At 42.4% G+C, this 72,089-nt stretch overlaps 3 protein-coding genes across 7 annotated transcripts in view; 2 read left to right on the forward strand and 1 right to left on the reverse strand.

Annotated features, from left to right (window-relative positions):
• The first annotated feature begins 25,583 nt into the window (after positions 1-25,583).
• SLC24A5 (solute carrier family 24 member 5) lies at positions 25,584-37,617 on the forward strand. Of its 2 annotated transcripts, XM_063142802.1 has the most exons (9): positions 25,584-25,675; positions 28,617-28,796; positions 30,137-30,220; positions 30,318-30,421; positions 31,290-31,390; positions 33,486-33,763; positions 34,322-34,528; positions 36,659-36,760; positions 37,245-37,617. In XM_063142802.1, the coding sequence occupies exons 2-9, from the start codon at positions 28,730-28,732 to the stop codon at positions 37,565-37,567; spliced, it is 1,266 nt and encodes a 421-aa protein (XP_062998872.1). In that variant the 5' UTR covers positions 25,584-25,675; positions 28,617-28,729; the 3' UTR covers positions 37,568-37,617. The 2 variants fall into 2 exon arrangements, with proteins under 2 accessions (XP_062998872.1, XP_062998871.1); XM_063142801.1 differs by lacking the exons at positions 25,584-25,675; positions 34,322-34,528 and having other exon boundaries at positions 28,669-28,796.
• A 17-nt stretch (positions 37,618-37,634) lies between these two features.
• Positions 37,635-59,690, reverse strand: MYEF2 (myelin expression factor 2). The gene is made up of 17 exons (XM_063142809.1): positions 59,477-59,690; positions 53,183-53,412; positions 51,947-51,999; positions 50,682-50,689; positions 50,488-50,581; positions 49,416-49,607; positions 48,316-48,469; positions 46,686-46,735; positions 46,543-46,606; positions 46,296-46,397; positions 44,171-44,221; positions 44,019-44,090; positions 42,794-42,892; positions 42,160-42,231; positions 40,693-40,910; positions 40,558-40,609; positions 37,635-38,466 (listed from the first exon to the last, which is right to left on the reverse strand). Exons 1-17 carry the CDS (start codon positions 59,620-59,622, stop codon positions 38,303-38,305), a joined length of 1,821 nt encoding a protein of 606 aa, XP_062998879.1. The 5' UTR covers positions 59,623-59,690; the 3' UTR covers positions 37,635-38,302.
• Positions 59,691-67,842: 8,152 nt separating this feature from the next.
• CTXN2 (cortexin 2) overlaps positions 67,843-72,089 on the forward strand; it is a 6,146-nt gene continuing 1,899 nt past the window's right edge. Inside the window, exons 1-3 of one of the 4 annotated variants that reach the window (XM_063142309.1) lie at positions 67,843-68,024; positions 68,632-68,785; positions 71,308-71,358. The gene's annotated coding sequence lies outside the window, so the exon portion shown is untranslated. Of the gene's footprint in view, positions 68,025-68,626; positions 68,786-71,307; positions 71,359-72,089 lie in introns of those variants that run through there. The other 3 variants (XM_063142308.1, XM_063142311.1, XM_063142310.1) reach the window with 3 other exon arrangements.

The following is a 72,089-nucleotide window of genomic DNA, read 5'->3' on the forward strand; positions in this document are numbered from 1 at the left end:
TTATCTGACCACAGGTATTTTAACATAAAAATTAGCCTGATCTACTTGGTAAAGCAGCCAATAAAGAGGCGATTGTTTATTGCTGAACTCTAGCATAGAAAATGAAACCAGGACAATGTGTTTCACTGATTCCACCTCTCATTTATTCCAAGGACGAACTCTCAATGTCAGGCGGCCACCGTCGTATTTTCCTCAAAGCATCTGAGAGGGGGCACCCATGTAAGCTTCCCACAATCCCCTGAAGTGCCACTATGTCAAGTGCATTGTGGGGAATTAAAATGATGGCTCATAGACCCAAGCACAGGACAGGTCTCTGCCCAGGAGCTGGGGGCATTCCAGCTGCAATGTACCAACCTTGAGGATTTTCAGATGGGTGGGAAATCGCATTTCCTTACCGTCATTCCACATTCTGGTTCTCTTCCGCAATACGGATGAGCAGAATCACACGGAGAAGAAAGCAGCGACCACGTGGCCCGTTCAGTTTAATGGGATGGTGCCCTCTAGTGGGTGTTTTATAGTGCAACTTCTCCTGCACACTGCAGGACATAGCGAGAAATATCACTATAGCTCAGAAAAGTCGGGTTTGGGGGGTCTTATTTTGTGACATAAAAAGAGCAGAAGGAGTGGGAGGCATGCAGGAGGATGACTGTGTCATCAAAATAACCTGCGAACATCTGTGAGTGGCCAGTCACGAGCGTGCTATAAAATGCTCGTCTGAAGAAGCTCACTGAGAAAGGTGGTGGGAGCCATTGCGCATGTGCATCTGACGGAATGCCTACTTCTCATGACTTGTTATTTCCGGAAATGGATCTGTTGCAAGAACCCTGGTCTTCTGAGAGATGCTCAGTGCCTGTAAGTTGAAAGAGCCCCAAACACAGAACATGGGAACCACAACAAGGCGAAGTTAATTTATTGGCCCATATCAAATCCTCCCACAATGAAAGCTAAGGAAAAAAGGTACCCCAATTCGGAAGGAAAGCTAACATTTGTGCTCAGTTTCAAAAATCCAGCATTGGTTCCTTGTGGATTGAGGATTCCCTGCGGGTTATCCACACCTACTTCACAGGATAGGTGGAGTTACAAGATGCACAGTTACAAGATGGGGGATACTTGGCTCAGCAATACTACAAATGAGAAGGATCTCGGAATTGTTCTAGTTAACAAGCTGAATATGAGCCAACAGTGCAATATGGCTGCAAGAAAGGCAAATGCTATTTTGGGCTGCATTAATAGAAGTATAGCTCCCAAATCACGTGAGGTACTGGTTCCTCTCTATTCGGCCCTGGTTAGGCCTCATCTTGAGTAATGCGTCCAGTTCTGGGCACCACCAAGAAGGACGCAGACAAGCTGGAGTGTGTTCAGAGGAGGGCAACCAGGATGATCAGGGGTCTGGAAACAAAGCTCTATGAAGAGAGACTGAAAGAATTGGGCATGTTTAGCCTGGATAAGAGAAGATTGAGGGGAGACATGATAGCACTCTTCAAAGACTTGAAAGGTTGTCACACAGAGGAGGGCCAGGATCTCTTCTCGATCCTCCCAGAGTGCAGGACACGGAATAACTGGCTCAAGTTAAAGGAAGCCAGATTCCAGCTGGACATCAGGAAAAACTTCCTGACTGTTAGAGCAGTACGACAATGGAATCAGTTGCCTGGTGAGGTTGTGAGCTCTCCCGCACTAGAGGCCTTCAAGAGGCAGCTGGACAGCCATCTGTCAGGTATGCGTTAGGGTGGATTTCTGCATTAAGCAGGGGGTTGGACTCGATGGCCTTTTAGGCCCCTTCCAACTCTACTATTCTATGATTCTATGAGTTTTACTTGCCTATTATGGTACAGTAATTATATAAAAACAAAACACCTTTAACTAGGCAAACCAAAGAAAATCCAGTGTCTCAGAGAGCAACACAAAAGCAATTCAAAGATAAATAGAACACCCACTTGGATGTGTGGTCTATCCAGTGACTGACACAGCATCACATTGGATGGATAACCAAAAAAGAGGAAGGGTGAAGTCAAAAGTGACCTGCCCAGAGAGCTTCGGCTATTGGGCAGTATAGAAATAGAATACATAAATAAAAAGAGGACCGAGAATGGCATGAGGATTTCATATACTCATTTATATAGGCACAGAAGCACATCTCTTAAGAATTACGGCCATTTAAACAGAAATGCATCTCACCATAGCCGAGAAGACTAACTAGGTGACCTCTGTGCCAGGACAGTCTGATGCCCACATGCTCACTGGGGGTGGGGGTGGCTTCAATCCCCCTGTGCCCCCTTCTTATGGTCTGAGCCGTGTAAAGTAGGGCACAGTGGAGGTGGGGGGTACGATGACAGTGGGGCAGTGAATCCGCTCTGGGTTTCAGTCACAACCAGTCAGGAGTCTAAAGGATCTCTCCAAGGTGCTGAACCCAAGGGGCCTGTGCCTACGTGCTCGCTGGCTCTCTGCCAGTCGGGCAAGCAAGCGAGGAGGAGCAACAGCAAAGGCATTTGTTGGCAATTGCAGTGATAAGGTAGACTCACTACAGGTGGATTCCCACTGAGGGTGCCCTGCCCAAGGGCATTAGGAACATCAGAGGCTGCCCTTATACTGAGCCAGAACCAGTAGCGGTTCATGGCTCTGGTTTTGGAGTGGCTGTGAGTTCATTCTAGGTTTCAGCCAAAACTTTAAAAGAGCTATCCAAGGTGTTGTAGCCTATCCCCAAAATAGCTTCAGCACCTTGGATAGCTCCTTTAGAATTCTGACTGAAGCCCAGAGTGGCTTTGCCGCCCCACTGATGTTGGAGGCACCAGCCTCTACTGATAGGGCACGTGGCCGCTCTAACACTGGTCCTTAAAAGGGTTGTAGAACAGCTTTCAAAGTGACTTGTGGGGGCCAGCGGACAAGGGCTAAGAAGCATCTCATTTGGGATAACTCAGCCTTTCAGGATGGGGATCAACACCCTCAAACAAACCAAAAGTGAGTAACAGCATGTCGACCCAATGAAGAAGCAAATAGTCCAAAGTATCACAACATAAATCCCACGCCAAAAAAAAAAAAGACATATAAAGAAGGACAAAATATAAGAGTTTCTGTATGCTAATTCTAGATGCCTACAAGCCACGGCTGAGTGAATTAAGAAGCGGAACAGAACACAGATAAAGTGGGAATATCATAAACTTGGTGAAGCAGAGATAATCAACGGGATAAAGTTCTTCCTGGATATAAAGTCTACACAAAAGGACAGGCTAGGTCACACCGGCAGTAAGGTTGCACTATATGTCAAAGAGGGCATTGAATGCAATAAATTAGAAACGTTAGGAGGGACAAATTGAGTCACGGAATCACTTTGAGTAAAAAAAAAATTAAAAAAATCCTAAGTCTAAAAAGTAATATATCGCTTGGCATACACTGCCTGTGTGCAGATAACCATATTTCAAATTACTAGGGGTGTGCACGGACCCCCCGCTCCGCTTCACTTGCAGATCCGCCATTTTCCGGATCGGGCCGCTCCGCCCTGCCCCCGCTCCGCCCACTTCTGCTCCGCTCCGCCCGGAGCTCCGGATCCGGATCCGGAGCTCCGTTTCCCCCCCCCCATAGGCTTGCATTGAAAGCTAAAAAATTATACAACTTTTTTTCTGTTCAAGTTAGAAACCTCATGTTTGGCACCATGACACCTCATGGGGATATACACACGCACGCCAAGTTTCAAAGCAATCCCATCATCCCCTGATTTTTGGCGAATTTTTGAAAATCGGGCACCCCACACACAACATCCCTGCGAGGTGGGCAGGGGAGGAGGGAGGGAAGGCAGGCAGGCATGCAGCTGGCATTTCTGGGGGCATAAGGAAGTGAGCCAAGGATAAGCCAGTAATGCATATAAAATGGAATAAATCAATCAATAAACAAAGGAGGGGTGGAATTAAAAGCAGCAGTGTTGCTCAATAAACAGCAAGAAGAATTTTTTAAAAAAGGCTATATCTGTCTTTTACCAGCAATAGGGGGACGTGCCCGGGGGAGGGGGAAGTAGCTGCCAGTTCAAGACACTGACAGCCACCGACAGCTCTGAGAAGAAGTAAAACGCTCGCTTCGACTCATAACAGGCATTGCTCCACCACTGAAAAGTGACCATTCACTTCAACTCATGATAGGCATTGCTCCACCGTTTTACTCTCTTTGGAAGGCTCTAATGGCCTTCCAGTGCAGGAGAGAGTGGGGGCACGTCCACAATGAGATGCCCTAGGGGAGCTCATCCCCTTGCACCACATCGATTCAGTTGTTCACCAAGGTTAGGGTGGGGAGCAGTGCTGTGTTTCTATCTCTTATTCTTGGCTTAGTATATGATTTCAGGTTGTGTTTGTGCATTTGGTGGGGCTACTGTGTTAAAAAACACGGGGAAAAGCCCGTTCAGATGAAGAAAGAGAAGTTTCCCAGAATCCCAAGTTACCTGTTTTGCCTATGCCCTCCTCCAACTTTGGGATCATCATGACCGGGAGCTGACTCTGCCCCTCAGCCCTTTGAAAAAGGTATTTTTCCCGCCGATTTTTTAAAAAACTTCTAGCCCGCGACCCGTACGATGCAGAAAGTTGAGAGTGGTCTCAAAATGACCCCCATCCACGACTCTCTGTGCACAAGAATTTTCAGAATGATAGCTTAACCCCCCCCCCAGTTATCCCCGATTCTTTCCCTCAATGCAATCCTATGGGCGAAAAGCCAAACGCCGTTTGAGCCGCGCGGTTGACCCGATTTTCACAAAAATATAGCACGCGACCCAGACAACGCAGAGAGGTGAGAGTGGTCTCAAAATGACCCCCATCCACAACTCTCTGTGCACAAGAATTTTCAGAATGATAGCTTCAAAAACAACGTAGTTATGCGCGATTATTTGCCGCAATGCAATCCTATGGCAAAATGTTTTCAAGATGGCGACCGGAGCGCTCCGCCTGAACTCGGAGCTCCGAAAAATGGGCGCTTCTCTTCGCCTTGCTTCTAGGGGGTCCGCGGTCCGCTCCTACTCCGCCTCTGGGTAAGGCGGAGCAGGCCAATCCGCTACTGCTTCTACGCTCCTAATCGGAGCGGAGCACATCCCTACAAATTACCATCAAAATTCAGGGCAGGTGTGTCTGCACAGGGTTGGAATCCAAAAGCAACATGTTTGTTATTGCATTGAATTTATATTAAATATTATATATTAATACCATTAAATATTATTAAATATGTATAGGTTTTAATGGAAATTGAACTGGCTGTGAACAGACAGGAAAGGTCTTGGCGTGATGGTAGGCGAGTCAATGAAAAGCCTGGCTCAGCGTGTGGCTGCGGTTTAAAAAGGCAAATGTAAGACACAATCCTTTCCATGCTTAGACAGGGGGCGGGGGGAGTCCAAAAACTCCCAACATTCTCCAGCCAGCCACTGGGGAAGAGTGAAAGAGTAACGCAAGATGCAATCCTATGAATGTTTAGACAGTAAAAAAGTTCTACAATTCTCAGTATTCCTACAACAGAGATCCCTTTGTCTTCCCCTAAAAAAAGTTTGTAGGACTTTTTCCTATCTAAACATTTATAGGATTGCATCTTGCGTTACTTGATACAAATACAAAGAAACACAGATATGCCTCTAGAGTTCTAATGGTCTCCCGCAATATATAAAGCTAGAGAATTTAGGGTGCAATCCTATGCTGTTTAGAAAGCCGGGGAGGGGGAGTCCTGCAAAAGTCCTATGCTGGTTGGGGCCTGTTGGGACTTGTAGAATTCTGTCTTTTTCAACTACACCCTAAAATGATTCCAGGGGGAGCTAAAAATGAAGCCAATTTTCAATGATGCAAGGAATTGAAGGAAGCGGAATTGAAGCAGGGACTGCTCACCACAATCACACCACTTTGATACAAGCCCCTACACACACACACACACACACACACACACACACACACACACAATCTTATGAAAACGACAGGCTTTTTTCTTTTCTTTTTAAAGCAAAGTAATAGCAATTGCTGCCTCTTAAGCCAGACCGGGATGTCTCAAAATATGTTTGCTGGGGGAAGCCAACATAAGAAAGCCGTTCGGCTCACGCTCTGTTTGTGGGTTTTCCTAAAGGCATCTCATTAGCCACTGAGGGAAATGGTACTTGATTGATCAGATCTGGCAGGGCTGTTCTTAAAAGTCAAATATGGTAAGCCAATCATTCACACTCCTCTTTCTGTCCTGCCTTAGAATCATAGAACAGTAGAGTTGGAAGGGCCTTATTAGGCCATTGAGTCCAACCCCCTGCTCAGTGCAGGAATCCACCCTAAAGCATACCTGACAGACGGCTGTCCAGCTGCCTCTTGAATGCCTCTAGTGTGGGAGAACCCACGGCCTCCCTAGGTAAGTGGTTCCATTGTCGTACTGCTCTAACAGTCAGGAAGATTTTCCTGGTGTCCAGCCAGAATCTGGCTTCCTGTAACTTGAGCCCATTCTTCCATGTGTCCTGCACTCTGGGATGATCGAGAAGAGATCCTGGCCCTCCTCTTTGTGAGAACTTTTCAAGGACTTGAAGAGCGCTATCATGTCTCCCCTCAGTCTTCTCTTCTCCAGGCTAAACATGCCCAGTTCTTTCAGTCTCTCCTTACAGGGCTTTATTTCCAGACCCGGTGCCCAGAACCGGAAGCAGTACTCAAGATGAGGCCTAACCAGTGCCGAATAGAGGAGAACCAGTACCTCACATGATTTGGAAGCTCTACCTCTATTAACGCAGCCCAAAATAGCATCTGCTTTTCTTTTTTCCTTTTGCAGTCACCTCACACTGTTGGCTCATATCCAGCTTGTGATCTAAAACAATTCCAAGATCTGTCCCTGTAGCCTTTTCACATGTGTTGGTAGCAGCCTGTGCGTAAATCAACAGTAAATTGCTCCAGAGCAAGCTCTTTTTTCCAAATGCATCAGCTTTAAATTCGCCCCCTCCCCATTTCAGTTCTGGCCCTCTTGAAGCATCGCCACCGTGGTTCGCCCGCCCCATCCCCAGAATGGGCCACTCGGGGTTGACCGACGCCTCTCCGGCAGGCGAATCGCGCTGTATCGATCCCAAGCCGATCCCTAGCCAATGTAATTGCTTCGTTATTTGTGTGATGTTCTTTCGGGGTTGCTACTAAACGCTTCGCCAAGCGCAAGTTAAAAGGAGGATTTAATTGGAACAAGAGCCACCAACCTGGGAAGGGAGGGGTGGAAAAACCCCAGTCCTTTCTTAGGGGAGTTGGACAAGCCTGGAGGTAAAATGCATAAGATTGATTGGTTTCTATAGGCATTTGCTTCGCTTCAATCGAAGTACATCGCCGCTAATGTTGTCGGGCTCTGCGAAGGGAAAGTGGGATGATTTGCGTCAGGGGAGGAACAACCAAGAGCCTGCCTTTCAATGTTCTCTCCAATACAGGACAGAGATGCTTAGCCAGAAGCTGGGAGTGTAACAGCCACTTCTGCCCCAAGGGAAACTTTGGGGTGCTTTGGACAAGGGAGGCAGAGGAAGGGTAGGTGACGGCTAAAAGAGCTTTTCTTGGTTCAGTTCAAACCAGGGGTGTAATGCCTGGAGTGCAGGCGTTCAGTGTGACAGCCCCCGTAGCAGTGCTACCAAAGAGAGTCCAGAGATGCAAGCAGCTGTGTCGATCCATATCAACGCACCAGCCTGAGCAAGCTTTCAACTCCACCAGGTGCTGGCCTTTTGGGAAAGCTAATGGGTCTTAATTGTCCATTCAAGACCAGGCCATCCAAAATATCTTTGCATTGCAGCAGGGAACAATCTACTGTTGCTGGGGAAAATAATTTTTCCTCCAGCTACTATGAGGATTGCAGCTAAGCTCAGAGGGAAGAGGGAATGCTGAGGTGGGCGGCAAATAACATCAGCATTCCCGCTAATAAAAAAAAAAAGTGCAAGGAGCTGCAGCGCTGTGAACCCTGGCTCCATGACACCCCTGGCTGGAGCATTCAAAGCCTTGATTGCTTTCAAAGTGAATGGGAGGGCAGGTGCCCATCCATCCCTACTGCAAAGGTGCCTATAAAAACTCTGAAATTGAGAACGGGCGCCTATGTTTAGCTTTTCCTCCTCCCTCCCAATCCCCTTTCCTTTTGTGCTGTGTCTGTTAGATCAGAAGCCTGCAGACAAGGACGGTCTTCTTATTCATCTTTGTAAGGCCTCCTGGGAGGCTCCTGGGGGCCAGCTAAAAAGCAGGGTAAAACAATATGTAAATAAGTAAGTAGCTGACAAGCAGAAGGCCAGCCAAGCTTTTGCCCTCCAGATGTTTTGGACTTTAGCTCCCATCAGCCCCAGGCAGCATGACCAATGGTCAGGAATTCTGGAAGTTGTAGTCCAAATCATCTGGAGGTCACCAGTTTAGGAAAGGGTGCACTAGGCCCTTAATTTGAAATGCTACAGAAACCTGTACTCCTGGTTTGACCAGAGAATATACAGAACAGGAAAACAAATAATTTGTACACTTCCAGCGACTATAGGTGTGCAGTGCCACATCTGAGAAGTTGCCATAAACCAGGGAAAGGCAACCACTTTTATTATTATTCATTATTTATTTATTTATTTATACAGCACCATCAATGTACATGGAGGCCGGATTGCCCCCGGATTAAGCCCGGCAAGTTATATGACAATCAAGGGGGCAGGGGGGTGCCCTTTCCATGATGTCATCAGCAGGAATTCCACCCACTTTTGTTCATGTAGACAGTGGCATAAATAATGGAAAGAAGGTTTGGAACAGGCTTGGCCTTCAAATGGAAAATGATAAATAGCAAAGTAGCCCAAACCCAGCAGCGGGTGAGTGGATGAAAGGGAACAGGCGACGTCCAAGGCCAAGGAGGAGATGGATGGATGTCGTGAAGAGGTATCTTGAAGGGGAAAGGGTGAAGCCCTGGAAGGCAGCAGAATTGGCTGAAGACAGAAGAAGCCGCAAAGCATTAATTTAACAGAAGTGCCATCGATGGACACATCCATGGGAGGTAGACAAAAAACTCCTCGCACGCCACATTGAAAGCCATGCAACGAAGCAAGAGTCCCAAATCTGTGCAAGAAATAAGTGCTGTTTGGAAAACCTCTTCCTACTCCTCGTCAATATCATATCCAACCACTATTCAGCGCAGGATATTAGAAGAATAGAGATATTTTAGATTGGCCAAAACGTTCAGCCCCGACCCGAAGCCTGTCCTCTCCAGATGCCAGACGCAAAAGGGCTGTAGAGTAGAAAAAGCAACTCCTCAATCATTTGTTCCCAAGGAGCCCCACTTGATTCAAGAGGAGAACTGTGAAGAATGCAGTATTGGGCTTGTAGCCTACTAGACAACTGCAGAAAATACACCGCAGTCCATCACACGCTTACGGTTTGGTATTGCTGTCTTGTACAAAGTCTTAGTTCATTTTACTCTATTCCATTGACCCCAGGAAGCCCCTGGCTGTTTATTAAAATAATATGATTATAAATCTATCCGCAGGGTTTGAGACGGAAATTGAAACCTTGCAATAATTTGGCTAAAAGCTACTAGAGCATTCAGCCAGCTGTCGGAATTACAAGAGAAACCATATTAAACAAAAACAAGCTGCAGCCGTTGAACAGATTTCTAAATAGTGACAGCACCGGCTACGCAAGTGGGCAGCAATTTGGCTGGCCTAATTTCCTGGCCCGAAATTTGAATTATGGACAAGGTGTAATTGAGGACAGCTGGCAGTCCACGCAGTCAATTGCCTCCACAAAGTTTAGGTAGTGGGTCTGTTCTACAGGAGGGAAGGCAACATGTGTTTAATATGGGAGGAGGCTTTCCTCAAATAGAATGAAGCATATGGGATGGCAGAGGGATCTCATGTGGGTTTCCCAAAAGGCATTTTGATCAAAGCCACCCCAAGAATTCAAACGTTCCATATCAATTTTAAAAAGGCTTCAAACATTGGTTTTATTGCTCGTGGCAGCCATGTTGACTTACTACACGGATGGAGAGCGGTAGGCACTTCACCACCATTTTTCTCTGGTCTTTTCAATTCAGAAACCATTGAGGAAAAATTCTATTTAACTTACTTCTAGGTTGACCCCTTTATTTGCTTAGATTTACTGGACTACAATGCGTTTTGCTGCCAGAGGCAAAAAAACAAGATGGCGCCCTCTGCTGTTCCACATACAAAAGCCAACTGGACTGTTTCTTCAATACTGACAATGGGACAGCGTCCTCCACTGCACCTGAAGGCAGCAGGCTAACTTAGGGGTCCCAGGGCAAGCCACATGACCCACAGTTCTCTCCTTAAACACCTTGCTGCTGTCTTCCAGCATCTGCTTCCTGAGGCGACTACCTCACTCTGCCTAATGGTATAGCCGGATCTGCCAAAAGGGAGCGGTCCAAGTGTGAATTGGGGGAGGGCAGAGAGTTTACTATGTCATAGTAGAGTGGGGTGAATATGTGGAGGAATGAATACATTTATAGGAGCAAAATAAAATATTCATTTATAGGAGCAAAATAAAGGGGGACGCCATTAGGGTAAAAGCAAACCTGCCCCTTGGCCTTCGTTTCTGCACTGACTGGAATGAGCAACTTGTTTAGTCCTCCTCTCAGCTTGCCCTTTCCTTGTAGATTGAGATAAAAGCCAGCCAGATTCAAAATGGCTTCCATCCGCACAGCCCCACCCTGGTACCGTTGCTTAGTCATGATCAGATGGGAACTTGGGGCTGGCATCTAGTCACTAGATAGAGCACGCCTGAAATAGTTTGGTGCAGGAAATCCATATGTAAAACCCCACACCATGGCAGCCATTTTGTGAGCGTGCCCACAACACTTCCTACAAATTTGTCCACCAGTCCCAAAAGACTGGGGTCCCCTGGACTAGATCTACCTGACCTAAGGGATTTTGGTGCTTACGGCATGAAATCCAAATGGAATCCCCCACAATACAAATACTAATTAACAAGGACATCAATGTATCGGGAAGAACTCCCACACAGAGGAATCTCTAGAGCAGGTTGGTGGCTACAATCTCAGTGAGGCAGTGAATCAGTCAGCACCAGTGAGAACTGTAAAGGAGTTATTCAATTATTATTATTATTATTATTATTATTATTATTATTTCTTACCTGCCTCTCCCTCTGGATCGAGGCAGGGAACAACATTAAATACAATATAATACACCAAACTAGTTAAAAGAGCATATAAAACCAATATAATATTAAAATAACAATCACAGCATCTTAAAATTCTTAGGTTTAAAAGTTAAGCACCTTGGATAGCTCCTTTAGAGTTCTGGACAGATTCACCGCCCCACTGACATCAGAGCCACCAGCCTCCGCTGGGAATCCCTGAAATGAACAGGAGCGGTAACAGAGAGCACTACTATTTCATTCATCCCTAACAGCGTTTGCTTTGCACAAAAGTCAATAAAATCCAAACCAGGGTGTGAAATCGACTAGGAACTTGACAATTTACATATTCCCTACTGGCTGGGGTGGGGTGGGGGCAAGAGCAGCTGCTGTTCAAACCAGCCCTCTCGTCTGATGGTATCTGGTTCCCCAATCGCCAAACCCAGAGGCAAAAGATGGAGCAGTTGAGCAGCATCAGAGAAAGGGCTGGTGAACCTCATTCAGATCTCGGGGACCACATCCCAGTGGTGGGTGGGACCAAAGGCAAAACAGGGCATGGCCAAAGCACCAAGTTATTGAAGCCCTTATTACCAGGAATTTAGCCTTAGGGGGGGCCTTTCAAGCTTTCAGAAGGCAGCCAGGACTACATAAAAGTTGGGAAACCATCCAAAAGTGGGGGGTGGGAAGGAGGCATAGCCGTCTGCGAACGCCTGGAGGCCTGGACTGGGACCTGGCGTGGCAAACGGGCCTGAAGTTCTACACCCCAATCTATGGGGACAGGATTTGATAGCGGGCATTGGTGGAGACGTCCTACTTCCTTTCTTCCGCCTTTCTTTTCACCTACTGGGAAAATCAACTGCTGACCAGAGACCTGGTGCATCTAAACTCTGACGCCTACGTAAGACACTCTCAGGGCTGAACACAACTCCATGGGTTGTTGTTGTTTTTAAAAAAAGACATAAAATAATCAATAGTTATGTAACCCTGTCTGCAATAGTTGGGTGCGTAGGATAAGCTGCTTTAAAAAAAAAAAAGCGCTATGAATAAATGAAGAGACCCAAGAGAACAGTTTTACATATGCAGATTCCTCTTGGTCTCTCCTTATCTGAAGGCAGCAGCTGGGACTCGTGAGACAACAAGGGGAAAGAGAACACATCCAGAAAAAAATGCAGCAGGCGAGCGGGGCTGTGCCATACTCACCCACAAAATGTCAGCTCACTGCTGAAGATTAAAATATAACCACAAATCCGCCTACCTTTGAACAGCAGGACAGGAGTCTTTCAGATCCTGTTTGAAAGATAGTCACATCATTCAAGAATAAGGAAAGAAATACTGCTCAGTACACACAGAGAGAGAGAGACAGAGACAGAGGACTATAAACTCCTCCGCAAACAGACCTAGGGCTTAATCTACACCAAGCAGGATATTTCACTATGAAAGTGGTATATAAAAGGCAGGAGCCACACCAAGCAGGATACAGCACTATGAAAGCGGTAGATGCTATGTGTCAATGGGCCCCAACAGTGGTCAGTGCACTTCAACACCACTATAAAGCAGTAGTGTGGCTCCTGCCTTTTATATACTGCTTTCATAGTGCAATATCCTGCTTGGTGTAGATTAGGCACTAGTTTTCCAATAAAAATGAGTTTTCTATGCCTGACGTGCATTTGTTGCAGGTTAAAAAGCCATAACCAGAGTAAAGCGAACGAGACACTAATAGATACCCCCTGTAGGTCCCAGGTACAAGTTTAGAAGCAGGAAGCCAGTGCATGAAACCTTGGAAGTCAAACCTTCAAGGCCCCTCCCACAACTTTCGCATGTACATGCCCTTCTCGGCAATGCTCTATACGCATTATAGTGCTGCACCAGCATTCCACACTGCTGATAGGCTGCCACTAACTTAATTACAGCTTATCTCTGATTTTTTTGAAAGCGGGATAAAGGGGGAAAGCGTGGGGGACGTCCTAGAAGGTGATGGTGCCATGGGAAAGACCTGGAAATGTCCATTAGTAACCAATCACAAGCTTGGCATAAATTGCTCATGTAGGGAAACTCTGAGTCTTCCACTCCAGTGACAATGTCTTTTATTGTTGTTCCAGAATCCTCACGCTCTAATTCGGTGGAAATAAAGCCACCTGCATCAAAGAGAGTGTTTTGCATTCAGAACTGGGGAGGGGGGGAGAGGTAGGGGTCTGTTTAAAGGCTGTCAGGAAAGTCGAGGCACGAGCATGAACCAAATCAAAGTGCAGCTGCTCTCTTTGCTGTTTTAAATCATTATATATTAGCAGCAAATCTGGTTGTTGGCCAAGACTCAACAAATGGCGCATTGCCAGCAGAGGAACACACACACGCACACCAGGTTCCGCGGAGCCTTCCATCTGTCACTAAAATTAGCCATGGCTCCAGCTTTCTGCATCGTCACTTTGGTGTCATAATTGTCTGGGCTCACGAAGCCTGCACCACTCGCTATAACAAAATCGTGCCGCCAACAACCGCGAGCCGAGCCAACGCACAAAAGCCCTAATTCGGGAGGGGAGGGGGTTAACAAAGCGAGGAAATTGATCATAGGTGGAACACGTAAACAGCGGATGGGCTCCTGTCACATTGCATTATGCAAATGGGGCTGTCTAAGCAGCATCCTTTAAATTAGAGACGCACAGCTTCTGGGTTCATTGGGACGGGGAATTGATTCGCCGGAACAATATCCAACCCCCTTTGGGGAAGGTCAAGCTCTCTAATAAACGTTACGTCACCTTATTAGCAGGATTGTGAGCTGTGACCTTGCAAATCCTTTTTGCAAAGTCAGCCTCCTAGCTCATGGCCTGGGCTGGCCAAAAGAAGTGACGACACAGTCAGGGGCCCAACGTAATAGGGGGCCCCTCTGAGGCTCCCCAAATGGGCACGTCCCCCTCCCCAAACAGGACCACCACCCTTCCACTGGCTGCTGATCATTTGATGGTTTCACACAGATGGTGGCTCTCAACAGCTGTTCTTTCCATCCAGAAAGCCCCTGAGAATTATTATTATTATTATTATTATTATTATTATTATTATTATTATTATCTTTTTATTGTGAATTTAACATAATCCTGAAGAGAAAATAGAACACGAAATTACAGCCACGGTTTACTTTGCATTTTGCTTTTTTTAAAAAAAAAAACACCCCTATTTTAATGTGTTTTTATTCTGTTTATATTTTATTTTCTCTTGTACACTGCTCTGAAATGTAGGATGGGGAGCAGTATGTAAATACTGTAAACAAATAAATAAATAAAATATCAATCTTCCATCAAATAAGACATTCTGAGGGGCAGGGGACGTGGTTACGCCTAAAATGCTGAGAATTATCCTGAATTGTGACCTAGAGCTCTCTCAAAGGGCATATAGGAGGATTTTTAAAGATGGGAGCCGGCAGCACGAGAAGGTGAGAGCGCACAGGGGGAGTTTCACACGCTCTTCTCCCTGATAATCCACACACACATTTTGCAGCTTCCGTACGGGGCTGTGAAAGTGGGCAGCGTTTTGCCTTCAGCTTTATGAAGCAGAGGTTGTTTCTGTAGCTGTCCGCAATCTGTAGTTGTCTGTAGTTGCTGTTTTTCTTAAGAAGTGAAACAGACTTTCAAGAAGCATCCTGGAGGCTAAGGCGGCTAGCCCTGATGGTTGTGTGCTATCTCTAGTATTCATAGAATCATAGAACAGTAGAGTTGGAAGGGGCCTACAAGGCCATCAAGTCCAACCCCCTGCTCAATGCAGGAATCCACCCTAAAGCATCCCTGACTGGTGGTTGTCCAGCTGCTTCTTGAAGGCCTCTAGTGTGGGAGAGACCACAACCTCCCTGGGTAACTGGTTCCATTGTCATACTGCTCTAACAGTCAGGAAGTTTTTCCTGATGTCCAGCCGGAATCTGGCTTCCTTTAACTTGAGCCCATTCTTCCATGTGTCCTGCACTCTGGGAGGATTGAGAAGAGATCCTGGCCCTCCTGTGTGTGACAATCTTTTACGTATTTGAAGAGTGCTATCATGTCTCCCCTTATTCAAGGCAATGAGCCAGTGTGCACCAGCTGCTGGGGAACATGGGCGGGAGGGTGCTGTTGCACCATGTCCTGACACTGTGTGAACAGAGTGCTGGACTAGATGGACCCTCTGTCTGATCCAGCAGGGCTCTTCTTATGTTCTTATTTATTGTGACCATGTATCCTCTCTGACGGACCTCTGTTTGAAGACCTGCCAGAAAGCGCTCCTTGGTCTGTCTATCTGAATCCGGTCCAAGTCTGAATTCAAGATTATTATTTTTTTTAAAAAAAAAACATCACAAGGAAGAGCTAGACCTTGAAGTTACCCATCAACAGCACCAAGACAGCTGAGTGAGTGACACACATTTCACTGGATCACAGTCTTCCACACTATGATGACAGGAACTGTATTTCTATTTAAATTATAATAACACATTTCTGAATTTGCATCTATACATATAAATTAGTATGTGGAGATCAACGCCCTTTTTTGTCCTCTGCTTTGGCGGAGTAGGTCCTCTTTTTTTTCTTTTCTTTTTTTTTGCCGATTCGGAAGTAGCCGCCCTAAATGCTGGCTAGAGGCAGAGGTGGGCAGAGCTCTTAGATCCTTTAATAGCTGTGCAATTGGGGGAAGCTGCTCCTGTCTTCCATGCCCCTAATAAAAAATGCAACAACCTTTCCCTCCATTGCATTTGGTTACTCTACCTATTTCTTGTAGCATTTGGAGTATTATTCTTATTGTTTACTATTAATTATTATTATTATTATTATTTCTTCTTACAAGGGACATGGAAGGTGACAGGATCTGCTGCCCTTCAGCACCCCCTGGTGGCTGTGCCTATGCCTGACGACATCTAATAAAATAATCCGATTTCTTAGGGATGCTTCCAGACAGACAGCTGCTAGTGCTAAGAAAGGGACTTCATTGCACAGCTATTCCATCTTTTCTTCCTAAATGGGGTTTGTTTTCATGGTAAGAAAAAAGATGGATGAAGACGTGGGCAAAACTGGGAGGACTACAAATTGAACACGGCGACGTCGAGGGACACACACACCCATTAAATTCTGTGAACGAAGCAAGGTAATTGCACAATAAAAGCATCATCTGGAAGCAGCCTTCATGTTGCACCTCAATGAAGGAGTGCCTTCTAGTGGCGGAATTAATCCCATGGTTACTTTAAATACTCCATTATCTCCCGGGATTTTTAAAGTGAGATTACCAGGGGACGGCATGAGAGACCTCCTGGAGGTTAACAGCATCATATAAAGAACCCATAAACTTCCATGGGTGTTCAGTCATGAGCATGCTCACGTAGAGAAACTCACAGCGAAGAACACTGGCCCCCTTGCCTCATATGCAATCTCTACATGTTCAGAAACACTCTCAGTTACTCAACCTTCCATTCTAGGAGTGTGCCACAGCAACATGGCTTGGGACCACAATACCTGATGGAATGCCTCTCCCGACATGAATCTACTCATACACTGCGCTCAACATCTAAGGTCCACCTGCAAGTGCCTACTCCGAGGGAAGCTCGGAGGATGGCAACAACGGAAAGGGCCTTTTCAGTGGTGGCCCCCCAATTATGGAATGATCTCCCCAATGAGGCTCGCCTGGTGCCAATATTGTTATCTTTTCAGTGCCAGGTCAAGACTTTTCTCTTCTCCCAGGCATTTAACAGCATTTAACAATGCTAAGTTTGTTTTTTAACGGCCCCCCAGAACTGTTGTTTTTTAAAATGGATACCATTGGTTTTATACTGTTTATGTTTTTGATGGTTTTAAATTTTGTATACTTTTTAATGTTCACGGTTTTTAACTTTTGTAAACCGCCCAGAGAGCTTCAGCTATGGGGCGGTATATAAATGTAATAAATCAAATTAAAAATGTATTTGGGGACTAAGCCCTAAAGTTGTATTTTTTGAGCTGGTGGCAGAAGAGAATCAATATTCCTTTTTAAAAAGAAAACCAGGACAATAACAAAAACAAGATGGGGAAAACATTTCAGTTTAGTTTGGGCTGATGATGTCCTGATTCCACTTTCCTCTAACAGCAGAACAACAGAGCCGGGGCAGAGCGAGGGGGAAGGATTGTTTAGCTCTATGACTGGCTTCTAATAGAGTTCTGTGAGGCCAGGATTGAAATAGAAACTCAGATCTTCCTCTGCAATTTTTTTTTAAGTCCTTTGCGAATTGATAAGGAGCTGGCACAAACAGATAGCATTGATCTGATTTGCATAGAAATGGGCTCACAGCTCCAACCGATGACAATAATTTCAGAGAACAGATTCCTGCTGAAAACAGAGCTGTCCTTTCTTACTCACCAGCAGAGGAGGAAAGAAAAGCTTTTACGCAGTTTTTAAAGGCACGGGCCAAAAATAAATAAAGGAAGGGGGGGGGAAAGGCCAGCCGCCAACCGCGTCTGAATTTTACATCCCCCAGCCACATTTGTAAAAAGAACAGGTTTTCCTTTTGCTTCTCGGGTGACCCTTGGCGGGGCTACATACTGATAGAAGTAGAAACGACTTTTCAAAATGGATTTGCAAGGTCAGAGCCCCAAATCCTCAGCTTCGCACCTTCCAGCAATCATCTCGCACAATATGGTTCAGGGGATGTTGCAGCCGAGAAACAAGTTGGAGGTTGTGCAAAAGATAATTCACAAATTCATCATGGCTGTTAGTCCAGTGAACTCCGGGGTGTTTCAGACAATTGGCCTTATCTCGGCGCACTCACAGACAACACTTTTTATGGACATTCTACGGCCTTCCTGTCTCGTTTTATTGGACACTTCAGACTTCCAGGATCTACATTCTCTTTTTACTAGAACCCCATGGTCCTCCAATCAGCACCAGGCACAAAATGGCAGCTTGGGGGCGGAGCTAATTACTTACTGCACCCCCCATGACTCATACACTGAGATAACCTGTATATACAAATACCAGTCTACAGCTGAATTAGTACAGATCAAGATTTCTAACACGGAGCTAAAACTGCATATCATTGAAAGATTCCCAGTCAAGAAAATGCAATACTTTTGTTCAAAGAGTTTGTCTGGCTTACACAGGCATCCTCATTGGGGACCCAGGCCCTGTCACCTGTTCCACCTTAGCATCCTCTGGGGCCAGCCATAACTTCTCAACTCATAAAGCATCTACAGCATTCCCCAGGATCCGCAAAACTACTCCAGGATTATCCCAATATAACTGAACTGGAGTAACATAACTACCACTGTGAAGGTGCAAACCCTGGAGCGTGACCAGAAGCAAAAATATTACAGTCGATGAGGACTTCAGTGTGATATCATACTGTCTAAACTTCAGAAAGGAAGAAAGAAAAAAAGGAAGGAAGAAAGGAAGAAAGTATCCACAATTATTCTTTCACATATCATTCATTTTCTTTCAGTAAAAATGCCGGTTATCCTTCATTGCCCTTTAAAATCAATCCCAATCTTTTTTACTCTGTCTCTGTGCCAGGAAAGCAAGAACTTCTTCACACAAGAATATAGTTGAACAACGGCATTCTCGAGAAACAGTAGCAACACCACCTATAACAGGGCTAAGGCAAACGTGGCTACTAATAAGGCTACCAGTCATGTAATCATATTATCTCCAGTATCACAACAAGAGTCATGCTAAATCAGAACAAGGGTCTATCTAGTCCAGCATTCTGTTCATACAGCGGAAAATCCACAAGCAAGTGGAGTACACAGGCATACTGCCTCTGATCCTGGGGGTAGCATCTAGCCATCAGGACAAGTAGCCATCGATAGCTTCCTCCTCCAGAAACTTTTCTAACCCCCTTTTAAAGCCATCCAAATTGGTGGCCATCATTACATCTTGCGGTAGCAAATGCCATAGTTTAAACTATTTGTTTATTTATTTATTACATTTCTATACCGCCCAATAGCCGGAGCTCTCTGGGCGGTTCACAAACTATGCATTGTGTGCAGTAGTTCCTTTTATCTGTCCTGAAGCTTCCATTATTCAGCTCCATGGGGTGATCCCCTTTGGGTTTTAGTATGAGAGAGGGAGAAAAATGTCTCCGAATGTCCACACCATGCATAATTTGGTACACCTCTATCATGTCTCCCCTTACTCAACATTTTCTCAAGCTTAACAATCCGAGCTGTGGTAACCTTCCCTCCTAAGGGATGGCTCCAGTCCCATGATCATTTTAGTTATAAATAAATAACTAAAAGTTGCTCTTTTCTGCACTTTTTCTAACTCTACAATATCTCTTTTTAGATGTGGTGACCAAAACGGTACACAGTATTCTAAGTGTGGTCGGGCCATAGATTTGTATAAGGACAGTACGATATTGGCCGTTTTATTCTCAGTTCCTTTCCGAATTATGTATGTGTACATTTGGATACCAGTTCATGGGGAGCATGAGCTGAAAGGCACAATTGTGCTCATGTCATGCCTGTGGGCTTTCCACGGGCATCTGTGGCTTCAGCCGCTGTGAGACCAGGATGCTAGACTAGATGGACCCTTGATCTGATCCAACATGGCGCTTCTGATGTTTTCATTATTTCCATTGCTAGTGTCTGAAACTGTTCCAGTTATGATGCATATCAAATAAATATAGACAAGAGAGAAAGGACAATCAAGACAATCTTACATACCCTGATTTAGAGGATCAAGAACAAATCTCAGGTTGTGGACTTCCCTTTCCCCTTCATCCTGTATAGAGAGAGACCAGAAGCCAAGTTCAGCCCAAGATATTTTGCTACCTGAGGCAAAGGTATGCTTTAAGGTAGCTTCCTGCACTGAGCAGGGGGTTGGACTCAATGGCCTTATAGGCCCCTTCCAACTCTACTATTCTATGATTCTATGAAATGGAGCACTGCCCCATTCCATATACAAAAACCAAATTTTCCTTCTCTACTGGCAATGGGACAGTGTTCTCCACTGCACCTAAGGGCAAAGAAAAGACAGGGCAGCAAGGTGAACGGTACACAAAGTTCCACCTGCTAACACATCATTCCCACTCTCCAGCGTCTGCTTTCTGAGGGAGCTGCCTCACTATGTGTAACAGTAGGGCCGGCTCTTTTGGTAGCATTTCTTTCTAATTCGTGGCAAACCCTGGAATGCAGCAAAAACTACCACTTGTGCAAACTATCTTTCATCAGGATTGAACCTAGGGTGACCATATGAAAAAGAGGACAGGGCGCCTGTATCTTTAACAGTTGTATTGAAAAAGAAATTTCAGCTGGTGTCATTTGTATGTATGGAGAACCTGGTGAAATTCCCTCTTCATCACCACAGTTAAAGCTGCAGGTGCCCTGCCCTCTTTTGTATCTAGTCACTCTAGTATAGCTCCTGCAGCTTTAACTGTGGTAATAAAGAGGGAATTTCACCAGGTTCCCCATATATACAAAGGACACCTGCTAAAATCCCTTTTTCTATGCAACTGTTAAAGATACAGGAGCCCTGTCCTCCTTTCCAAATGGTCACCCTATTGAAGCTTGGTTTTGGGGCTCTCCTGGTCTGAGGACACATGGAAGCAAAGGGAAAAGGCGGAAATGGCTTCACAAACCCCAAAGAGAAACATCTTAATAATCACTCACCTCTGAGGCTGTAGCCTTCTCAAACACTTGACCTCCTTTCTCACCCTCTGGTCTTCCTTGAGGAACACCCAGCTCATCTATTGACAATCACAGACTTTAGAACTTGGTGGTAAGGTGGGCTGTACCACTTTCAGGCCACAGGTGGGGAATGTTACTTTTGAATGCACCCCACAGGTAGGAAAAAATTGCAACGGGGAGAGAGAGAGAGAACCTTTCTTACTAATGTACTAGCTTTGTTTTTGGAGGGTGTGTAGTTTTGTTCTTTACTGGAAGGGGACATTATTTTTCCTTTGGTGGGGGCAAATGATTTTAAAAATGGCATCCCCTGTCTGCAGCCTCAAGTGGTACAGTCCACTGGGCCAGGTGCAGAGTAGACCTTATTCCACAGCTGCAAGCAATACATGAGAATGAGAGGCTGGAGGAGCATTTAAGGAAGGTAGACAGAGAGACCTCCAGGATGAGTTTGGGGGAAGCACATCTGCCTGCTGAGGAAGACTAGATGGGCCACTTCTGTTGTCTTTCTGCTAGCAGGCAATATGTTATTTATTTATTACATTTCTATACTGCCCAATAGCCGGAGCTCTCTGGGCAGCTCAAAAAAATTAAAAACATTCAAAGTATAAAACAACAGTATAAAACCATAATATAAAATACAATATAAAAGCTCAACCAGATAAAAACAGCAGCAATGCAAAATTACAAATTTAAAACACCAAGTTAAAATTTATTTATAGACTGTTAAAATGCTGGGAGAATAAAAAGGTCTTCACGTGGCGTCTAAAGGCATATAACGTAGGTGCCAAGCGAACCTCCTTAGGGAGCTCATTCCACAGCCGCGGTGCCACAGCAGAGATTTCAATACTGGTCTCCTGTAGAAAGGGAGTTTAACTGTGTGCTGCTTATTTCTTTTCCTGCTGTAATTTTAATTTATTCATTGTTACCTCACATTTAAATTAAGTTTTTTGTTTTCAATTTTCATTTTATTATCCACCTTGAGTGCCATGATTTGGTGGCGAGGGGTTATTTGGGATAGCAATCATTATTTAGGGTATCAATCAAATAATGGGGCAATGCTATGGGTGTATAGACAAGAAAAAAAGGGTCCTACCACTCCCAGCTTCCCCCAGCCAGCAGAGCTGGGAGTGGTAGGACCCTTTTGAGTTTTTTTATTTCTTTGTTTTTGTCTAAACATGCATAGGATTGCATGATTAAGTAAATAAATGCAAGCTAGGAACTCACATCAGGACTGTCCAAGTCCGCCCGCCCACAACAAAAGCCTAGGCAGACAGAATAGGACTGAAAGTACTAACAGGCAAGAGATGTTGGCAGAGTAGTTTTACCTGTCCTTGGTAAGCCCTCACTTCCTCTCCCTGCCTCCACGAGCTCCCCCAAAATGGAATTTGGCCCTCCATCCAAAAGAAGTTCAACACTTCTGGTTTAATCCAATGTGCTAGGGTGACCATATGAAAAGGAGGATCTTTAACAGTTGTATTGAAAAGGGAATTTCAGGCACGTGTCAATTGAAGTGGGTGAAATTCCCTCTTCATCACAACAGTTAAAGCTACACTAGCTATAGTAGAGTGGCCAGATACAAAAGAGGGCAGGGCTTCTGCAGCTTTAACTGTTGTGATGAAGAGGGAATTTCACCCTCTTCAATTGACACCTGCTGAAATTCCCTTTTCTATATTACTGTTAAAGATACAGGAGCCCTGTCCTCCTTTTTATATGGTCACCCTAAATGTGCACATCCTCAAAATACAGTGACCCTGTTCAGATGACATGCTCAGCCAGGGTGGCTAAGCATTTTGAGCTAAATGTTACAGCTTAGTGGATCGTGTGAACCATGGCTTAGTATGCCATCTGAACAAGTCCACAGAGATTTCCAGTAGCGAATTACCCATTATCAACATTTCACCTCAAACCCTGGTTTAGGATCCTGGCTTGTTAAGAGAGGAACAACCTAGAGGTTCCCCTTTGGACATCATGTGAAACAAACAGCAGAAGCTGGCAGAGAGTCCCTGGTTTGTTTCGCCACTCCTGCTAGTAGGAGGAGCCAAGTGCTTACAGCGGCACGCATGCTCATTGCAATAATAACCTGGCTTACCATGATGTGCGAACCAGGCCTATAACTGTGGCAAGAGAACCATGGGGTATCCAGGAGCATCATTCCGCAGACTCAAATTGCGCTACCAGAGCGCCACAGAAACTTTCTATTGCAAATTATGGCTGCCGTTGTGCAACGGGTTGAACAAGAGTGATGCACAACTGGTTCCACAAGCATAATGCACAACTGCACTTGCACAAAAGTGACTTCAGTTGGATTCTTCTCTTGCGCATAACTCAGAACCCTGTTTCCGCTAGCACAACACCACTTGCGCTAACGGAATGACACCGTTGGATACTGCTCCATAACCCTGCATTTCCCCCCTTTCGATAGTCAACTGTTGTTTTATAGGCACATAAAGCTCATGCCCTGAAACGCTCAAGTACGTTAGCATTTAATCCTCAATTACATGCATACTTCAGTGTTTAAAGAGGGTATCTGAGCAAACCAGGCGGAAAGTAGCCTGGGGCTTCTGTTGTCTGGTTCAGTACTGCTCCTGCCAAAAACTTCCCGCTTAGCAACATGAGAACCCCCTTTACCCCCAAAAGACAAGGTTGGTAGAAGAAGCCAAGTATAGGTGGGGACCCTGCCAGAACAATCATGTTAAGGATGATTTCATGTTCCACATCACCAAAACTCTCGAGATTGGGTCAAGCTCTCTGTAACATTCATTCACCGCAAACTTACCTTTATTATTTATTGATTTCAAAGTCAAATTAAAATGCCCAAGCACATAAAAATATTTCAACCAGCCCCCTAAAAGAATAAATAAGAACGTAAGAAGAGACATGCAAGGTCAGATCAAGGGTCCATCCCATCCAGCATTCTGTTCACATAGTGGCCAACCAGCTGCCCATGGGAAACCCATAGACAGGACAGGAGTACAACAGCACCCTCCCACCCATGTTCCCCATCAACTAGTTTACATAGACATGTTGCCTCTGATCCTGGAGTTAACATATAGCCATCAGGACTAGTAGCTATGGATAGCTTGACCTTTCATGAGTCTTGGTACCAGTCAGATCATCCTTGGACGGGTACTCCAGAGTCAGGGAGCCACCACAGAAAAGGACGTCTCCATCATGCCTCCCTAATGCACTTCTCTTACCGTAGACACTCAGAGAAGCACTTCATCTGATGATCTGAATGCATGGGCAGGATGGTATAGGAGGAGGCACCCCTGAAGGTATTTGGGCTTAAGGCTTTAAAGGTAAAGTATCAGCGCCTTGCTTGGGCTTAGAAGCAAATAGACAGTCAATGTGGTCCTTTCAGAATTGGTGTGATGTAGCTCCACCGACATAAACCAGCCAGAACTCCAGCTGCCAAATTCTGCATTGAAACTTCCGGTCTTCATGGGTAGCCCCCGACATATAACGCATTTCAGCAATCCCACCTGGTGACTGATGGACCCTCCTTGCTCTGGCGAGTGAATAAGGCAATGACGAGGCTTTCAATGTTACTATGGCAGGGAGGAGGTCAGAGAATGAGGGAAATAATCAAGAAGAGGCCAGAGACTCCTTCCCTTCTCTTTGATGGGGTTCCCATTTTGTGCCAGCAGTTCAAATGGCAACACCCCTTTGCAAGATTGCTTGCATTTCTGATTAAAAAGGTATAAGGTTGCATTTCACCTGGGTGAAGTTCTCTGTCTAGGGGCTGTAGAATAGTTCAGATTCCTCGATTCAAGGGCGGAGCCACCGCGCCAACTTTGGAAGAAGGAATCTAACAGCTGGCATGGAGAGAATCACACCAGCTGCCTCTCCAACAGCACAAAGGCCGAGGGGATGTGCCAGTGGGAGCGGATATATTGGCAAGGCATGGGAGGCATCCTGGGAGGTGACAGCGTCATGTAAACGACCTGCACACGTCTGCAAGTAGCCAGTCATGAGCATGCAATGAATCACTCATGTAACGAAGCTCAGTGGTAGAGCCTACCTATGCCCGGCATGTAGAAGATTCCGGGTTCAATCCCCGGCATGTCCAGGTAAGGTCTGAAAATGCTTCCTGCCTGTCAAGGTGAGCCAACCTTCCCCAACATGTTTTGGACTACAACTCCTATCAATCCCAGCCAGCATGGCCAATAGACAGGGATGTTGGAAGTTGTGGTCCATAACATCTGGAAGGCATCTGTTTGGAGAAGGCAATAGTGAGCTAGGTGGACAAAGTCTGATCTCGGCTTGTAGACGCCACTTTTAATCTATTTTATCTTTTTTTTTAAGGCGCAATCCTACGTATGGTAGGATCTACACTACTGCTTTATTATGGTATTGAAGTGCATTGACAACTGCTGGGCCCCGTGACACATTCCATATACCGTTTTCGAACTGTTTTCAAAATGTCATCTCCTGCTTGGGGTAGATCAGGGCAGACAGAAAAGTGTCCTACAACACCGGGCATTCCCCAGCCAGCCATGCTGGGAGTTGGAGGCCACTCTTTCTGTCTAAACGTGCAAAGATTGCGCCCCTAAGGACGCCATCCTATGCACGTTTAGCTAGAAAAGCGTCCTACAACTCCCAGCAAGCTCCGACTCACGCTCTAAAAAAAAAAGAGAGACGAGACGCAAGGAAAAGAATAAGGCGGGAGGAGGAAAACGAAGTCCCTAGGAGGCTCGCATTTTGTGCCGCTGCTTTGAGCGCCTCCTTCCCCTCTGTCCGTGTCTCCCTCCTCCTTCTCCCGCTCAGAGGCCTGCCCGGTCGACTCACATGATCCTCGCGGAGCCGCTAATCCCGTCGCCCTCCGCCCTCAGCGCCCAGTGCGCGACTCCGGCAAGATGCAAGGAGTTTGCAGCCAGCGGAGGAGGAGTCGAGCAATCCATTGGGCGCTTTTGCCGCCGCTGTTGCTGCTGCTGCTCTGGGGGCCCGTGGCGCCTCCGGGGGACCTTTCTGCGCGGGGCGCGTTGGCTCAGCAGCTCCGCGAAGATCCAGGTAGGAAGGAGGAGAAAGTTGGCGGCTCCTTGCCTTCCTCTCTCGAAGCCCCCCCACCACCACCATTTTCCTGCGCGCACTTGGCTAAGGAGCAGGCCCTAAATGCAAGAAGTCCCGAGTGCCGGGGGTGGGGGGCGCGTCTGTGGTGCCAGCTTGCTTACAGGTCTACTCGGAAGTAAACCCTGTGGCGCGCGCTGGGGCTTACTCCCGAGTAAGCCTGTCTCGGATTGCAGCCTTCAGTTCTGAGCGAGGGGGCTTGGGCTGCGATCCGACCCCAAATCGCTCGGCGGGGGAGGGGGGGCGGCTGCGCCCGGAGTTGCAGGCGAAGGAGAAGTTCGGCTGTACTTGGAGTTCGGTGTAAAACGCGGCCAGGGTCAGCGAACAGATAAATAAATGAATTGGGAAAAGAGCCGCGTGAATTGAGAGCGGAGGAGCAACGTTTTTGGAGGCGCAAAAGTGAATGAGGGGGTACAGAACGCTCCGCTTGGGAAACGCAGCTGCAAAGAGCAGCTACAGGTGGGGCACGGTTGTTGATCCACCACTGTCTTTTTTCCAGGTGTGCCAGATGCAAAGTGCAACCCTGGCAAGTGGTTTCCCAGTTTGCACTGGGTGCTTCAGTCTCCTTGCAGCCTGTCTGACTTTAACACCTCTTTTTAAAAAGCCAGCTCAGCCTCACGGTTGATAAAAGCACTTAAACTCGAATACCATGCCAGCTCACCGCAAAATTAAACGCATTGGCTACATATTGGTCTATTTGCGAACAGGGCCAGATCTACACCTTGTGTCAAGTCATTACGAATGTGGAATAAAAGTTAGGAAATGACACTATGAAAGCGGCATATGGAATGGGTCCTGTGCCCCAACAGTTATCAGTGCACTTCAGTAAAACAGTAGTGTAGATCTAGCCGAATTCTGCCTTAGCATCACTGTGCTCTGTGCTGTATATAGAATGCAAATTCTATCGGAGTTCCTCTACCTGTTACAAGCCTTTGCACGAGAAGCACTTCTCTGGGTTGCTTCCACCAAACCAAGGCCTTCTCGGTGGTAGCACCTCAGCTCCGGAATGCTCTTCCCAGAGAAGTACACCTGGCACCTACATTGTTCTCTTTTCAGCCCTAGGCAGCAAAGGCATTTTTATGCTCCCGAGTTTAAAATTAAATTAAATTTTAAAAAGCCGCTCTGAATGTGAATTAGTTGTACGTTCCAAAACGTTTTGTAATTTTTGTTACATTTTATTGTTTTATATTTGTTGCGGGGAAAGGATTGTGTGAAGGGCAGGATCTAAATAAAGTCCGGAGCGTGCACAACTTCAGGAGGCCACCCTGAACGTAAAGCCTTATCGTTATACTTGACAAAGATGTGGTTTCTGACAAGGGTGCGTGGGAATCAGGCGCTCCCCAAAGCATGCCTCATACGGTTCACAGATGCTGCATCCCAATGACTGGATTACTGAATGTATGAATCGATCCCTTTGAAAAGCATTGCATTTGATGTAGGTGGAGCAATGCACTCTTTCTCCCGGTCTTGCAATGAGCCGATCACACATACAAGTCAACGTTTAACTTTGCAGCCATCAAGCGATGGAAACACATGGATGAACCAGTGTGGGTGGTGGTGGTAATTGCTGCTTTCACCTTTTGTGTGTGAACTCCCAAAGACTGGCCCCTGTTGGAAGCAGGAGGTTGGGTAAGATATACCGTGGTCTGTTCCAGGATAGCAGTTCCTAAATGTAAAGAGCTCTGTCTTACCACAATCCAGGGGTGGATAGAAGATAGGGTGCATTACAGTAGCAGACTAGTAGCTATCTCTTCATTGGCTTCCAATTCACTTCAGAATCCAATATAAACTCCTCCTGTTGACCTACAAAGCTTTTCACTGTCTAGCTCCTTCCTATCTTTCCTCTCTCATCTCACACTATTGCCCCGCTTGTGTTCTTCGCTCCTCTGATGTCACGTTTCTCACCTGCCCAAGGGTCTCCACTTCCCTTGCTCGGCTCCGTCCATTTTCTTCGGCTGCCCCTTACGCCTGGAACGCTCTTCCAGAACGTTTGAGAACTACAAGTTCAATCGCAGCTTTTAAAGCTCAGCTAAAAACTTTTCTTTTTCCTAAAGCTTTTAAAACTTGATTTTGTTCTGACTTTTATACTGCCTGTTTGGTGCATTCTCTTCCCCTCCTTATTGCTTTATTATGATTTTATTAGAATGTAAGCCTATGCGGCAGGGTCTTGCTATTTATTGTTTTACTCTGTACAGCACCATGTACATTAATGGTGCTATATAAATAAATAAATAAATAATAATAATAATAATAATAATAATAATAATAATAATAGTTTCTAATCTAGTGGATCACATAGTGCCTGGTGCTATAGCTTACAGGTTCAAATCTCCATCCAGCCATGAGACTCTTGACTTCTGAGTCAACATAGAGTTGTGCTCTAAGCTTGCAAACCTGGCAGCAAGTCCCACTGAACCCGATGAGAATTAAGAGCATAGGATCACATCACACAGCTGTGATGGTAAGCACACTTAAGGCACAATCCTATGCAGGTTTAAACAGAAAGAAGTCCTACAAAATAACTCCTATGGCTGGCTGGCTGGCACATGCTAGGAGTTGTAGGACTGTTTAGGAATGTGCCCTAAAAGGATTGAATTCTGTATAAATATAATTAGGATCATCCTGTGAGGGTTTATGGAAAGCCTCACAGTATATAGAATTGAAGGAAGAACACCCTGTGACATTACCAGTTTAGTTTTTTGAAAACGAAGCTGTATCTAAAGACAAATCTATACTATTAATTTCCAGTTTTTTGTTTTTTTAAAAAAAAGCTTCATTTTTTGCAAAAGTTACTTTACCTTACAATGCTTTACAGATTTCTAGCCACAAGACCACAAAAATGTTCTCCACGTCACATTAAAACATCGTAACCTTTGCTTTTCAGAAAACGGAAGCCAATGTATTCTCCCCCCATCATCGGAATTCCCGGAAGGGTTTTTTACACAGCAGGAGCGAGAAGACGGAGGCATCATTATCTATTTCATAATCATTCTTTATATGTTTTTGGCTGTGTCCATTGTATGTGATGATTACTTCCTGCCTTCCCTGGAAATAATCAGTGATTGTATGTTTCTTTTTACGTTCATGTTTTGGTTTGTTTGCTTTAAAAAAGACAGTATTTTCTACAAGTACTAAACAAACGTTTTGAGATCAGTATTCTGTTCACAAGGCAATTGCAGCCTAGAGGAAAAAAGAAGTTATGCAGCGTTTTGTAGATTTTTACAGGCCAAATATCCAGTGAGTAGCTTTAACGCTAGCAGAGAACACCAGCGTACCTCTGGTGTACCAGTTCACCACTTCATTTTACATCGGTGTTTAATACAGCCATTTGAAGGCTCAACAAATGGCATTCCTCACTAAGGTCCTTTCTGCACCTACAGATGATCCCAGGAAAATGGAGGGATCGTCGCTGCCTGTTCCTGGGATCCCCTGTGTGTCATTTGCATGCACAGGGATGATCCCGGGACGATCCCTGGGGAAAAGGCAGGTGTAGAAACGGCCTAAGTCAAAGTGATTCACCTCTTCTGGAAAACCACTAGGGAAAGTATTAATTATGGGCAGGGCTGTGTATATTTCTACTTAATGTTGAAAAAAATTCTGCACCCACAGCCCCTCCTTTGCCATCGACTTTTCTACCAGTTGAGTATCAAGGATGAGTTGCAGGACTCTGAAACCTGTGGAAGTGAAGGTGGGTGGGAGGTTGTGGGGAGAGAGGATTCAGCACTTTATCCTGCCATAGGAATTTAGGAACATAGAGAATTGCTTTAAACAAGTCAGGTGTTTTTCCCCCCATCACCCAGCATTATCTGCTCTCCAGGGCCCCGTGCCAGAGAATTTTCCCCTTACCTGCTACCTAGTCCTTTAAACTCATGGGTACAGAACCTCAGGCCTGGGGAACAAATCCATCTCCAAAACATTCTCCTGGCCCTACCCCTTTTCTCGCAACCACCATTTGATTGGTGGTTTTCCAGCCTCTGTGGAGCTCCTCACCCACCACCACCCCCAGGACAAAATGCCTCTATCTCCCAAGACTTCTTTACTGGCAGTACAAGCTTTAAAACAAAATACGCTGGTATTTTGGATCCCCGTCCTTCTGCCTTTGTGCCCCGCTCCACCTCAAAAGAGCTTCTCCAATATGGAATTCTACTCTCTGGCTGAAAGAGTTTCAACACCCCATGTTTTACCTGGAGATGGCAAAAGGGATACAACCTGCCCATCGCCGGATTAAAGCAAGTCCGCCACTTCCATCTCAAATCCACACGCACGCCAGCTTTAAAACAGGTCAGCATAACCTGTGTTCTAAGACCTGGGTCTGCTGCTTTAGTTGTTGCACCCAGAACTGCCTACACCCGTGATATTCGTATATATTTTCCTTGCTTCTTACCTCTTTGTTCCTTACTGTAGCCCTCGGCCTCTCTCAGGATGTTGCAGGAGCAACTTTCATGGCAGCTGGTAGCTCTGCCCCTGAATTAGTCACAGCCTTCTTAGGTAAAGTTAACCCCGCACGTTAAGCAGAACACAGAATTCCTTGCATCCCACGCGGAAAGCATCGCTCAACAGAATTCATTTCCGCTTTCACTTCTAGGAGTTTTCGTCACAAAGGGAGACATTGGAGTCAGCACCATCCTCGGTTCTGCGATTTACAACCTTCTCGGTATCTGTGCAGCTTGCGGGCTCTTATCTAGCGTGGTACATACTTTTATTATTCTCTTAAACTGTTTTTTCAAGGCCTGCTGCCAAAGCCCACTTCATCTGAGGTCAATTAAACCTAACATAGCGGCAAAGTAGCATGTAATCAATTTGAAGATAGTAACAAAAATTGGCAAGCTTCTCTAGTCACTGTGCTTCAGTAACTTTCAGGAAGCTAGAATGTAGGTCCAAATACAGAAGTTGAATGACTTAGCATTATTTTATGTGTAAATATATTTATATAAATCAGTAACAGTAACAATGCTTAGGTCTCACCGACTGACTCATTAACAGGGTTATTGAAATTTTGATGGCATTTCCAGAGGAGGGCAGCCTTCAGGCTTACAGGACTTAATTTTGCATTTTACTAGAACCATGAGATCCATCAGTTGGAGCAAAATGGTGGCTCAGGAAACAAATCCAGTTACTTACTGAAGCCCAATGGGAAGACCTGCATACACAAATACAAAACTACATCTGCGTTCCTAAAGATCAGGGATTCTAACAGTCTACTTTTGACCTAAACATGGTAACAGTTAAACAATTAGAATCTGGAGAGCTTGATCTACTGCAAGGCCGTAGCTAGACCTAAGGTTTATCCCAGGATCATCCCGGGTTTGTCCCTGCCTGAGCACTGGATGCCCTGTGTGGCACTTAGATGAACAGGTTTGACCCCAGGACAATCCTGGGATAAACCTTAGGTCTAGCTACGGCCCAAATCACCCAGAGAACTACCTAATCTACCTAATGCCCACCCAATCTAGATATTTAGTACACACAACATCCAAGACATCCCAAAGATTAGAAAAATCTGTAAATGCTGTAAACGTTTACTTTTGTAAAAGTATGTCTGAATTATATTCCGTAGGTTTCAAGACTCTCCTGTTGGCCTCTGTTTAGAGACTGCTTGGCCTATGCAGTTAGTGCAACAGCAGTTCTTGCGATGATAATAGACAACAAAGTTTACTGGTAAGTATCCACCTCGTATTCCGTGAATGGTGAACAGGCAGCAAGCCAGCCGTACAGTAGCTTTGTCTGTTCTCTTTATTACATGAAGATAACCAATGTGAAATTTTACTTGACCGTACAGCAGCACAAATACGGTCTACCTGGCTAGTAAATGCATTGTTTATTTACACAACCCTATTGTAAGCTATTTCATTTGACCAGGAGTTAAGGGCACGCTTAAATTTGGTTCTGGTATATCAATGTAATAGGAAATATTAGAAAATTTTTATTATCTTGGGATAAATGGTAACTCTTCTTTCTTACATTGTAATGTCTTGTAGTTCCTTCAGTATCTCAAAAAGACACCTGTATTGGAAGATTTGGTGATATGCCTTTTAATAAAGTGCTGCTTTTTAATAATGTATTAGTTTTATATGTTTAATTAATTATATGTATTTTATGGTGTTTTGCATTTGTGTTGTACCCCCTCTCAATCCAGAGGGAGAGGCGGGTAATAAATAGATTTATTATTATTATTATTATTATTATTTATTATTATTATTATTATTATTATTTGCAAATTTTATTCTACCAGTTAAAAGGCAGATGATCAACCAAATACTTTAATTGGTGGGCAGCCCTAATTACACATACTATCCAGGATGCTTCACCCCAGATGAGGCACTTACCAGTATCCAAGAGTTTTGGAATACCAATGTTGGCATTACATAGAAGTAGCATATGCATAATTGGACCTGGAATAGGGAGACTGTTCAGTCAATACCGCCTTCAGTTTGACAAATACAAGAAACTTAATAATGGCCGCTAGTACTTTGTTTGCCTGCAGGCAGGAAACAAGAACAGAACATGTCTAGTTCCATGTGATGTGGGACTGACAATGATCACATGCACAGTCTCTCAAAAAGGATACTGTTGAGCTGAACAAAGGTGCAGAAAAGACCAACCAAAATGATCACAGGGCTGGAGCAACTCCTCTATGAGGCTATGTTACAACATTTGGGCAAGACGTGATAGAGGTGTATTAAATTGTGCATGGGAAAGCGGATAGATGGTGTGGAGAGTATGGAAAACAGAAATCAAGAGAAATGTTTCTCCCTCTCTCATCATGGTCTGGGGCCATCTAAAGAAGCTGATGGGTGGGAGATTCAGGTCCGACAAAAGGGAAGTACTTGTTCACACACTGCAGAAAACTAGAATTCACTTCCACAACCTGTGGAGATGGTCGCCAACTTTAAAAAAGGATTAGACAAATTCATAGAGGGTAAGACTATCAATTGGTATTTGTCGTGAGAGCTGTATATTACTCCCAGAATCACAGTCAGCTTCCCTCTAAATACACTGAGTGACACAGTGGGAAAGAGTGATTGCCATGACACCCTACTGGTGAGCTAGCCAGAGGCATCCGGTTGGCTACTGCGAAAAACGGGATGCCGGACTAGATAGGCCATTGGGTTTTTCCTAGAACCAACTGGAGTTTGGTGCAAAAGACATACACTTACGAATTAAAAGAATTCTGAGCCCAAGAATTTGTTTTAAGTATCAGAACTGAATGGAGCTCATAGTCCTTCCACACAAGAATCTCCTCCCAAGCTTTCTCCATTTCAGCTGTATAATATAGAGCATTGGGAGGAGGGGAGTCATTTTGGAAGCCAAAAATCCTCACTGATCTTCTGCAAATCAGCCAGAGATCTATCAGATCAACCCTCTGCCAACCCTTCTCTGGACAACGACTGCTGTGGGGAATGTTGGGAGCTCTTAGAGGGCAAATCTGAGGGACACAGCTCATTCTTTTGCACGTAAAACGTCCCAGGCTCCACTCCCTGGCATCTGCAGGTAGAACTGCCTATTCAAAACCCCAGAGAGCCACTGCCATTTGGTATAGTAGACAATACTGAGCAAAGTGGTTTTACTCCAGTATATGATGGCTTCTTATGTTCTCATCTTGCCTTGTACATCCAATCTTTCTCAGGAAAAAGTCATATCACATCACTTTGGAATATGCCTCTACCCTCAAATGTGATTTTTTTATATAAAACTCTCGAAGTACAACCAAAAAAGTTAATACATTTTTACTTGAGTTCTTACTTTATTCTAGGTACGAATGCACTTTACTCCTGTTAATATATGGCGTCTATATTTTGGTGCTCTGCTTTGACATTAAAATCAACCAGTACGTCATGAAGAAGTTTAGTCCTTGCTGTAACTGTTTCACAGTGACTATGGAAGAAGCTGAACAGCAGCCACTAATTGGATGGAAGGAGGAAACGGGCCCCCTCGTTCGGCGACAGTCAAGAACAGACAGTGGAATTTTTCATGAGTCGGATTACTCTCACCTTTCAATAAGTTTACATGGACTCGATACAATTTCTGAAGGTATTTGTGCAAATTGTTTTAGTTCTTTTTAGAAAGGGCTGTTGCAAGTGCAGTCAGCTTTAAAATTTATAGTCGAAAATTCTTAAGACTCTCAAGTGCTTCAAGTAATTTTCTAAACATAACCCTAAGTCCGAGAGCTGAAGTGTTTTAAATTATATTATGGCTCAGGTGAGGCATAAGCTTAAGCAGGACTGCACAGGTCCTGGATCGGTTCAAACTCCTTCAGATGTTCACATACACACACAGCACTGCGGGATTGCATGGGGCGCATATATGGAGACCTAAGTTTTGCTTCCTGTTACCTGTCTCATTTATTTTTAAGAGGTCTAAACTTTGTACACCATAAAACCTGTGCATCATGAATAACTAGTAATTTGCAGTTCTTTTGTATGCATTGCCTGGAGAGCATTTTATTGGAATGATTTTAAATTGGTAATGCAGGGTAACCATGTACATGTCTAAAACGTCAAAGTTCACACCAGCAAAACTATGCACTTCTTTTTTCTTTTGAAAGCATGGTTTAAAAGATCTCATTTCTTAAATGCTTCTATTGAACAGATCCTCCGAGTGTGTTCACGGTGCCTGAAGCAGATCTGAAGAGAGTTCTGTGGGTACTCTCCCTTCCAATTATTACTGTACTTTACTTGACAATACCAGACTGCAGAAGACAGTTTTGGAAGAACTGGTTCATGCTTACATTCTTCATGTCAGCAGTGTGGATTTCTGCATTTACGTATGTTCTTGTATGGATGGTGACAATAGTGGGTATGTATTCAGCCCAGCAGCGTATAATCTTCCCTGTCACAATCATCAGTTAAGCAGTAATATCAAACAGAAGTCCTGGCTTCAGTGATGCTTCTGCTTAAGTGATTGTGCTTAAAACTGCACATCTTTTGACAGATAATGCCTTGCTCTCAAACAAGGACGATTCATTTTATGAATGGAAGAGTCCAGGGCATGTCTTATGCTAAAGAGTAGTCATAAATTGGGAACAGTTCTGATTCCCCAGCATATGTGCTGAAAAGCTTCTTGCCAACCAGCAAGGCACAACCCACTGCTACTGTGTCAAGTGAGCCTATAGCCAGCCCCTATTTTGAGCTTTTCAGAAAATGATCCAGCAGCTCACTCCTGCCTCTCTAGAAGTAACCTGCACTCACTGGGCCTTAGGAGAAATGGTTTGCGGGATCATTCTGTACACAGCACAGCAGGAAAGGGCTTTCCTTGAGATAAAGTGTGAGTTAGTAGAATTTTAAGAGACAGATTTCGACATCTCCTATGGGAAGTGTACATTAAACCTAGCACTCTTGTTCAAAATAGAAATAAAGTGCACAGCCAATAAACATGACTAACATTTCTAATCTGAACAATAAATATTTCAAGCAATTAAACATAGAAAGTTCCCATATACTGGGTCAGATTATGACCTGGTTTGCACATAATAACCCATGGTGTAATTAACCCTAGGTTGTTGAGTCATGGGTTATATGCAAACCTGGAACTATGGATTGTTAACCATGAACAACCCACAAAGAGAACCCAGTTTGTCATTGGGTTCTGAAATGTGGGTTGTTTAAACCATGGGTTGTCATTATATGAAGACCCAACATCATGGTTTGTTCATGGCTTGTTTCACCAGACTAGATGCAGAAGGGAAAAGCTTTTTTTAAAATCCCATTGTCTTTACACGCCAGTACTACAGTGCCCCAAAGGCAGTTGTGGTAGAAGGAGGGAATGGGTAAAGGAGAAGGTAAACAACCCAGGGACTGAGAAAACACCATTGTTTGTAGGAATCCTTTGCCAAGCAAAACTTGGGTATGACAACAAACCATGGTTTAAATAAAACATGGGTTGTGTTACATGAAATCCAGGTCTATTTGTCCTTCTGGCCATATATTGTCCATCCTGGCAACCACTCTTCAGTGTCTTTTCCATCTCCTACTATCCAATACTTTTCACTGAAATTCTGGGGATAGAACATGAGAGCTTCTGCGTGCAAAGCATGTTATTTACCACTGGATTATGGTTCCCCTCCTGCAGATCATACTCACCTGTATTTATATAGCAAAACGGAGCCTTTTCAAGGATGAGCTAAACGCCAGCCACTTAGGACTATACTAGATCCTTTCCTTTATTCCATCTGTCACTATGCAATTAAAATATCAGAATATATAAACGGGAATCATATGTTAGACAACATCTGAGATCAGCTTCTGATTATACCGCAAACTATTATTGGGTAAATTGAATATTTAATTCATTTTCTGGCATCAGAAACACAAGTCAAATCAGATCTAACATTAATAGCTTAGAAATTCAGACCCTAAACAACTGTTACAGTGATAAAGACAGTGCCCTTTCATCAATTTCTAGAAACTAAAAGCTTTAAAGTTGATTTCCCATCTGAACTCACACAGCAATGCCTTTTGAAAGTTTCAGAATAAGGCTTATCAGCAGACTTCACACCCCTCCACCCATGGGAATGCATGTGTTTCTTTCAAGAGTAGATTATTAAGAGGGGTTAGCTGTTCATATGACTTCAGCAGCTCATGTGATAAAGATGCCAAAGTAACGGAAGGGATTATACTAGTTGGAGCAACTCCAAAAGAGGGCTGCAATTGTCGAGAATATCAAACTTTTTCTCTATTTAAAGGGAGATTTTGCAGTCTTTCATGCTGTTAGGTGACAATATTTTCAAAACTCGAAAGGTTTTATCAATTATTGATAAATGGATACAATAGAATAGTTATTTCTTAATACACAAACAACCAAGCTGAAGTATTTTAATTTGTTCATTTTGATTTTAAAAAGTGACCTGTGAAACACTAGTATGATCTCCCCTCTGATCCATTCTTTGACCTTTAAAAAAAGTTAAAATGTGACTTTTCCTATTTATAGGGGAAACCTTGCAAATTCCAGAAACTGTAATGGGTCTTACATTACTAGCAGCAGGAACAAGCATACCAGATACAATTGCCAGCGTGCTGGTGGCTAGGAAAGGTAAGCCACCTTTCAGCTTTTTCACACCCGTACCATTGTGAAGTAGTTTGCAACACTGAAAAGAGGTAATTTTCACCATGTTGATATGCCGCATGACAGAATAAGGTCCCACTCAGCTGACATGAACAACAAACTGCTAAACCTTTAGCGTTCGAAATTGGAAGGAAGTGTTCCTTAGTACATCTTGTACTAGGGACAGCAGAAGAAGACCACCACCTTCAGACCTTGCTTATAAAGTTTCCAAAAAGGCCCCTGAGTGGCCACGGTTGGGAGACAGAATTCTAATCTAGGTGGAACTCGGATGATTTGAGCAAGGCAATTCTTAACACCCATCTTAAGGTATTTTTAGACAGGTTAAATACCAAAAAAGCACCAAGCTAGCCAGTTTTGTGATCAAGGTATAGTGTATTTTAAAAATTCGGTCTAATGCCACAGCAAAGTGTTTCCTTAAGGCTGACACACTTACATGTGTTTTATCTTGCAGGAAGAGGAGATATGGCCATGTCAAACATTGTAGGATCCAATGTGTTTGATTTGTTGTGCTTGGGATTACCCTGGTTTATAAAGACAGCCTTTGTAGACACATCAGCTCCCGTGCAAGTGAACAGCAGTGGCTTGACTTACACCTCCATCTCTCTCATTTGCTCCATTGCGTTTATTTTTCTGGCTGTTCATCTGAATGGCTGGAAGTTAGACAAAAAACTGGGGGCCGTCTGTCTAGTGATGTACTTAGCATTTGCAGTATTATCAATTCTTTATGAACTTGGAATCATAGGAAACAATCCTATGAGGATCTGTGGTGACTAGTTTTGTTGCTGTTGCTTTTAACACTGTAATCAACAATAAAAAATTAAAAAAAAAAAACCATAAGGAATGAAAAGTCTTTCTTCATTTAGTCAAATGAAAAACTCCAGAATTCCCTTTGGGCTCTAAAACTTATTTACAGAAATTCCACATCATGACATAAAAATCACTGTAAAGCTCAAAACTATCAAGAATGAGAGCATTGCCTTTCAGAGACCGGAGTAGCAGTGACTATAAATGCATGTAAAAACAAATGCAGAGGAAAGGAAGACACACGCTTTACATTACAATTGCAGTATGGGGAAATCTCACACAAAACAAGTCTCACTATACAGTCTTTGTTAAACAGAGAAAATGGCTTGTTTTATTAAAAACAGTAGAACCATTCATTTAAACTGAATGACTAGAGACACTTAGCATGATTTTGGAGAGGTATTAAATAGCCACAGCTTCTATACTTCACGAGAAAATGTGGATACTCATACCACTGAACAAGTCAGGAAAGTTCTCTTCAAAAACCAAAATGTAGTAAGAGTCAGTCAACAAGTTTACAGTATATTAAACACTATACTGTTAAAGGCTGGTGGGTTTTTAAAAGTTTTGTTTTTCCAACTCAAGTAAAGCATACAATGTTACTAAAATGACTTACTAGTAGTGGGAGGGGTGGGGAGAGAGAGAGAGAGAGAGAGAGAGAAGCTAAACCGGCAAAAGGAATGTTCCTCAACATGTAGTTATAAATTATGCAATGCGATCCAAACGTACGTCAATTTCTCTGCCACTGATTTTTATGCCGTTCATTATTCTACAGGCCTTTTCTGCTGATTCGGGTGAGTCAAATCTGACTGTTCCACAGCCTTTCGATTTTCCATTCTCCATTTTTATTTCTGCAAACATTACATGACCTGAACAAACAAAGTTAAAGTTTAGTTTAGCCTGCAGTGCACTCGTGAAAATAGGAATCCCACAATCACTAAACATCATTTCAAAAGTCTGAATGATTAATCAGCTTAGCCAGAGAGGCATGTGCCTGAGTCTACATCACCCCAAATCACATTGCACTCCAGCGGGGCCTGCCGGTCTCTCAATTCCTCTACCAGTTTAGCTACAGAGCAGTCCCGTCCCTTTTCAACTACTCCCACAGCTCTATGGCTTGTACTGGCTCCTAGAATTTGTGCCCTCTTCTTGAATTTCATCTATCCTGCTTTCAGCAGCTCAAAGCAATCATAGCTTTGACTATGGTGGGCTACTCTCCTATATCCCGGACTTTTTTCCTTTACTTTTCCTTTAAGTAAAGCTGAATTAACAAATTGGGTATTTACAGCAAGCACAACAAAAAGCTGGAGAAATGTTGGATTCTCAACATTTTAACATTTTAATCACCGGATGACCTCAAGCAATGGAGATAATAAGGCATCTTTATTTTAAAACCTTGGACAGTTTTCAAATTACCCGAATGGTACAATTATATATATTTTTCTGATTATGCTTATAGACCTTAAAATCAAGTGAATCCAACAAAGGCCTTCCTTGTGCATTTTTGATCATCCCAGGAATCTCTACCTCACATTAGGCTAGAAGTCAATTTAAAAAAAAAAAAAAAGTACATCGAAAGCCTCAACTTTTTAAGCCACATACAGAGGTCACTATAAAGAGCAGTTTTCACATACTAATAATCCTTCTTTTTCCATGTTTTAGTAAATGGACAAAAGCACAAGAAAATATGTTCAAGCTGACATGAAAAGCCACTGAAAAGAAGACCAACAATTAAAAAAACTAGACATTCATCTGAAGGTTTATTTATAGATTGCGACAAAATATAATGAAGGAACAAAATATAGCTTAAGCCGGGGTGAGCAACATGTGGCTCTCTGGATGTTTTGGCCTCCAATTCCCATCAGCCAATGATGAGGGAAGTTGTAGGCCAGAACATCTGGAAGATCCCTGGCTTCAACACTTTACAAGAAGCTACAAAACCTCTTTTTTCTTTGAACACGTAGCTCAACAGTAGGCAAAATAAAGATGACCTTTCACAGAAGGGAAATAAAAGTAGAGATAATATTCCCTTTAGAATTCAGTGAAAGCTAGCGTAGATATTTTGGACCTTAATTCGTTATTTGCCATACAGAATGTAAAAAAAAGCTACACACGAACATTCCTACCACCAGATGTCTATAGTTTGCAGGAATGCCAAGTATCAGAATTACATTCTGGCATCCTTAAAGGAAGACCCCATTTATCAAGGAGATATTTTATATAAATAAAATTTAAAGAATTTATATCTATTTTTTCTCCTCCAAAAGAGAAGTTGCTCAAAGCGGCTTACAAAATATAAAAGTAAAACGAAACGTATCAGGCTACTCACTGTAGTCATAATATATTATTACCATTGGTTTCAAATCAAGGTGGGTTCAGATGTAAACCCAAACCATGGTTTGTTATAATTTAGATACAGGTTTGGGCACACAGTTTATGCACACACCAGGACACACAAAGTATAGTTTGTGGACATTGCACCACCTTCTGAGGCCATTATTTGGGCTAGTATCTGGGGATTCTAAGAGAAATCACACAAAACACATGGTTTGCCTACACATCTGAAACACAAACCATGGTTTGGAGTCTAGGAAACACATTTAGTGCAAACTATGGTTTGATGTTTATGTGTGAACCAGCCCACTGTGTTTTGGAGAACATTGGGGGTTCCTCAATAAAGAAGATCAATAATGAAGGTTCTGTTTCCCTGAAATAAGATACCCCCCCAAAACACGTACTGCAGGAGAACATTGCTTATGTTCTAGGATGCCCATTCAGTTCATGCACAGCGATGGTGAGCCCCAACAAACCTGGCCAATGCCCTGTATGAACTGCAGAACATGCTTCCTGAATCATCTGCCACAAACCATTGGTAGACTTATTGTCATCTCACCCTAACATCTCCGTTGTGGTTAGTTATCTCTATTTCAGAGGCAACAACATTTGTGCCCAATACTTACCACACTGGCTGAATTTTTCCTTAAGCTTCTGCCAGGTCAAGTCAAAAGGAAGCTGAAATGAAGATAAGCATATAGTAACATAAGGAGAAAAAGCAAGAGAATTACGCTGCTAATTAGTTTAATTAATAGACTTACATTTCTGACGAATATTTGGTTGCCTTTGGAGCCTACTCGATCTCTCACACCACTTCCCATTGGACCAGGCACAAATCCTCGATCCATATCGATATTCCTGTCCAGGCCAGTTCCCATGGTTGGGCCCATTCGATCAAAACTGGAGCTCATCCGATCCATTCCCATTCCCATTCCCATCCCGCCAGTCATACTGTTCATGCCGCTTAATCCGCTACCTGCTGACACAGAGGGGGGGGGGCGGAACACACACACATCACTTTCAGGAATCCAAGTGTAAAATGTATTGCCAACACAAGCTTTAGACTTTGTTTCACATTCAGTGATAAACTGGTTTTATGCAGGGGGAAATGCAGATGAGTTTCAGCAGAGAAAACTATGTATTTTCTTGTGAAGAGGCTGTACATGTGGGACTACATTTTTCAGTTAAAAGTTACTGATTTATAGCTGTGTTAGACCCTGGCCTATTCAGTCGTAGCCGCCGCCGCCACCATGTCAATTTTCACCTGTAATCAATTTTTGGGATACCAGTGATAAACCTAAAGTTAGGATGGTGTGCACTGATTTGCCAGAAAAAGTTCAATGCAAGTGACTGCTTCATTCTGGACTTCTCAGGTCATGACTATCTTCCATTGACTGCGTGAGGCTTTGTGATATCACTAGTTGTTAATATCAGATCCCTCCAATCTATTGAGGGATATTAAAATTAGTGTGTGCATTTTATAACACACTCACAGCAGAGAAGGCTCAATGGTAGAGCGCTTACTCAGCATGCAAAGGGGCCCAGGTTCAAATCCCTGGACTTGGTTTAAAGGCAGCTTCCTATATCCCTATTATAGAAATTCATTCATCCAAAACTTACATTTTCCCCCACCACCACACAAAAAAGCATAATAGTTGTCCTTATTAAATCTCCTTATTAAATCAGGGAAGAAAGCTAGAATCATATTCCGACGTAAGTAGTGGAAATATGTTCACAGTTACAACGCAGAGGCATTAGTGTTCCTAACATGCTACAGTACATGCTCTTTTCATTTATTTTGTAGCCATGCATGATGATTCTATGACTCTTGCTTTTACAGACAGATGTTAGACCACAGCGTTAATTAGTCATCTGACATTCTGTACAGCTACTGTTTATATCTGCAGTTCCAGTATTTGCTACGTTTATAGAAATAATCTAACCTGCACGATCTCAAAATGAAACTTATTCCACGGAAACACTTTATTCCTAAACCTCTAACAACTATAAATACTAGAATTTGGATGGGATGAAACGAAGCGTGTGTCATTACAAAACACAACAGCTTAATAAACGTCAATTAAAACTACAGCCCACATAACCAAGAAAATCAATTGTTTCTTTCCTGCCACTGACAAGTTCTTCTGGGTCCACCTACGTACAATACTAAAAAAAAAAAAAAACTTCTATAACCAGAATTTATATTTGGTTGAAACAGGTCAACCTACTCATTCCAGATCCTACTGGGCCCATATTAGAAGCTCCCATTCCTCCTGCAAAACCACCAACCATTGCACCACCTAAACAAGGACAGAAAAAAATCAAGTTATATAACTCTGTTTTACTTAAAGCCAGGGAATTCTACCAAACTGGTTTATCACAGCAATGTTATCCCTAAGAGTACTATCCATAGGACATATTCATCTAAAAATACATGAGCTAAACTAGGGCATCTCCTAGAGCAGGAGAAAAATGCATTTACTACAGCGTTCTCATTAAATGCTTTTCTTCATCGAATGTAAAATATATGGCTAGTAGAGCAGCAAAGGAGCAACAAGCCCACAAGTTAGCACAAGCATCTCTTAGAATTAAGAAGGCTGAGAACTAACAGTTACTGGGTATTTATGTGATTACTGCTTTAATGTACTTGTCTAATTCTATCCACTCTCAGAAAGTACAGAAAAATCCCTGCATCCTGTCAATCTCCGGAAAGACAACATAGGACTTAACACAGACAACTTTTTTGGGGAGGGTGGGGGAGGAGATTATGAATATGAAATGACATAATGTTCACTTGTGAAAGCAATTTGCTTGCTACATGCTTGATATTCCATTCCATGAAAAGTTAGCCAAGGGTCATACCCATTCTTCCAAATGAGTCTCCAAAGCCCCGGTTCATAGCCATATCACTTCGACCAAAGTCTCTATCGATACTGCCTCCCATTCCACCACGGAACATCTCTGCAGGAAACACAGTACACACATTTTTCTTCATACCCTGGGTAGTATCTGTATGTTTAGGCAGACATTTGGGATGGGAAAAAAATCACTTTACTTTGTGTCAGTGGGGTAAATCCCCCCAAAAGCAAATTCCATCTTGGGTATATTTCCCAAGACTAAAACAGGGGAGGAAAGGGTTATAGCCCCCACTGCATGACCGTTAGCCTATCCCAGCTGATGCTATTTGCTTTTTAAAGCTGCATCTTAAAGGCAAAGAGCATTTAAAGTCACGTCTTGTTTGACTTTAAGCAAATGTGTGCATGAGAAAGAAAGACTTCAATTTTTATGCAGCGGTTAACAGTTTGATAGAAACTTTGATCCAGAACTTTATAATCATGTACAGCAAGTTAATGGCTTTAACCCTTAATTTTTATTTTGTAATAAGCTCGGTGCATTTCAGACACCTTTTAATATGATAGGATGTTGCAATCAGTCGAGCAAAGTGATGCCTTTGATTTAAGCCAACCCTTAGGCATTCCTTTTGAAAGTTTGCTTTCCATTATGTTTTATAAAGCAGTAACTCCACTGAAACACTGAAAATGAATTTCGTATGCACGCCCAGAATAATGTTCCGCATTTCAAGCACAAACTCCAGCTTAACTCACACACCAGTTTTCAAAAGGGCCCTGGGGGGGGGGGGGGGGGAGAGAGAGAATGCAGATGAGATTCCAATGTGACATTTGATGAGAAGCCTCTCAAACATTGTGCTTCATGGGTTCTAAATAGGCAGTTGAAGTTTACAGTTTACTGAAGTCTTTTTAAATTAAATGACATGGCATCCAAGCTTACACATCATTAATTTTCTGCTCTTAAATCAAAGTAAACAACTTTAAAGAAAGCTGTTTTAATATCGGGCTGCGGTGGCAAACACGGCATAAAATATAACGTTGGCTCAGCTCACCTCCCATCCCTGTTGCCATGCCCCCCATGCCCGTTCCGATGCCGCCAGTCATTCCAGTGCCAATATTCCCTCTGAAGTCATCCACACTGCTCATTCCTAGAAATGGATGCATTTATTTGTTTATTTGTTTTTAACAACACTGGATACGATGAAGTAATTTTACATTTTGAGTAGATGTTCACCTACCTCCCATTCGGTTGACTCCACCAAATCCTCCCATGTTTGCCATTCCTTTCATGCCACCGAATGCACCAACACCTGGACCGGAAGCAAATACCTTTTTTTACTAACTTCATACGTTTTTGTAGGGAAAGAAAGTAATTGGAAGACATACCTACCTCCAGCCATTCTGTTTATTCCTCCAAAGCCTGGACCATCTACCGCCATTCCTTAAAATAAACGAGAAGTACCAACATAGATTTACAGGTTATTTATTCATTTAGTATATTTGTATGCTGCACTCAAATGCCGCCCAAAAGTCAATGCAATACCATCAACAAAAAGTATAATAAAACCAGCAGTAAAGTTAAACTAGGTTAAGATACATTGCTTTAATTTTTTTTTTATAATTTTTTTTTATTTTCTACAATACATAAACATACACATTACATCACATAAAAAACACACAACATACTACATAATTCAGTTGAATACAATATCTTATCTTAATAACATAATCAATACACCTACAGTGCACCCCCCACCACGGGATCTCATTCCTGATTCCAGAATCTCATACTTTCTTCTGCTGGTGGATTCCCACTCCCTTTAGAAAATACAAATATTAGGAACTGTTTCCAAATTCCTTCAAAATCATTTGATTTAGCTATACCTCTTCTCCATTTAATATTACTTGTTAATTTATCATTAATAGCTATATCCCATACTTCTTTATACCATTCTTCAATAGAATATTCCCCTTGTATCTTCCAGTTCCTAGCTATAATTAATCTTGCTGCAGTCAACAAATTCGTTATCAGTTCCTTAATTTCCTTTTTACATTTAAAATCTTCTTCAAATAGCGACAGCAATGCAACTTTTGGTGTTCTTTCTATCTTCATTTCAACAATTTCTTCAATTTCCAAAAACACCATCTTCCACAATTTCTGAACATAGTTACATTCCCACCACATATGCAAATACGTTCCTTTAACCCCACAACCTCTCCAACAATTTTCTGTTTGCTGATTATTTATCTTGTTCAATCTAACCGGAGTTAGGTACCACCTCCATACAATTTTATAATAATTCTCTTTTATTCTTACTGACATATTTCTCAACGCTCTTTGTTTCCATATTCCCTCCCAACCCTGTTGTCCTATTTGTACCTTCAAATCTGTCTCCCAAACCGTTTTACCCGAATTATCCATTGTCCCTTTCTCCACCAATATTCTATATATTTCGCTCATCAACCCTTTTAACACTGTTCTTTTCCCCTTTCCTTATCTTTCTTATCTATTAATTCTTCAAACTTTGTTAATTCTCTACACTCTCCATTATCTCTTACCCACTTTTTAGTCCATTGTTCTAATTGCCTATAATTTAACCAAGTTAACTTTTTATCCTTCAAGACCTCTTCTATATCCTCTCTTATACCCATTCCTCTTAACCAATCTCTTAATTTCATTTTATTTTTTTCTATTAAAACTTTGCTTAATCTACTCTTTAATTCCTCCGGGAAATTCTTCAACAATATTACCGGTGACAAGGGAGAGCTGCTCGGAAGCAGCGCCCCTTTATATTTACTCCAAATTTCCCAGTGAAACTTCAAAAGCGGATTATTTATACCTTCCACCCATTTTTTTTTTCCTTCCATAAAAAAAAACATTTTCTAATTTAGTCTCTATGTTACTCATGTTTTTTTCTTCCATCCAATCTAAGTTCCCTAATCCTAAAATTGCCTCCACTATATATCTTAATCTATTGGCTACATAATATAATGTAATATTCGGGAGACCCAATCCTCCCTTTTTTTGACTCAAATACCATTTACTTTTATTTACCCTCGCTTTCTTATCACCATTACAAAAGTTATTTATAATCCTTTGCCAACTTTTTAACTCTAAGATACATTGCTTTAAAAGCCTGGAAGAACAACAAAAATGCCTTTGTCTGGTGCCCAAAGATAACTAAATAGTTTCCAGGCAAGCCTCCCTAGGGAGGGAGTTCCGTAAATAGAACACCATCACCCCAAAGGCCCTTTTAACATTTACTAATTTATCTTCTTTTTTATCCATCCTGCCCTAAGTTAGGAGCTTGGTATGAGCCACAAAAGATTTACAATCCAATGTTATGTATGTCTATTCAGAAGTAAGTCCCATTGTGTTCACATACACTTGCAGTTAAGTGTGTATAGGATTGCAGCCTTAGAGATTTATATGAAACTCCAGAAAATACATCTATCCTCCTCACCCCTACCTCAAAACAGTGTTTAAAAGATTCAGGAGAGAAAAGTATACTGACCTCCTGGGGCCACGCTTCCCATTCCACCACCCATGCTCAGCTGGGTTGCACTTATAGGCTGTCCACCAGGTCCAAGTCCCATTCCAATGCCTCCAAGACCACCTTTAAAAGCAAAGATCTCTCCATTAGGTTTCGGAGTTTCCTTTGCTCTCTAGCCATATACAGTTGAAGGCAGGAGCAATTCTAAAAGACTTTAAAATGATATCAGCATCAAGATTAATAAGGAGGGGGGGAAGTTCATACTCACGGGGTAACTGTGGTGTTTTGCTATCTGCTACGCGGAAATCATCATGAGGAATTGATTTGTCATCCTAACAAGAAGATTAATGCTTTTAGAATGATGTCGCAGGTTGTTTCAGCTACCAAGGGCAAAGTAAATGGACAACTCACCATTTTCACATGCATGGGTCTGTCAAACAAGAACTGTCCATTGAACATAGCTGAACATAAAGTCAAGGAATCTTGTTTATACCAGCGACAGATGTTCAACAGGAGAAGGAAATTAGTTACCTGAAAACTAATGAGAAATGCAGCATTCTTGTTCTCCAAGAATGTTATTGATTATAAGCCTTGATTAAGAGTTGCATAAATAGTTCTGTTTCACCAGACCACTATTTTTTAGATAAAAACGTGACAAGTGAAAAATAATTCTGCATTTAAGTAAAGTTCTGTGGACTCCACAAATTGTACTAGTTTTCCACATACTCTGACAGTTCCTCAAATTATTAGGTGTTGTTGTTTTTACAGTAGAATGACCACAGCACCACAGCACTGGAAAAAGATATTTCTCTAAAATGTTGATAGCCTGCCTTTTTATTTATGAAACGCACTTCATAGCCACCTTTCAAGCCTGCAGTTATCAAGATGGCTTGCATATATTCACAAACAATAGCAAAAAAAAATCCACATAGTACAGCAGTCCTTAACAGCAGGTTTTTCCCGGGAGCTTTCTTGCCAACTACTTTATGCCCCCCAAAGGTTTCGTAAACAAATCTTCAACAGCTCAGAGAAACCTAAAAGTGTGCTGGCCTGATAAGCCTCCTTCAACAAACGATTCTACAGAGAAGATGTCACTCTGCATAATCAAAATTGAACCACAGATGGCAGGAATGGGGGGACACAGAGCTGGACATACCCAGAAATAAAAGATAAAGGACATCAAGTTATATATAGGAAGCCGTGTTTCAGGCACGGCTTTGAGGAATCAACTTCCTCACTCCTTTCCCTCAGAAGTCCAAGCTTTCCCCATACCAAGTCTATTGTTAACTTCTGTGAGTGCAAGGCGGGTAAGCATCCAAAAATGTACACATAAGGCGAGAAAAGTCTCAGGATGCTATAGGAAAATTTTATTACACAAAAGCCTGACGCGTTTCGGCCTCTTGCTTTTTTAGGCCATCACAAGACAAATTTTGTTGTTAATCATTTCTGCAGACTTTATAACAACCCCATGAAGAAGGCCTAAAAAACAAGTGGCCGAAACGCGTCATGCTTTTATATAATAACATTTTCCTATAGTGTCCCGAGACTTTTCTCCCTTTTTGTGTATTGTTAACTTCTCCCTTACCAATTCTTGGAAAAACATATGCTAGATATTAAATTGGGCTCCACACCCCTCATGATTAGGCTGGAAAGCAATTATCATCAGTTAAGAATCAATCCTAGCCCAGAATCCCTATCAAACAATATAAGCCAACAGAGAAAGACGATTTCATGCTTCCAAACCTCCTCCCAACACTATTGCTAACTATACACCAATGCTACCACATTATAATCACACTCCATAATAAATGTATCACTGCTATAGCTACAACTGTATCAAGTGAAACATGCACCTGATCAAATACTTTGAAAACAGAAAAGCTATCAGTTGGCTCTGTTGCAGAATACACCTATTTTCAGACAAACTCACAAAAAATATGTTGGAAGATATATATGAATCTTTTCAACATGCTCACACTTAACCCCGCATTTGACAAAACATTGCTTTAAATCAGTCACTCTCCAGCTTTTGTCAGGATACATATTGCTTGAACAGCTTCAATTGCCTGTTCAAAAGTCACTGTTCCCATTCCTCGACTTTTGCCATCTTTGTCTTCTTTAATATCTGCACGTTTTACAGTACCAGCAATGCTGAATACCTCCTTTAATTTCTTCCAACCAACTTTGAAGTCAAGCTTTAAAAAGATAAAGTTTCTATTAGAAAAAACAACTTCATTATGCCTCACTAAACCATGGGGCTTTTAGTACAGGCCCAAATTTTAATATAGTTTAAAAGTAGCAAATGTTTTTATTATGTGTACAGATGCATAAAGAGTTATAAACTGAAATATTAGTATCTGAAATGCAACTAAATCCTAAATCATATCTATTATCATATCTATTTCCTTTCAGTTTTCAACATGCTAATCAGCAATGCCATTCTGATTAAAAGCTACTAGAAAGAAGAGAATGAATTAAGTATATTCGCTTGGCACCTACATTATATGCTTTTAGACGCCACGTGAAGCCCTTTTTATTCTCCCAGCATTTTAACAGTCTATAAATAAATTTTAACTTGGTGTTTTAAATTTGTAATTTTGCATTGCTGCTGTTTTTATCTGGTTGAGCTTTTATATTGTATTTTATATTATGGTTTTATACTTCGAATGTTTTTAATTTTTGTGAACCGCCCAGAGAGCTCTGGCTATTGGGCGGTGTAGAAATGTAATTAATAATAAATAAATAAATAAATAAATAACATTTAGCAAACAATTCAATATTTGCTTGTTAATGGAGAGTACACAAAAATATTGTGTTGATAACACATTTTTAAATTGGTTACTAAGAGACACAAGTCCATTCTATACACATAAGCAGCTCACAGAAAAGCTTCATCAAAGAGGTGTCCAAGAACTGCATAGCAGCATAGACAATTAAGCAAAAGTTCCTAGAACTTGGAGAAATGGTTGTATCTCAGTTTAGACACAAAACCTCCATCAGATGAAATGCAACAGTGCTTAAAACCCCATGAAATTGAGTATTACTCCTCTCTGCTAAGAGAACACTCATTCTGTACCAAGAAAACTTGATGCTGTACTCAAAAACTTTAGCCATGCACATCCAGTGCATCGTTATACTTACATTGGCAACAAATATGGTGGACCCAAGCCTGCCGGCTTGCAGATTGCTGATAATCTCAGGAGGAATGTTTGGATTATTAAGAATAGAAGGTGGTAAATTCATCAAGCCAGGTGCTATATCTGGGCCATGTCCTCCTGTGAATGGTCCACTCCCACGCTGCAATGCCCTGCGGGCATGTTCACCATCTGGATCCTTCAACACGTTTAGTAAGATAATATACATCTATTAACCTCAATTCTGATGCAACAAATGGTACAGCACTTTTGAAATTCTACAAAACTCCAAAAGAGTAGTTAGTGTCCTTATCAGTGGCAGCAGAAAGAATAAACTTCATGTGCATGGAGACCTAGCTCCCTCACCTCTAGAGGTGGTCCTTTCAGATGAGGGTTGCACTGCTACTTCACATGCTGTTACCTAGCCTATGGACAAGTAGAAATCTGTCAGCCTAACATGTTCTTCCAAAAACCAAATGCAATGATCTTGGCGGTATCTGTTAATATCATACATAGAAGACATAACCCTCTGTGACAGAACTGTTCGGAGAGCAATAAACACTCACAATGAAAATGTTGATGTATTTATTCCTTCCCACCCACTCCCCTGGCTCACTAGACTACAGCAAGGCAATCAGAACAAAGCACAGATCAGAATCATATAGCAAATTCCCCAGAACTTAAAATGTTTGCCCAACCATAGATTTAAGTCTCGCAGAAATTTGATAGGGCATATATCCCCAACACAAGCAATCCCATGTCAACACAGAACTCTTCTCTGAAGTTTTGATTTTACAGAGGCCTTGGAAATTTCCTAGGTGATCTGACTTGAGTCTACAGTTTAACTAATCAATCAATTTACAAGCTATGGATAAAGAAAACGGGGATTAGGGGTTCAACATATTTGCCATTTTAAGAGAGAACTGGGGGTTTTAATAGCTTGCCTGGGGAAGTAGTAGGATTGCTTTACTGTATAAAAGTCTCTGTGGGGCATTTAGTAATTCTGTATCAGATCTTCTCCTATTTTAAAAGAAATCAAATAGCTTTATAGCACTTGGCTGAAAAATTACAAACCGTACCTCTTTTATGTTCAGTGGTCTTCCATTAAGGTCATATTTATTCATAGTTTCCAGTGCCTTCTTGACAAATTCTTCATCTTTGAATTCAACCACACTAGATGAAAAATAATTAAATCTTGGTTTGTTTTTCAAACTATTTTTAAAATATGCTATTTTAGGAACAAGTATTAAGAGAAAACAAACCACACACTTACCCACAACCCTATATCCACGTGAAGGTTTGTCAACATAGGAGAAGGAAGAAATAAATAAAACTGAATCAGCAAATGCAGTTGTTGCAGTAACATACTTTCAGATTTTAGACAAACCGAACAAAGAATAAAAGTTCTGGAGTGGGAAGAGCAGCACTTAAGTAGTAATTTCTCCTACCACCTTTCTTGCACAGCACAATGTTTATTAAGAGTCAATTTTAAAGATATAGAAGGTGGTTGTTCAGTTGTTGTTTTTTAATTGACTCCTTTCCATTATGTTTTCCTTGAGCCAAACCAGAAGTAGAATGTGAAAATGACACATAGATCGCCATGATCAATTAAAGGAAAAAAACTGAGCAGGATAGCCAAGAGTATCATTGGATGATTATCTTGAGGTACAATACTCAGCTTTTCCATAATTATGACTGCAATTTCATTGCTTAACAATTGTTGATACCCTCTCCATATTACAAGTTTAAGAAGGAACAGTTTGATGGACAAAAAACATGTTACTCTTCAATAAAAATAAAGCAACCAGCTTAGGTCAATTTTTATTTTTACTTTTTTAAAAAAAAAAACATTCCCATAGGGCAAACAAAAATAGCATTTAAATTAAAATCTTAAGGGGGAGAAATCAAACACCCAACAGGTTTTATTGCTTACGTTCGATTCAAACCTGCATTTCTCATGTTCACACAGTAGGCTCAAGACTTACTATAGTTTGAACGTTTGACCTTTTTAAGAAGAAAGACACAAAGCAGCTTTAATATTCTTTGCACTGAATTGCCTCCCTCACTGATGGCATCCACTGCCTAACAACCAACTCCTTCCATTCCATTTTTTTTAACCTAACCAAGTTCAATAATCCAGAAGTAGTCCTGCAATCTTTAGGCTCATCAAAACATAGGTTTATAGTCAGCCGCTAATTAGAATGCTACACTTAAATTTATCATTTCAGTGATTTTTTTTCCAATCCTCAACTTAAAACACATCTGAACACAACAGAAATCCTAAAGTGAGCTGCTGTTTTAAGTGAATTAGGTAAATGCCATTTATTTAAAGCACATATTAAAGAAGTTTTCCCTTGCATCCAGCTACACTGATTTATGTAAGTTGACAAACAGTATCTGATACAGAAACCTCAGTCTGTAATAACATCAATGTAAAAAAATGAAACTTACTTTCCAATTACTGGTACAAGTATTATACAAAAGTAAAACTGCTGAGGAACTTTAAACCTCTAGCAGATGATTGCCCACAGCACTTACCCTTGATTTTCCTTCTGCATCCTTAAACAGCTCCACGTATGTAACCTCACCAACTACATAAGACATACAAAGGGAAAATACCAAGAGACAATGCATTTAAACACCAATGTCTTGCTTTGCTGTGTCCCTGTGCACAACTCTACGAAGCACCTATTATTCACCAACAATCAAAACCAGACCAACATACCTCCTGTCAAGGGCTATATAATTTAGCTAATTTTCAGGAATATGCAACAGCCACATTCTCAAAAGCTAAAGAAAAACAACTATATTTAACCTAATTCATGCTACAGATCATATTTTGGCCAGTATGATATAGTTGGTGAACAAGTTCAGATATACAAATAGTCCCTTCACCTATCAATTAGGACATCAACAATAGCACTTTTCAGTGACATTTGTTATCCTGCTCACAACAGCTGTTTTAAGGTGACTTTCTACCTGAATAGCTTCAAATAGTAAAGAGGTTGCCTTCAATAGAATAACCAATTTACAAGCATCAAAAAATTTCACAGCAAGCCACACACTTTCTAAAGTAAAGTTTCATTGCATAAACCCAATCATATAGTCACGTCACCTTACAACAGATACACCTAGCACAGTTAAAGATTTATTTTAATTTTTAAAAACCTAGAAACCAAATGTTCTTTGCATGATTTTGAAGCAATCATTTTTCCCCCAAGTTAATGCAAAACTAACTTTTGACAGTTCATGAATTGGGATTTCTCCTGCCCCAGATCTGCCCATGGCAAGACATTTGGGGCAAATAGTTCTGTCAAACTACAACTGTTGTAACACGCTTGATATAGAGCTCCAGACAGACAAGTCATGGCAGAAATGACAATGCAGACAGAAATAATTCCACAGCCAGATTCCACCAAGAAAAATACAGAAACATCTTTTGAAAGACATCCTTTGTCATTCGTACTTTAAAATCACACTAAGTATTACTTATATTCAGAACTACAGCTAGACATAACGCAGTCCCTTTAAAAGTTCATGAGGGCATGCATATTCTCTAGGCTATCTACTGTCATACTAGAATGGAAGGAGACTGTGGATACTTCATTCGTTTACCCATACTATCCCTGCAATGTAAACATCTCCAGTGAAAGAGAGCGGGAAAGTAGATGTCAAGCAGAAATTGGAAATCGAAAAGGACAAACCAAATCTGTATGGACCATAGTATTCCAGATATTTGTGTTTGTCCCATTCCTTTGTGAAGGAGCAAGTTACCTTTCTCTCTCATAAGATCTTTAATAGATTGCCATTTCATGTCATATGGGATGTTGCTAATGAATACTCTGTTACGGTTAATGGTCTTCTTTTCTCCAGTGCCTGCACTCTTCTCCTTTGTGTATGGATGAAATCTATTCCTGTGCCCAAGAGATGGGATAGCCTTCGGTTTCGAAATATACTTTGGTTTCACAGGTGGTGTCTCATCTTTTACTGTTTCATCATTTTCCCTGTATTTGGGGGGAAAAGTAAGATTATTTTTGCTTTGAAACGTAGAATTCTATTAGCTTTTATAGCAGAATTTAAAGGCTTGAACAGCACTATCACAGGACCAAAGTAAACACATTCAATGTAAAGATTTCCCATCTTTGTGCATATGTATGTATGCTTTTTTTTTAAAGAGCAGTGACATGGATGGAGGGCAATTAACACTCCCGCACCCCCACCCTGGGATGTGATCCTGGTGAAAATCTGCTGGTGCCCCCAACAGGGGGGGGGGTCACTATTGGTGCAAGTAGCAGTTTCCCAAGGATTTTTCACAGGATTGTGGCAAAGGAGAAAAGGTAACCCCCACTCCACCTGTGCTACACTCTCAATCTGGATGGGATGCAGGGGCTGTAGCTGCTATTTAAAAAACAAACACACACACACACAAATGTGAGGATGCATGAAATTTAATGTGAAGTTTAGCCCACAAGTTCAATTGAGAATGTACATAAACAGCCAGTGAAGTTGTACGAACTGACAAGCATGAACAAAGGGTTTTACACAATGACCTGTTTCATCACATATAATCTTCTGGTGATGTTGGAGAATGTGGATAAGTGGACTGCATACAGTGGCTAGAAAGTCTGTGAACCTTTTAGGATTATCATATATTTCCAACCAAAAATGTTATTAGATCTTAATCTAACCTATAATCCTAGATAAAGAATAGATAACCTGATTAAACAAATAACACACAAACATGATACTTTTTCAACAAGTATTTATCCATGAGTGATTCAACATTCAATATCCATGTGTTAATGAGTATGTGAACCTTTAGGTTCAGTACCCCATTGACCAGCAATGACTTCAAGTAAGCGCTGCCTGTAACTGCAGGTCAGACTCTGACATTGGGTTTGAGAAATTTTGGCCCATTCCTCCTTACAGAACTGCTTCAATTCAGTGAAATTTGAGGGACTCTTTGCATGAAGAGTTTGCTTCAGGCCCAGCCACAACATTTCAGAGGGGTTTAGGTCTGGACTTTGACTAGGCCATTCTAAAACACAGAATTTCTTCTTAAACTATTCTTTTGTAGATCAGCTTGTATGTTTAGGATCATTGACTTGTTGCATGACCCACTTTGGATTCAGCTTCAGCTCATGGACGGATGGTCTGGCATTCTCCTCTAGAGTTTCTCGCCTGCCCAAGGGCCTCTACTTCCCTTGCTCGGCTTCGTCCATTCTCTTTTGCTGCCCCTTACGCCTGGAACGCTCTTCCAGAACATTTGAGAACTACAAGTTCAACCGCAGCTTTTAAAGCTCAACTAAAAACTTTTCTTTTTCCTAAAGCTTTTAAAACTTGATGTTGTGCAGACTTCTACTGTTACTTTCTACTGTTAGTTTTACCCTACCCTGTGCCTGCTTACCCTACCCTGTACCTGTTTGCATTCTCTTCCCCTCCTTATTGTTTTACTATGATTTTATTAGATTGTAAGCCTATGCAGCAGGGTCTTGCTATTTACTGTTTTACTCTGTACAGCACCATGTACACTGATGGTGCTATATAAATAAATAATAATAAGAAGAAGAATCTTCTGATACACTGTAGAATTTATGGTTGTGTCAATGATGGCAAGCCATCTATGCCCTGAGGGAGCAAAGCAGGCCCAAACACCACATTTCCAGCACCATGCTTGACAGTTAGGATGAGGTTCTTTTTACTTAAAACTACGGATTCGAATTATTCACTTTAACTGAGCTGATTCAACCATGCATTCACTTACTTTTGCACATACTCTTCTAAGTATTCACTGTTTGCCTGATTTATGCACTGTTTTATTTCACAAACGTGGAATTGGTTAATATAAACTCTGCTGGGTATTTAGAAAAAGACTGGTTTTGATTCACGAAGGCTATCATGGTAAAACTGGCATTTCCAAAATCATCATTAGGGTTCACAAACTTTTTCTCACCACTCTATGTTGCCTGGCCAGTGTATATATTCCCTGCCTGGAGACAATGCATACTCCCTAGACAATGTACATGGAAGCTTATACCAGGTTTGTTTTTAATTACTTACCTGGCTGCCCCAAGCAACAAAGAATTTCGTCAAGGTAAGAGAGCAAGCCACCCGTCCTCAAGCAGCCTTTCTACACTGGGTGTGGAGGAGGGCAATTTCCCCACCCAGCATAGAAACCAAGCAAGCTTCTGGAGGAGACATGGGACACTTCACCCCTCCTCTGGCAGCCCACTACATTTTCATGCTAGCAGCAGGGGGTAGGTCCCTTCCTGCGAATCCAGCACAGAAAACAAGAGCTGATGGAAGCAGGAAGGAGTGCTCCTTCCCTCTGCTGTCAGTCTGCTGCATTTCTATACTACACATAGAGCAGGTGAGCCTCCTGAGCACCTAGAATAAAAACCAAGATGGTGGAGGAGGCAGCCTGCCAGCCCACTTTGTTTTGAGCCTGCAAAATATTTTTATTAACCTGCCTTTTGCTTGTAAGAGGGGCTAGCAAAGGAGGAACAGAGTGTTCTATCCATCCACCGCCAGCCCCTTTTATGAATAAAAAGAATGGCAATATTTGGGGGGGGGTTTGGTTTTGCAGGTTAGTAACTTTTCTGAGATAACTTACAAGGCTTTCTTACACATATTTCCTGAACAGTGTACAAGACATTGCTCATAACCACATTCTCCAACATCTGTTGGCAATTATCCATGCTGACCTGGGAATATACATAATCCTCTGCCCATGCTGTCAATCTACACACCTTCTCCATGGCTTCATATGTATATCCATAATCACTAGTCAACTCATGTTAACCCCACCATGTACACAGAAATAGCAAGAACTCACAGGAGAATACTTCTATGTAGTAACACATGAGTGCTAAGGAAATGACAATCTGGAAAGGTCTGTGCCTGGCTGAGCCAGAGGAGATCAAGAGGAATTTAAGCACCAGGAATACCTGCAAACGTTATCTATCAGCGGGTCACAAACTCACAAGAAAGAACCACATGGACAGCTACAGCTTTCCCATTGTCAGGTAGGGAACAGAGTAAATCCATGGGGTGGGGGGGAATGCATTTCATAACCAACAATGAGGCAGAGTTGGTCATGTAGTACACTGAACTGCTGTTAAAAATAAAAGTCATAATGCTGTACAGATAATAGGAACTCCCCAATATCTATTTCTGTCCTACTTGCGAAGGAACAATTTCAGTATTTGTAATAACTGCATGACAGATAAACAGCATTTACTAAAATTAAAACATGTTAACATAGGTTAGTTAGATACCAAAACATTCTAGAACAGAGATCAGGGCCAACTCTGAAAGTTGCTAAATCATCTAAGAAGGGATATTTGTAGAATAATTGAATACTAGACAAATTTTACAAGGAACAAGCTACTATAGCGCAACTAGTTTCCCTACCAAAAAATGTCAAAGTTCAACTGAAAAAGCTTCGCACACAAATTAGCCAGCAAGAAGTGACCCACTGGATTAACAGATTACATAAAATCAATCTGGAAAATTTCCTGTTTTATTATTGGAATGACAGAATAGAGCAGAGAAGACTCAAAACCTAGAAATACATATTTTCTGTCATTGCTCATCTCCTTAGTAGTGACTCCAGGCTAGGCAAGGGTTGCTGCCTCATTGATATCTGAAGGAATACTGCCGATCATATTAACTGAATGCAAGAAGGTTCATCATAACAAACACTTTAATACTAGCAAGTATTCTTTAATGGAAGGTGCTATTGCATTCGTGCCCTGCTTGTGGGCTTTGCATAGACAGCTGGTTGGCCACTGTGCAATCAGTATGCTGGACTAGATAGGCCTTTGGTCTGATTCAGCACAGCTTTTTATGTTCTTAAAAGAAATATTAATCAAAAGGCTCTTAGTATGTTAGACGTCTTGCACAGCATTTGACTAATATTTGTGCTCAAATAATTAAGTATGAACTAGGAATAATCAGACAAATTATTTCATTGGGATCCAAACGCTCTAGTATGGCCACCTCTATAAAAACATAAATTATAAAATTAACAAAAATTGACCAATAATACCATGGTATGAAAACATCCAAGCAGCTTGGTAAGCAAAAGCTTGGCCCAGCAGTTTATATTTTAATGCAGTTCAAAGGAAAGTTCTTTACAGAAGACAGACCACAGCTACTGACAGGCAGCATTGGAAACAAGTCCACATTGTTGCTAAGCAAACCCTAACCCTAAACAAACCCTTCATTTGTGTCCTTTAAATACGCAAACACTAAACACCTGACAACCTATAAAAGAAAAAGTTAGGGGCAAAACAAAAACATTTGACTGAATGTTTACTGTCTGGCAGCAGCCTTGCTTACCAAAGACTATTAAATTACTCGCCAAATAGTGAGTAACTATTTACAAGTCTGGAAAGAAACTGTATTCTATGAAGCCATCACTTTAAAGTGGAATTGAGAGCCAGAGTGAACAGGTTTGTTTTTTTTACAACTAAAGGAGAGCAAGTATGATCTTCATTGAACAGTGCAAACACTGGGATAACTTATCCTGGTTTGTTTTTCAACATAGGCATTAAACAGGTGACTTGAGTGATGTCCAAACACTCCTTTTCAGCAACAGGTTAAAGACTAGTTAATATAATAAGGCCCCTGCTAGATCAGACTAAATGATCCATCTGGTCCAGAACTGCATTTTCAACAGTGGGCAGACAGATGCTCTGGGGAAGTTTACAAGCAGGGCATAAAGGCAATACCACTCCACCCCACCATCTGGCATTCAACTGTATTTGTATCAAGAGATTCCATTTAGCTATCACAGCTAATAGCTTTTAATAGACCTACCCTTGATGCATGCATGTTGTCACTGCATCTTATGGTAATGCATTCCATACAAAAAATATTTATATGAAATAGCAGTTTTTTCTTCCCAATTGATTTTTATTGGGGAGCCCCAAGTTGTATGGTTATAGAAAGGGGGGGAACACTAAAAGCACATAATTACCAACAGAATGGCAAGGTCACAGAACACACACAAAGCACACTCATCACAATAACCCTGCAACAAACTGGATACAGGGGAGGTCCCTTAGTTCTTCCTAAGGATATTAGTGCCTTGGAAGGGCTTTGTGCTTTATTATTGGAACTCATCCAAAACAAGACTGGAAAACATGCATAGCAGATTACTGCTTCTTGTTTTGCCTAAGACAGACTAGAGGAATGGACAGTACTAGTAGTTCTCAAGTGATAATGTGGGACATTAACATCACCAGTGAGTAGCAAGAACCCCTGACAGTTATCGCCAACTGCTGCTGTTATGAATAATTACTGTGTTTATCTAATACACATTTGAGTTCTGCAAGGAAATGTCACACTGTAGCTCTTATTTTGTGACCGTTTGGCCCACTGTTTACAATTTGTTTGTGTGCATATTCACCAACTGAGGATAGCACTTCAGGTGGGTCTCTAGTCCGCAAACGCTTCTTACACAATAAATCTGTCAGTCTTTAAAGTGCCACCAACAAGACTCTTTGTCCTGCTTGATGCAACGGTATGCATGCACAATGGGAACTAAGCCCCCTCCTCCAAGTTCAATGGGGCTCACTCCCCTTTATATGTGCTCAGGATTGCATCCTAACATCCTTCCTGCAGCTGACAGTTCCATCCTTCCTGAATCTGCCTAATCCTTTTCTTCTTCTTTTTTAAGCAGCCAACACCGCAGCCTGTGAATTACCCCAGCTTAATTCTAATTCTTCTATAACAATCATTGTAACAACCTCCTTTCTAGATAGAGGCCTGCAGAGCCCGTGAGCAGCTTCCCATCCCCCACTCAAGCGAGCCCGCACACAGCCCCTCCCCCATCAGGTGCCCGTCAGTGAACAATACTGAGGGGGCTCTGAAGCCTTTCCCCTCCTCGACGCCTCCCCCAGCAACGGCCTGTCGCCCCGCCAGGCTCCCTGTGCCGAGCGATGGCGCAGACTCTCCCCCAACCGCCCCCGGCCTGCGCGGGCCCCCGAATCCCCGCACTCAGGTAGCGGTCCGGCCTCGCCGCCCACGCCCCCTTCCCGGCCAGACTCCACATTCACACACATTTTAACACCGTTGGCGCCGTCGCCGCTCTCGGGCATGGCCATCCCGCCCGCCTCTTCGTTCTGGGGCCGCTCGTGGTCGTTGGCGGCCGCCTCTTCGGCCTCCCCCAACGGCGCCACAGCCTCGAACTTGTCGTCCTCCGCCATTTTGCCTCCCACCGACAAGCTTCTCGCTGGGCTTGAGAAGGGCCCCCCTCACCGCAACCTGAGCGAGCGCCTCGGCCTCTGCTCGCGCTGCGCACCGGCTGCGACAAGCTCTCGCGAGAACTTAAATGGCGCCGAGAACGGGAAGATGCCTGTAGGTCTGCGTCGAGAGGCAACTGCCCGGTTGCCATAGCGACAGCGACTCATGCGGTGGAGAAGGCCTCGGCTGGCGCCAGCCTCGCGTTCTCCTTCGCTCTCCGAGTGTGTGGAGAGGAACGCTAGACACAGAGCGAGGGCACCACATATTTTAATGAGCAGTGATGAATTTACCTTACATCATTTATTTATTTATTACATTTTTACCGCCCAATAGCCGAAGCTCTCTGGGCGGTTCACAAAAATTAAAACCATAATAAAACAACCAACATGTTAAAAGCACAATTACAAAAATCATCATCATTATTATTATCCATATTGGAAAGAGGACTGGGCTCCTGTATCTTTAACAGTTGTATAGAAAAGAGAATTTCAGCAGGTGTCATTTGTAGGCATGCGGCACCCGGTGAAATTCCCTCTTCAATACAAGAGTTAAAGCTGCAGGAGTCATGCCCTCTTTTGTATTTGGTCAAGAGGACAGGGCTCCTGCAGCTTTAGCTGTTGTGATGAAGAGGGAATTTCACCAGGTGCTGCATGCGTACAAATGACACCTGAAATTCCCTTTTCTACACAACTGTTAAAGATACAAGAGCCCTGTCCTCCTGTCCATATGGTCACCCTATTATTATTACATTTCTGCCCTGCCGTTTTTCCTCATGCAAGGAGCCCAGGGCTGGCTTACTTGGTGGTAAAATCCAACTTGTCCTACATAGAGTAGACCCATCAACATACATGGAATTTAAGTTAGTCATGACTCAGTTAAGTTTCAGTCATTTCAATGGGTCTACTCTAGGTAAAGCATGTATTGGCTATTATCCATGGTTGTCCTATTTTATCTTTACAACAACCCTGTGAGGTAGGTTAGGCTGGAATCCAGCAAGTTTCATGCCCAAGGCGAGGGAGTAGAACCCAGGATTCATGAGTCCCAGTCTAACACACTAACCACTACACCACACTGGCTGTCACATTGTAAATCCTGCCTGCTTACATAGTACAGCTTCGTGCTGATGGTTATATTTATACACAGTGTTCAGGGTAGCATTCTGGGTCTTCGTTGCCTCCCATTTTTATCCTCACAACAACCTTGTAAAATAGGGTAGGCCAAGAGATGGTGGGTGGCCCATAGTTACCCAGTTGACTTCCTGGCTAGTTAGGGACTTGAACACAGGTCTTGCCAATCTAAATCCTACTCTGCAGATCAATGTCTCATATATTATTTATTTATTTTGTTTAATCTTTTTCTAATCTACCCAGTATAATCTACTCCATTGTCTGGGTGGAGTACAAACAGTTAAAAAACTAAAATATAGAATATAAAACACAATACAAATATTTTTAAAAATGCAATAAACAGCAAAGGAATTAATAAAGCATCCATATTAACCTAAAGTAGGTCTCTAAAATGTTTTTAAAACTTCTTGGTCCATTTTCAAGTCATTTTTGGGGTCTTCCCTGGTGAAGAAGTGATTAATGCCCCATATATTTTCAGAAATCCAGAAAATTGGGCAGTAGTGTATCTGTCCCAAAATGAAAGGTAGCAGCAAAGACTGGAGTTCTAACTCATGTCTTATTTCATACCTCCACAAGTGTGTGTGTGTTTTCTAGAGTTTGCAAACATTGAAAAAAATACCATGCCGATGCAGGTAAACTCTATCATTATTAGCGCAAGGCTGTGGATGAAAGACCATGGATTAAACCAACCTTGCAATGGAGCCCAATGGTGCTTTATCTATTTTGCAGAGACGGGCAGGGAGTTAAAGTACTTTATGACAACTCTGCCGTCTAGTCAATTACTGTTACCCAGTCTCCTGACATGGTGGTTTTCTTTAGGAAAATGCGAGGGGGGGGATGAATGTTGATTGTAGCACTACTGCAATTAATTAAGGGCCAGAGGAAGTGAAGGAAACCAGGAAAATACTTGAGGGTTTCAATCAACAGTGGAAAGAAATTGGGCAGACACCAGGTCAAGTAGCTGGACAGAAAAACAATGGAGACGTGGTTGATTTGGTATGCATGTTTCTCAGAGGCCAGGTCTACTGGCTTAGTAGATCCGGTCCCCACATCTTGCTTCTGCTCAATCATAAATGACAGACCTATTCTCTGACATTAGTTATGTATGTACATACTTTGCCCCCATGGAAAAATCCCTGCGGACGCCCATGAACCTGATGCCAGCACTGCTCCTGATCCCCTGCAGTTGCCGGTACTCCAATTTCACCTGCAGTTGTTACAATCTGGAGCAACCACAACTTGGTTATATATTGGTATGCAGCTGATGTACATTTAACTTATAGCACAGTATAAATCCCTCAAGACAGTTGCACATCAATGCACAGCAAATGCAAAATTATCTTGAGGATTTGTGTTCCTGTGAACACACTCCATATACTATTATTGTCTATTTTACGGGGAAATGAATGCTTGAGTTTGATTTTTTTTCCCTCTTCTCTCTTTAAAGATGAATTACTTTCTGAGAATCAGAGAAAATATTAACCAACAAGTAGGAGCCAGTTGAAAACCTCCTGTCATGCTGATGTCTAGTCTAGATCAGTTGATTTTAGAGGTTTTTGCCATAGCATGAAAAAGGAAGAGACTTAGTAGTCAGCAGTTATGAAATAACAAAACTATGCCCCTTCAGTTTTCCAGCCCCCTTAAATTCAGCAAGCTTTGCAGCCCTTCATAGAAAAGAAAAGCAGGATGTTCATTGTTTGGAAAACTCGAAATACTTCACAGAGACAAATTACAAAATCTGTTAGCTCATTCATGGGCAGAACTGACACAAAGACAGTCTAATACATCCAGTCTAATACTTCCACCAACTCAATTTTGTACCTGCAGCTGTGCTGCCAATTGTTTCAAGGCATCCTCCTTGTCATTTTTATTTATTTATTACACTTTGTATTCTCTTCTGGATGATTTTTAAAAGCATAAGGCAATGCCAACTCAATTCTCACCTTGTGATTGGATACTCTGATCAGTGTCTCTGTCTATTCTTTAAAGGGGGACACACAAATGTTTCCATCATTCTTTACCCCAATTTAGGCTAAGGGCACATCTGCATAGTTTGAAAAACTAGTGACATAGTTACCAGTCCATGCACTGATAACCTCAAGATTGGACTATTGCAATGCGCTTTACGTGGGGTTGCCTGTGAGGCTGGCCCAGAAACTGCAAAAAATGGCAGCTAGGCTGCTTAGTGGGACAAGCTACTGGGAAATCCGAAGGAGTTGCACACTGGTTGCTAATAACTACCAAGTCAGCTTCAAGGTGCTCGTGCTGATAGATAGATAGATAGATAGATAGATAGATAGATAGATAGATGGCTTGGGACCTGAATACTTGATGGAACACCTTTTCCCTTATGTGCCTGCCCAGATATTGAGATCAATATCTTGTTTGTACTGCATTTGCCTGGAGTTCGATAGGCAGCAACTCAAGAGTGGGCATAAACCATACAAGCATCCCCAACTGTGAAACTCCCTTCCCCCTTCATATATGGACAGTGCCAAGTCTTACAAGCTTTTGGCGCCAGATAAAGACCTATTTGTTTACCCAGGCTTTTGATTAAACGTTCCTCTCTTTTCTTTAGCTTCATTGTGTAAACTATTATTTATCTGTTACTGTACTCCCCTGTTTGATTATGGGGTTTCTGTCAATGTCGTATTACTCAACTGTGTTTTATTGCTTTTACCCTGCTTTGGGATGTTTTTGTAATGAAAAGTGGGCAAGAAAATTGTTAAATAAATAAATACTATAATGCAGTCAGGGACCGTATGGTTGAATGTTCACTTCCTATCAATGAGGATTCTAGCTTTGTTATCTCCCTACCATTGCTAGTTTTCTTTGAGCAGGGCTCTCATATTGTAATTCCAACCCCCTACCGGCTTGTAGTTCCCATCATTACATAGCAATCAGATATATGTGACTGGCTATTATTTAGAAATTAAATAAACATCTGTTATTTACGGTTGTTCTTTGCACCCACTGTTAGAACAGAAGAAGAGCCATGCTGGATCAGACCAAGGGTCCATATAGTCCAGCATTCTGTTCACAGAGTGGCAAATCAGCTGCCTACAGAAAACCAACAAGCAGGACATGAATGCAACAGCACACTCCTACCCATGTTCCCCTGCAACTAGTGTACATAGGCATGCTGCCTCTGACACTAGAAGTAGCATATAGCCATCACAAGTAGTAGTCATTGATAGCCTTCCAGCACATAAATGGCATGCTATCAGTGTAGTAAAAAATAGCCAAAGGCAAGGGTGGAACCAAGTAATCTTCAACAATAATATTAGTAAAAGTTTTATTTATTTATTTATTTATTTATTTTTATTTATTTATTACATTTTTATACCGCCCAATAGCCGAAGCTCTCTGGGCGGTTCACTTTATTAAAGTGCCAGGTGCCTACGCGTTTCAAATGCGGTTGCGTTCTTCCTCAGGGTGTTATCTAAAAAACAAAGAAGTCCTTTGTATCATAATATTTACAATTAGAGGCATTTTACAATTATCTGTACCTTAAAATTTTTATAATATTTAGTTAGAAAAACTTTAAAACAATATGTACAACAAGACATACAAATTGCAATCAAAAAAGGTGTAATACATCATCATTCAGCTAACTGGAGTATCTATGCAAAATATAACAACCAGGAACAAATCATCTATGTTACAATAATAAACAACAGTATTTACTTACGACGTTCGTGCAGTTGTCTGCAGAAGCTGCTAGGCTAGCATGATACAGGAAGAAGTGAGATATATAGGGAAAAGAGACCTTGGCAACTAGTTAGAAACAGCTGTTTCTTATAACAATGCCGATAGTTCCAAAGACTCATTGAGGCCAGAGGGACTGAGCGTTTGAAACGCGTAGGCACCTGGCACTTTAATAAAACTTTTACTAATATTGTTGAAGATTACTTGGTTCCACCCTTGCCTTTGGCTATTTTTTACTCCCCTATGGGGTTTTCCTTGCTTTCGCACATGCTATCAGCGTAGCCTGGCCTTGTCCATATTTATTCAGAAATAAGTTTCCTGGGGCTCAAGTGTGGATGAAATTGCAGCCTGGCAGTGCAACCCTAAACAGATTTAATCAAAAGGAAGCCCCCTTATGCTCAAGGAGGCTTACAGCCTCAGAGAGGAGGGAAAGAGGGCATACTGGTGGATGAGGAGGAGAGTGGGCTGGGGAGACCAGCTAGTCAGGTGAAAAAGCCCATCTAGCCAAAATGCAGAGTGGCAGGAATGCAGAGGTGAAGATCACCTCCGCTGCTGTTCACGCTCTGCACTGGATAGCCATAGCCAAGCTTGAAGGCTTATGGCCATCCCGATAGGATTGTGCCCCTATTTATTTAAATTATTTCTTGGTCGCTTTTGAAGGCAGGAGTCCCCCAAAGGCAGCATAAAACAATAAATAAAAACAATGCAACATAATAAAAAATGATGTGGCAGTAAAAATAGAGCATCATCAGATGGAGGAAATCGTGTTTCCATACCATCGCTTTGCTGTCCCACAGTATGGATGAGCAGCTTCATCTTTCTTCACATGGGGAAGACAGAGGAAGCAATGACCACATGGCCCATTCAGTGGGCTTTTTATCGCGCTGCTTTTCCTGCACACAGTAAAAAATGGTGGCAAGTTTTACTTCAATCAAAAAAACTGGATTTACTGGGTCTTATTTTGTCAGGGGGGAAAAAGAGCAGAAGGAGCAGGAGACACATGGGAGGTGGACGTCATCGTCAAAGGCATCCTCCTCCCTCCCAATCCCCTTTCCTTTTGTGTCATGTCTTTTAGATTGTAAGCCTGTGGGCAGGGACTGTCAAGAAATACTTTTGTAAGCCGCCGTGAGAGCCTTTTTTGGCTGATATGGCAGCACAACAATCCTTAAATAATAATAATAATAATAAAAATCTGTGAATATCTGTAAGTGGCCAGTAACGAGTGTGCTATAAAATGCTTGTCTGATGATGCTCATACAATAAAAACAGTAAAATCACAACAGCAATAAACACAGCAACAGCAGCAAACATTCTAAAAAAATCAAAATCAAACACCAGCATAAAATAAAACTTACAACAGAGAACTGCAGCTACAACCCAGTACAATAACACATAATCGGGGGAAGTCCAGAATAAGTATTCAGGGCCTTCTTTAAAGCCTGCAATGATGAGGCCTGGAGGAGCTCCGATGGCAACTTGTTCCAGAGGTGTGGGGCCACTGCAGAAAAGGCCCAGTTTTTAAGCATATATTGATAATGGGTCACACTTCCCATAATCATTAATATAAGACTAGTATAAGCTGTTATCAGGGATTCCCACAAGAACTGGAAGTCTGTATTTTCTCAAGCATTCTTAGCCGCCATAGTAAATGACTGGTGCAGAATTAATAGCAGATAAATATGAATAATGGATCTGTAATTTCATCTGGCACATTAGTGATGCCACAATCGCAGCAAATGGTTCCCCAATGGGCGGTTTAACTGCTAGGATACTGTGGAGATTAAATTGTCATTTAAAAACGTGTCTGGTGTTTGTTCACGTTAATATATAAATTGACTTTACTGAGAGTTTCACTTGCCGCTTGCTTAGCTGCAAATAATGATCCACCCCATATGGTAAAAGAAAAGAAAAGAAAAGATGAGGGTGTTTTGTTTTGATTTGTAACTGTACAAAGGAAATGTTGTCTCATTTTGTTACCAACAACAGGAGAAGTTTCAGCATAGACTATGAAATCTGGAAATGCAACTATTGTTCTCATAAATTCCTGGAAGGAAGGGAGACACTATTTTTTCAAGGTAGGAGTCAGAAGGGGCAATCTATATTCCATTAAAGTTAATGGGGGAAACAGCCACTGATCTGACTTGTGAATTGCATGTACAATAGACACAAAATGAGCAAACAGAGGGCAGGGAGGAATGGAGGGGGGGGGTCAATCCTGCATATCCCTTGTACAATGGGCACCATATTTGACACCATCACCTGAATTCTAAACAACAGGGCTGTTTCAATCAAATGGGAAGTCATAATCTACAGCACCGAATTTGAAAGCTATGCACTGAATAAATTCCATCTGCCTTAGAAATCAAAGTGCACAAACCCTTAAGCCTGCTACAGCATTTTGAAGAATTTATGCTTGTCCTGGAAGGAGAGAGAAACACACACACACACACACACACGTATCATTGGAGAAGGGGAGAAAACGGCACACGGGCATCCTCTAGTTTTGCGCCTGGTCAATTTCAACCCCCCAGTGGAGGTTGATGGCTCCGATTTCGGTGGGGCTTTGAATCCGTTCTGGGTTTCAGACAGAACCAGCCACCCGCCAGAGTTCTAAAGGAGCTCTGCAAGGTGCTGAAACCGCTCCCTCCGAAACAGGTTCGGCGCCTTGAAGAGCTCCTTTAAGAGTGCTGGCCGCTTCTCACTGAAACCCAGAAGGGATTCACAGCCCCACCGAAATCGGTGCCACCAGCCTCTCCTGCCAAAGCCCCTCCCCGGCCTTTGTTCGGTGGTTGGAAGCCAACATGGAAGACGGGAGCTCTCCCCCTGCCCCCGGCTCGCCCACAGCATCCCTGCCTATAAATAACAAGTCCCGGTCCCCTCCCAGGTGACCCGTAGCAGCCGGGGGGGGGGGGAGGATGGGGAGGCTTGTAGATTTCTGAACAACAAAAGCTTTGCAGCGAGAACAAGCCCTCGCATCCAGGCTGCCGCCGCCGCCGCAACGGGGTGGGGCGGGGAGGGGGGGTGCAGAGGATTTGCTAATGCCTCGCACGTAGTGTTTTGCAGGAAATTTCCACGCGCCTTCAGATTAACCTGAATAATTTGGAGAGGGGCATAATAACCGAGCTTGAATAGTTTTAAAAAATATATTTATTTTTTAAAAACACCTTTCTCACCCATCAGCCCCAAATCAAGACCAATTGAACATTTCCAGGGACTTGCCATTGATAGATAGACAGACAGACAGACGCCCAGCGCCCCTCCCCACCCCACCCCAAAGCAATGCATCTAACCCGGCTGAAGGAACGCCCATAGCCGAGCTAGAGAGAGAGTGGGGTGGGGTGGGGATGCTGTGGTGGGTGAAGATGTAGGCTGAGGATGGTCGCGTCAGGCGTGTGTGGGAACCCGAGCCGCCCCCAGGATCCACAGCGTCCGAGCCAGGCTCCCTGACAGTTTGGGACGCGAGCCCCCCTTGGAGACCTTGAAACTTCGACAGGTCGTTAGCATGGGGACACGGGCTAAGGAGGAAAAGGGTTTGTACTTTCGGCATGTCTCTGGCTCGATCCACGGGGCTGCGTGGGTTGCGTGGACGGGTATTGGAGGGGCGTGGGGGGGGTTGGATTGTCTTGACATCCAAAGCGGTGGGGGGAGCATATCGCGGGTGGTTTTCTGACTGGATCGAATGCAACAGGATGTCCTGGGTTAGGTTGCTTTTCCAGGCAGGTACACCAGAGACATGGTTGTTGTCATGATGACTACCCCTGTCTTATTATGACCAGGTAAGATCTCACAGCAGTGTTGGAAAGGCAGAGGGAGGGTGGGGGAGGGTGTGAGTGTCTTGTGGATTTGTCTAGGATTTATTTTTGTTTACAGAACATCTAAATAAATTGTGCTGTTTAAAAATGGCTGGTTGCCGGCAGAACTAAGGGATTTGGGTGGAGGTTGCTGTTGGGTAATCCAACCCCCTTACCCATGTTTACTTTGAAGTAAGCAGCGCTGGTTTCAGCAGGACTTCATTCCAAGTAGGTGGGGTGAGGATTGCAGCCATTAGGAGCATCATATCCCAAGAGGCTTCCAATGCAAGTGGGAATCAACAATTGGTTTGTTTTTAATATCTTACATGCTGCTTCACATGCTCAGTGTATGCCCACTAGTGCGTTAACAGGCAGCCTAGGCACACGGGTGATGGCCGGATCCTGGCGACGCCTCATCTCTTGTTCTATTGGTCGCAAAATGGACAATTGATGATAGGGCACACTAATCTCTAAGCATACTGGACAAAATATCTCATCAGGTAAATGCATAGTCAGGTATTCTGTGCTGTTATGAGTTGCCGTCTGTACTATGAGTTGCCGTCTCTAACCGTATCTGGCTGCAAGGCGAGGGTTTTGTGGTCCACATTTGCTGGATGGAATGCAACCTGCTATTGCTCGAAAGCAAGGAAGGGATAGAGAAAGGAAATGCAGAATTCAGCAGCACCTTACAGGGGTACCCTGAAGGCCAAATCTTCAAGATGGCTGTTCACACCCTGAACAGCCCCAGGAACACCAGCCACAATATCAGATTCTATTGGGTTGGATCTTTAACTCTTCTATAAAGGACAGGCAGCTCGTTAACTTAGCCATTCCAGAACATCTTTATCATAATAATTACTACTACTATTATTTGTTGCAATACACAGCTGTTTTTCATTTGTTGCTGAAGAGCTAGAAATCTTTCCTTCAGGTGACATGTTGGTTGCAGAGATATTGCAGTTCATCAGTACTAAAATCCCAATTGACTGTCATTGGAAAAACTCAATTTCTCCTCCAGAGAGGGTATTGGTTGCAAATGACGATTGCAGTAAGACATGTAGCTGTGTGATTGTAACATTGAATAGTGCCTATGCTATAATAACAACTTGCAACGCAGTCCTGTGCACATATACTCACAGTAAAACCCTTTGTGTTCAGTGGGGATTACTCTCAGGTAACTGTGCACAGGATTGTAATTAATTACAATTAATCATATGCTGCTTCATTTTACTTTTCCTTGTATTGTTTTGTACTGCAAATATAGTTGGAATGGTTTTTAATAGTATATTTATATATGAGTTTTAATATTTATGTGTGTATCTCTTAGAGTTTTTATTATATTAAGCGGCAGATAAGTATCACTAATAGATAAAAATAAACAAATAGGGTTGCAGCTTTAATTATATGAAGTTCTGCATTCCCCCGCTCCAGCACTGGAGCACACGTCACATATGCAACTTTTCTTTTAAAGGCAAGCAGAACTAAGCGATCCATTGCAGCAAAGCTACCTACACCCTATTCCATTATGTGGGGAAGGGACGTAGCATTATTGATGCTGGATTGGGGCTAATGTAAGCAACATTTTTTTAAAAAAATCCATATAGCATTTCCCCCCTCAAGTATTTTCAAGCATTTCACACACATCGTCATCGAAATCCTTACAACACCCCTGCAAAGCAGGCCACTGTTATAATTACAAATTGTAGGGCGGGTTGGTAGTGGCAGAGTTGAGAAATAGTTGTCGGCGCATTTATGGCTGAGCTGTGGTTTTGAACTAGAGATTTCCCAGCTCATGCTACTTATAACCCTCAGCTAAAGAAAAAAAGTGTGTGTGTGTGTATGTGTTTATTCTCCAGAAAGGACCATAAAGGTGTTTTTCTCCCCTTTAAATCAGGCTATAATATACAATGGTACTGAAGCAAGGAGTGACTGCTTTTGACCGTCACAGTCACACAGCCTCATTTCTAACCCACTCTTCCAAACGAAAGTGATGATGAAATATGAGGATAGTTATGATGAAATATTTCCATGTCTTTAACCCGCCATTACCCCTTTCCCTAAGAAGTTCAGAGAAGTCTTGGCAGGGTCAGTTTATTCTAGAAGACTACAAAAGAATCTTCTTTTTGGAAAAGACATCTGTTCACTTACCAAGTGACAAGATGAGAGAGAAACGATAAGGAAGCAGCAGCTAGGAGTCCAAACAGGTGGGCTGGTCTCCAGATAAATGTGACCATGACAAAGCAGCTCTGGAACACTATCAGTTGCCATCACCAATGGTAGATCAATGATACCTCCAGGTACAAAGGCATTATACTAGGTGCTGGGGACAAACAATAGGGAGAAAGTCATCGACTATGCTCTGCTTGAGACTGTTCTGAGGCATCTGGTTGGCCGCTGCTGAGAACAGAACCTTGGCCTAAATGTGCCCTCAAGGGGTTCCTTGCTCCCAATCCCCATCATCCTTGGGTGTTCCAATGACATCAACAAGAGGGACAGGAAGAGATGGAAGACAAAATTCTGTCTGGACGAAGTTGAATGGGTTCTGGGGTACTCAAGCAGAGTACCTGGAATGGCTATTTGCAAATCAGCTGTGAGGTACATAGAACAGGTGGCACTTGCAAATTCTGCCATCTCAGGGTTGACAGATTGCTGGATCCTCTAGGTCACATTGAAGGGACTAAAGGCGCCTCCTGGCCAGAAGGAGGAATGTTAGAAAGTTAAGTCCGCTCACATATCATGCTGTCATATTCCCCCAGGTGGGATGAGACAAATTAGAAAAATGCCCAGGTGGCCCGTACAGGTTGAATACAACATCCAGAGTCATAACTGTGTGTTGAAACAGATGATATAACATGTATCTTCACATCTGTCCATGGTTTTTTTTTTGGCGTGTCGTTTTGTTTCTCTCCTTTCAGACGCAAAGCATGTCCTACTAATTACGTCCTTCAATTTCAACACCTACATATTTGTATCACAACTAAAACATCTCACATTTTTACCTTTTTCTTTTATGTCTCTGCAGCTGTTCAAACTTTCAGAGAGCCTGAAATTGTGCCTTACTTGAATGCATCAGGTAGCATTTATTGTATACATTTTAAAATTTGCATTGTTGCTTTGGCTTACTATCCAGCCAGTTTCTTCACCTTAAAAAAAAAATCATGTTTAATATTTATATAGCACTTTTTTGTTTCACTTTCATTATGTCAGTAGTTCTTACAACATCCCTGTAAGATGATGTGAATACTTCATGCATCTGATGGCCAGTGTCCATGAAAGCTTATGCCAGAATAAATTTGTTAGTCTTTAATTTGCTACAAGACTCTTTGTTGTCATATCTTCCTCCGTAATCTTTCAGAATGTTAGATATTCCTGTTTAGAACTCAAATTTGCTACTAGGTGGCAACAACATAAACATATATTACACTGCCTAACAGTAAGAGCTGTCGATAGGGTCTCCTTTACTGCAGGGGGTTGGACTGGATGACCTCAAGGATCTCTGCCAACTCTGTCTGTTTTTAAATTATAATAATAATAATAATAATAATAATTATTATTATTATTATTATTATTAATTACATTTATATACCACCCCATAGCCAAAGCTCTCTGGGCAGTTTACAAAAGTTAAAAACAGTGAATATTAAAAAGAAATATACAAAATTTAAAACCATAAACAGCATAAAATACAAACAAAAACAGACAATATCCATTTAAAAACAACTATTCTGGGGTCAGTTAAAAAACTCAGCATATGCTGTTAAATGCCTGGGAGAAGAGAAAAGTCTTGGCCTGGCGCTGAAAAGA

Source organism: Elgaria multicarinata, chromosome 16 (assembly GCF_023053635.1).
Source record: "Elgaria multicarinata webbii isolate HBS135686 ecotype San Diego chromosome 16, rElgMul1.1.pri, whole genome shotgun sequence".
NCBI classification, from domain to species: domain Eukaryota; kingdom Metazoa; phylum Chordata; class Lepidosauria; order Squamata; family Anguidae; genus Elgaria; species Elgaria multicarinata.

Excerpts from the sequence above, each read along its gene's own strand:
- SLC24A5 (XM_063142802.1), top strand. The coding sequence starts at position 28,730 with ATGTTTTTGGCTGTGTCCATTGTATGTGATGATTACTTCCTGCCTTCC. Across the intron at positions 28,797-30,136 it reads CCTGGAAATAATCAGTGATT|CCCTCGGCCTCTCTCAGGAT; the intron begins GTATGTTTCTTT and ends TCCTTACTGTAG. Across the intron at positions 33,764-34,321 it reads ACTCGATACAATTTCTGAAG|ATCCTCCGAGTGTGTTCACG; the intron begins GTATTTGTGCAA and ends TCTATTGAACAG.
- MYEF2 (XM_063142809.1), bottom strand. The coding sequence starts at position 59,622 with ATGGCGGAGGACGACAAGTTCGAGGCTGTGGCGCCGTTGGGGGAGGCC. Across the intron at positions 53,413-59,476 it reads GGCGCCAACGGTGTTAAAAT|GGAAAATGATGAAACAGTAA; the intron begins GTGTGTGAATGT and ends CCCCAAATACAG. Across the intron at positions 49,608-50,487 it reads GACCACTGAACATAAAAGAG|GATCCAGATGGTGAACATGC; the intron begins GTACGGTTTGTA and ends AACGTGTTGAAG.